Source organism: Coregonus lavaretus (assembly GCF_964263955.1).
Source record: "Coregonus lavaretus genome assembly, chromosome: 19".
In the NCBI taxonomy this organism is placed as follows: domain Eukaryota; kingdom Metazoa; phylum Chordata; class Actinopteri; order Salmoniformes; family Salmonidae; genus Coregonus; species Coregonus lavaretus.
The window spans coordinates 20,490,651-20,562,739 of NC_140006.1; positions in this window are offsets into that span (position 1 = coordinate 20,490,651).

Sequence of the window (72,089 nt, forward strand, 5' to 3'; positions counted from 1 at the left end):
GAAGATTTCTGAGACTATGATGGGTAAGAATTGTCACTGGGTAGCCCATCGTGACCGATGATGCTTTGTCATACATTGAATATACCCCCACCATTGCTCTGTAGCATAGTGGTAACCCTAGTTCTACCTCTGAATAAGCAGTAGAGTAGTAGGAAATAGGCTGAGGATTCGTCCCCATGCCTGTCGGTTGACAAAGAACCGCACATGCATATCTACCTCCAGTAGAAGTAGACACATATAGCAAAAAGTTCTTTGAGTAATCTGGTAGTGCAAGTGCAGGTGCCTCCTGCAACCTCTGTTTGATCGTTTCAAATGCCACATGGCCTTCCTGTGTCCAGGAAAGATTGCTATGTAGTTGACCACTCTCAGTACCCCTCACCATAGCCCTCAATGGGGCCATCAAACTAGTATAATCCTCTACCCAAGCTGAGGAATAACCAGCAATACCCAGAAATGTCATCATTTCTCTGACTGTTCTAGGTTTTGGAGCCTTGCGAATAGTTTCCACCTGCTTGTCCGAAATGTTTCTGTGGCCATGAGTTATGTTTTGACCTAAATATACAACTTTCTCCTGACAATATTGCAGCTTTTTCTGTGACACCTTGTGCCCCTTTTCTGCCAATACCTGTAGTAATTTAATTGAGTCCCTATGACATGTTTCCTTATTTTGTGAGCAAACCATTATATCATCCACGTACTGAATGACAGTGCTCTGCAATATCTGCTCTATCCCTACCAAATCTTCCTTCAGTACTTTATTGAAGATATGCGGCGAATGCCGGTACCCCTGTGGCATTCTATTGTACTCATAGAACTGTCCCTTATAGGTGAACCCAAATAAATCCTGACTCTCTACACTAAGTGGAACACTGAAAAATGCTCCACATAAGTCCAGTACTGTAAAATGTGTCGCATCCGGAGGAACTTGAGCTAACAAGGTATGAGGATCTGGCACTTCTGCTGGAAAATCAATCACTATCTCATTTACTGCTCTCAAATCATGAGCCACACGATAACTTCCATCTGGTTTTTTTACAGGCCACAAAGGCGTGTTACTCCGAGGGTTTTTTGTTGTCTTTAAAACCCCTGCTGTCGAAAGTCCATCAATTTGTGGTTCAATCCCTTTGATTGCTTCCTCTTTCAATGGATACTGATTTTTCCATGGAGGTCTGGCTCCTGGTCGAAGTTCAACCTTCACAGGTTGGGCTGATTTCACAAGTCCAATATCAGTACTATGTTGAGACCACAACCCTGCTGGAACTTGTTGCAACATCTCCTCTTTCATAGGGTCTGTCTCAATCTTCATATTGCAAATAGATTCATGTGCCATTCCTACAGCCTGTGGCTCTCCTTGTCCTTGAGCCGAAATCATTATTTTAAGAAATTGTTGATCTTCACTTCTCCAGATCGCCAAATTGTCTTTCATTGGTCTGAAACAAAGTTTCTCTGCTTCTGTCATCATTTCTCCTATTTGCTTTTGCTCATAGCCTTCCGAAACTAACAAGGTAACATGTGGCACACTCTTCTCAATATCAAATTCTCTATTCAGATAATCGTCTGTGTTTATCTTCATAGCTGCTCCTTGTGGTCCTAAAATAATGCAACTTGAGCTAAGTTGAACATTCTTCGGTTGATGACTCAACCATTCCTCTGAGTGTGGTTGAGCAGCATTCTTGAAATATTTGAGCGTACAATGGAATGGATATTCCGGAAGCTTCGCATCCGGCATATTTGCAACAATAAATCTGTCCCATATCTTAGCCTGCTTCATAAAATCTTCACTGAGATTTCCAATCCAGAATACCGAAGACGAATCCATCTCCGTCATCATCGACAATTGGTAAACCTTTTCCTTTGGCATTTCTATCAGACAGCCGTCTGGTGTACATCTTATTGTACAGTTCAACTTACACAATGCATCTCTTCCCAATAATGCAACAGGTGTATGTTCTGATACCAGTATGGGTATTGTAATTTTCTGATCTTTATAGCATAACTCAATTGGTTCCGTAAGAGGAATCAGCTGTTTTACTCCCTCAAATCCGATTGTCCTAACAAGTTGATTGGTCATAGGGAGATGTGTAGCATCTTCAGGTCGAACACAGGTGAACGCTGCTCCGCTATCCGCCATTACTTCCAATGGTCGGTTGTTTATTTTCACCTCAATTGTTGGATCTCTTTCCGGTCCTGACGCTACCAGCTGACACCCCCCTTTCGGATCATCTAGGCACCTCTAGAATCCTGGCTCCGGACCCCTGTAGGGGTTCACCGGTCCTCCAGATGATTTTGACTGGCCCCTGTATCTTCCTCTGAAATTCCCTCTGATGTTTCCTCCTGACCAGTTGCAGTGCCTGGCATAGTGACCATCCTGTCCACAATTATAACACACATCTTGAGATTGCTGGAAGGGTTGCTGAAACCTTCCTCTTTCTTCGAAGCCTTCTCGTCCTCTTCCTCTCCAATTTTGTGTCTGTCCAGAAATTGGCTGTGAATATGAATCAACTGGTGCCGTCCTTGGTGGCTGATACACTTGCGGTTGGAACTGTTCTGGTTGAAGCTGTGGCAGTGATTGTTGGTTTGGTGCATACTGACTCTGCATCACCACAGCTTGTTTCTTATCCTTTTTATTCTCCCCCAGTTGTAGTTGATTGAGTTTTCTGAGAGTTTCTTCGTCCTGCTCTTTCTGGTTGAGTTCCTTCTTCCTGTACAGATCCACTTGATGAGCTATGTGATCTGTATAAACACCTTTTGTCATGCTTCCGAGTCCAACCACTTCTGCCAGTTTGCTTCTTACTGGTGAGGGCAGTCCCATTTGCAGTTTAGCTCTCAAAATTGACTGCTCAATTTGACTCACATCTGGATCATTTCCAGTAATATTTCTCCACACTTGATGAACTCTTGACACATAGGCTCTCGGATTTTCTTGTTGTCCTAGTGGGTCAATCAGAATATTATCAGGATGCACATTTGTTGGAAATGTATCTTTCAATGCTCTCCACAGACGATTCCTACTTGCAGCCAACAATTCAGGATCGTTCACTGCCGTCCCAACATATCTCATGAGTCCAGCCCTCTGGAAGACTTCTTCCATATCTGGAATCCCAATGAGATTAGCCAACAGTCTCTTAACGTCTCCTATGGCAGACTGTGTTCCCACCGTAATTTCTTCCAATTTCGAAATCCAAGGATAGGCCCCATTCTGAAGAATAGGCAGCTTCTCAAGTATGTTTGACATATCGGTATTTTGCAACGGCTTATATTCAAAGTTTTGACCTCGAATGATAACTGGTACCATTTTGCTCGTGGTATCTTTCCTTGACCTTAATGCATATTTTGTCTCATCTTTTTCAGATTCTCTTCTCAGCTGTCTCTTCCGTATGGTCAGCGTCTGAAGTTCTTCCTGTAACTCTCTTACTTCTCCTGCAGTCCTTGCACTCTTCAGTTCTGATAAGCATTGGTCTATATCTCCGTCTATTTCTTCTGCGACAGTCTTTGCAGGACAAACTCCTTTCGAATACGCAGCACCTTCAGTCTTCTCTTTATCGCTGTCTTCATCTTTACTTCCCTCAGCACTCGAATATATTGTATCCTTCTTCTTCGAATCTTCCTCAGCACTGTAATATCTTGTATCCTTCTTCTTCAAACCTTCCTTACCCCTTCTCTCCGTTCTGGCCAACCTCCGTTTGATGACAGGATCATATCCACCCATGATCCCTTCTAAATCACTCTGATCATCATCGTCCTCCTCCAGTTCCATCCTACTTAACCTCATACCACCCTTAGTTTTCAGACTTCTCGTTTTCTTTCCACCTTTGGTGCTTGGATGCATTTTTATGGTCGTTTCTGCTTGTCCTCTCTCTATTATTTGTTCATCTTCATCTCTGATGTAATAATCACCTTGCTGGAGGATCACTGGAAGCTGAGGATAAGCATCCCTAAGCTCGACTTCCTTCTCATAAGGTGGGGGTCTTCTCGCCGAATCCGTATGTGAGAAAGGTATACCAACCTCTACCCTCAATTTCTCTGTCGACGTCTCTTCCTTTAGCCTTTTCTCCATACCTTTGCTTCCCTTGTCGTTGGTATCTTTCATCAGTTTTTGTCCTTCATCTTCAAACAATTTAAGAACACCCAGCTCCCTTTGTCTCTTCTCTTTACGTCGTTCCTTTTGTTGTCCCTTCTTCTGATCTGCCTTGTAAATCGACAGAAGCACTTTCATGATGTTGATAACATCCGGATTAAGAGTCCCTTCCACTGGCCATGGTTGTTCAATGTCAGGCCAACGTTTGTTCCATTTGCCGGATAATGTCGCAATACCCTTAACTAAAGGATTACTATGTTCCACTATATTAACCGGTGTAATAACTTTCATAGCCTTGCTATCCTTTCTCCCCATTGTAACTACTCTTTTATATTCCTTTATTGTGAACTATTTTATTTTAGCCTATATAGCCTATGTCGCCTATGGCTTCCCCCCTTTAAATTTTAATATAACCTAAACAACCCGAGAGAAAACAGAGAGAAAAAAAAAAAGAAAACTTTTTTTTTTTTTTTATATATGAATATAAAAAATTAAATCAAAAAAAATTTAATCAAAAAAATTTAATCATTTTTTTTTTCTTATTAAAAATAAAACCCCTTAAAAAAAAAAATCAATTAAATTATTCAAAAAATAAAAATATAAATCAGAAATATCAATTAAAAATTCAATAAATTTTTTAATTAAAACTATGAATAATTATGAATAATTAAGACCAATTTTCTATTTCTACCCCTATTTTACCAATCTATCAATTAGTGGCCCACTTACCTTAACCCCTCCGGAAAGTGAATACCAGTAGTCAACTTCACAGCAATCAAAAATAACATGGACTTCCAATCTACAACACCATCACACCAATAAATTCCATTGTTTAATATGCACCCAAGTATTTTAATATCACAGAATAAAGGACTTCCAATCTACACCAATACCACACCAATAAATTCCATTGTTTAATATGAACCCAAATATTTTAATATCACAGAATAATGTCAGTACCTGCTTTCCAACCGAACCCCCCAATCAGACCCAGTAATGCACAGAGACCCCAAACTGCAAATTGTATTCACTGATCAGTCCGTTGCCAAGCGTCTAAGAGAGTGTCACTGCATCCAACATCCTATGAAAAGATTTGTAGACAAAAAAGTACTAGCCTGATTTTGAATGATCCTCTGCCTGCGTCACACCTTGTCACGTCACGCCACGCACACGTTAGCCCCCCTCTCTCTCCTTTGCTCCGTTCTATAGCCTCATATAACAAGGGAAGAAAACGGTACAGACAAGCATTTAAAGTTTATGCACTTAACCAAGTTATCCACATTCAATATTCCCACTCACATTTGCTACAAACTGAACCCCGGAACAAATAAATCGCTCAAAACATTTTAAAACCTGAACCCAAGAATAAATAAATCGCTCAACACATTTTAATTTTATTTTAATCCGTCATTCAATTCAATGCATTATACTTCGTCAACATATATTTAATTTATAAATTTACTACATCTCAACAAATAGTTTAACGTTCAAATAACCGTTACTTTAACAATTTTAAAATATTCGTGTCCACCTTTCCTTCTCGGTAGCTATTAAACCCCTGCAAGGAAACCCCAAAGCCACCATTTTGTTTTGTAGGCTCAGCGCGACCACATGTCGTAGTTTTAACCCTGTAAAATCAAGCGCAGGCGCACATCCACTTAAGCCCATGCTTACCACACAATAGAACGCCCAATAGAACGCCAGCATCCTACCTCAGTTTCTCTATTTTACACTTACAATCAGACAATTACACAACAGACTTTACATTTGCGTAGAACTCTGAATTCCACCCAAATGCAAACAAATTTAAGAGGCTTGAATCCATCGCAATGGCCCTCTAAGGATACGTTAGCATGTAGCACACAACACAATTAGCATTTAGCATTAGCATTTAGCATTAACCTTAGGTACACTGTTACACAAAGCCACGATGTACCACGTGGCCTGAAACCATCAAGAATTAGCCTTAACCTCTAGCTAACTGCAGCCTACTACACAAAGACATATCCTACGCTTCCCTTAAAACATAACTTCTCATTGCCTATCGTTACCAATGAAACATAAACTTCTCATTGCCTATCGTTACCAATGAAATATAAACTTCTCATTGCCTATCGTTACCAATGAAATATAAACTTCTCATTGCCTATTGTTACCAATGGAATATAACCTTCTCATTGCCTATTGTTACCAATGGAATATAACCTTCTCATTGCCTATTGTTACCAATGAAATATAAACTTCTACCGTTCCTTTTGCTCTAAATTTCTCATTGCCACCCGTTACCAATGAAATATAAATTTTAGAATATTTTTAAAGACCCGTAATCGACCGCAACACCCCACATCAACAACGATCCAAGTATTTTTAATCTGTACACCTTCAATGCCCTCTCCCCAATCAACGAAATCACTAATGCCCAAATTTTGTGAGTAATCTCACCTTTACAGCCGGCTTGGACAGTAGTCACCTCGCGTCTCAGGCAGGAAGCAGAACAATGCAATCAGAATCTCGGTAGGACCTCCATTTGTGGTATCGCGTCGAATGCTGGTGGGTATTGCTGTCGATCAAAGAATCCCCTTAGGCTGTATCGTGTTTTAGAGACTTTTATTAAGACCACGAGGTTACAGCATAAGTTCACAGACCCGCGGAGATCCGGAGAAATAGTCCCCAAATAAATCTTACTGTGTTCTACCTCTCCGCCGTTCTTCCCCCCTTTATATAGCCTTCCAAGAGTTGAATGGCTCCCTCTACTGTCCAATCCCCGTATCTTACAACCCACTTCCTGTCTGTCATATGTGGCGTCACGCTAAAACCTTCCCTGTTGATACCAAAAATCAACATTCTTTCAGTTCCATTTAAAAACATTTAACACCATCATATTGTCAATACACTACAAAACTTTCAAATTCTTGAAATGTTCCGTATTGACTGACCTTCATGGCTTAAAGTAATGATGGACTGTCGTTTCTCTTTGCTTATTTGATCTGTTCTTGCCATAATATGGACTTTGTCTTTTACCAAATAGGGCTATCTTCTGTATACCCCCACTACCTTGTCACAAGACAACTGATTGGCTCAAACGCATTAAGAAGGAAAGAAATTCCACAAATTAACTTTTAAAAAGGCACACCTGTTAATTGAAATGCATTCCAGGTGACTACCTGCTTTTTTTGTTTATTACATGATTCCATATGTGTTATTTCATAGTTTTGACGTCTTCACTATTATTCTACAATGTAAAAAATAGTAAAAATAAAGAAAAACCCTTGAATGAGTGGGTGTGTCCAAACCTTTGACTAGTAGTGTATATTTTTAGGTCAAGTAAAGATATTTGTAGGTGTTCGATGCCATTCAGAGTTGATAACCCTGATAGTAAGTGGCCTGATATCTGCAAAATTATCATTTCAAAATCACGTCGTTGTCACACCTCCCTTTGAGGTCTGGAGAATTATGTATTGCAAAAATGGTTTGAATGGTGCTGTGTATTATGTGTCACTGTTTTCCGTCTGGGTAGTTGTTGCCTATGTTAGTTTCAAGTGCTAGTTTGAAGTTATCAAGTGTGGCCGACAGTCTGCGATTTATATTTATTGAAATTGAAAGTGCATTACTAAGTCAAAGGGTATGAATACTTTCTGAAGGTGCTTTATATGTTGGCCTACCTATGTTTGCAAATGTTGTATACAAAAATGCAGCTAAACATCACACACAATGTATACATCTATTACAATTGGAACAGACCAACTCCGCTGGAGGTCTGCTGGGTGTGTACGGTTCTGTTTCAGCCCAGCAATAATACACCTGATTCAACTCATCAAATCTAATGAGTTGGTAATCAAGTGTGCTATTGCTGTGCTGGAATAGAAGTCTGCTCACCCAGTAGATCAGTATATATTTTTTTTGTTCACCTGATGCTTTAGTAATAATAGCTTACTTCTTACTACTCAATTATCAATTGTTTTTTAGACTAAGATGTCTAATCTTTACCTACGAGTTAGCTTATTTGTACATTTTTGAAGTGATGAAGTGTTGATTCTTTGAAGTGAAGTGTTTAAACTTGTTTTAATTGTTAAACTATGATTCAAAATGAACCAGTGTCAATTTTGATTAATCACAATCCTGCAATAAAGAGGAGAAGGGCTTCTGTCTGTAATGTGTCTGTGTTTCTGTGTTGTATTCTCAAATGAACATTTCCTTTTTGTCTAGTTGTAAGCTCTCTCATCTCTTTTATTTTATTGTCAATCTCTCTCAGTATGTTGGCTATTTGAATCAATTTTGCAGTTTATCATATGGCATGGATCGCCAATGCAGCCATAGGCCTACAGTATGATTGCAGTACTGGCCTTATGGCCATCTGTCATCTGAAGCAGAGAATAGCTAAACTCACACATTGTTTACATGTTGAGCTATATGTTTTCAATGTAAAATGATACCAGTAGACAAGGTACAGTGAGGGAAAAAAGTATTTGATCCCCTGCTGATTTTGTACATTTGCCCACTGACAAAGACATGATCAGTCTATCATTTTAATGGTAGGTTTGTTTAAAGAGTGAGAGACAGAATAACATCCAAAAAATCCAGAAAAAACGCATGTCAAAAATGTTATAAATTGATTTGCATTTTAATGAGGGAAATAAGTATTTGACCCCCTCTCAATCAGAAAGATTTCTGGCTGCCAGGTGTCTTTTATACAGGTAACGACCTGAGATTAGGAGCACACTCTTAAAGGGAGTGCTCCTAATCTCAGCTTGTTACCTGTATAAAAGACACCTGTCCACAGAAGCAATCAATCAATCAGATTCCAAACTCTCCACCATGGCCAAGACCAAAGAGCTCTCCAAGGATGTCAGGGACAAGATTGTAGACCTACACAAGGCTGGAATGGGCTACAAGACCATCCCCAAGCAGCTTGGTGAGAAGGTGACAACAGTTGGTGCGATTATTCGCAAATGGAAGAAACACAACAGAACTGTCAACCTCCCTCGGCTGGGGCTCCATGCAAGATCTCACCTCGTGGAGTTGCAATGATCATGAGAACGGTGAGGAATCAGCCCAGAACTACACGGGAGGATCTTGTCAATGATCTCAAGGCAGCTGGGACCATAGTCACCAAGAAAACAATTGGTAATACACTACGCCGTGAAGGACTGAAATCCTGCAGTGCCCGCAAGGTCCCCCTGCTCAAGAAAGTACATATACATGCCCGACTGAAGTTTGCCAAAGAACATCTCAATGATTCAGAGGAGAACTGGGTGAAAGTGTTGTGGTCAGATGAGACCAAAATGGAGCTCTTTGGCATCAACTCAACTCGCCGTGTTTGGAGGAGGAGGAATGCTGCCTATGACCCCAAGAACACCATCCCCACCGTCAAACATGGAGGTGGAAACATTATGCTTTTGGGGTGTTTTTCTGCTAAGGGGACAGGACAACTTCACCGCATCAAACGGATGATGGACTGGGCCATGTAACGTCAAATCTTGGGTGAGAACCTCCTTCCCTCAGCCAGGGTATTGAAAATGGGTCGTGGATGGGTATTCCAGCATGACAATGACCCAAAACACACAGCCAAGGCAACAAAGGAGTGGCTCAAGAAGAAGCACATTAAGGTCCTGGAGTGGCCTAGCCAGTCTCCAGACCTTAATCCCATAGAAAATCTGTGGAGGGAGCTGAAGGTTCGAGTTGCCAAACATCAGCCTCGAAACCTTAATGACTTGGAGAAGATCTGCAAAGAGGAGTGGGACAAAATCCCTCCTGAGATGTGTGCAAACCTGGTGGCCAACTACAAGAAACATCTGACCTCTGTGATTGCCAACAAGGGTTTTGCCACCAAGTACTAAGTCATGTTTTGCAGAGGGGTCAAATACTTTTTTCCTTAATTAAAATGCAAAGAAATTCATAACATTTTTGATATGCGTTTTTCTGAATTTTTTTGTTGTTATTCTGTCTCTCACTGTTCAAATAAATCTACCATTAAAATTATAGACTGATCATTTCTTTGTCAGTGGGAAAACGTACAAAATCAGCAGGGGATCAAATACTTTTTTCCATAGTATTTTTTTCCATATACCAGATTTTGCACATGCCATTTAAGTGCTGACATATAAAGTTGTTTAGTGCAAATCCAACCCTTGTAATTTAGGTACAGTATGAAAGTAAGGAAATTAGGCTACAGGACATGAGCATTACAGGTAACATTTTATGAGGTTCATTGTATTTTACTTCATTAATTTAAGTAATGTTGCTTGCTAAATGATTTCAGTTGTTCCAATAGATCATGTGTCAAACTCATTCCACTGAGGTTTTCGCTCCTCCCTGATACTTGATGAATTAATTAAGGTGACTAATTCACTAATTAGTAAGGAACTCCCCTCACCTGGTTGTCTAGGGCTTAATTGAAAGGAAAAAACTAAAACCCGCAGACACTCGGCCCTCAATGGAATGAGTTTGACATCCCTGCCATAGATAGACTGTACATGGTTGCTCTATGTATCACTGACCCTGGATAAGCTAGCAACTGGGCTAACACAGCTAACCTTTTAGGTCAACAATATGCTGTTTTTATAAAAATTTTGTTGGCTTTATAATCGTGAGAGAATTATAACTAGCTAGTAGCTAGCTAGTTAGTTATACCTAGGTAGTTTACAAGGTTAGCTGACCTTTCTCAAAACAAACCTAATTGTGGCTAGCTACTTCTTGTCCCTCACGCTAGACTTTACAGCCAAATAACTGCTCTTGCTGCAGCTTTAACTCATCTCAAAATAACAGAAAAACGCTGTGAAAACCAGAATGCTGCAAACGTTCTAAAATGTTTTGTCACCAGAGCTTGTTTTGTTGAAATTTCTAGTCCTATGGAATTAATCTGGTCAGCACCTTTGAAACTCCGCCCAAGCAAGGCATTTGATTGGTTTCAAGTGTTGCAATGCATCACTGATTTACACTGGGTTCCAACCCCTCTTTAGCTGATTCTGCCATGGAAATTCCCCAGGCTTCCCGTTTTAGGGAAGCCTGGTTCACGACGAGAATACCCATCAGCTAACAGCATCATGCTGATTGTCAGCTAGCCAGACACAAATCAAATTGTATTTGTCACATGCTTCGTAAACAACAGGCGAGACTAACAGTGAAATACTTACTTACGGATCCTTTTCCAACAATGCAGAGTTAAAGATACAAATTTTTTTTTAAATGAAATTGTGATACGGAGAATAAATACACAGTGAAAAACTAATAACAATAACCAGTAAAGTATTCATATCCATTGACTTATTCCACTTTTTGATGTGTGACAGCCTGAATTCAAAATGGATTACATTTTCTCACCCATCTGAACATAATACCCCATAATGAAAAAGTGCAAACATGTTTTTCGAAATGTTTGAATTAAAACAAAAATGTAATACAGAAATATCTCATTTACATAAGTATTAACACCCCTAAGTCAGTACATGTTAGAATCACCTATGGCAGCGATTACAGCTGTGAATCTTTCTGGGTAAGTCTCTAAGAGCTTTGCACACCTGTATTGTACAATATTTGCACATTATTCTTTGTAGAATTCTTCAAGCTCTGTCAAGTTGGTTGTTGGTCACTGCTAGACAGACATTTTTAAGTCTTGCCATAGATTTTCAAGCTGATATGGGCCTCCCAAGTGGCACAGTGGTCTAAGGCACTGCATCACAGTGTTAGCTGTGCCACTAGAGATCCTGGTTTGAGTCCAGGCTCTGTCGCAGCCGGCCGCGACCGGGAAACCCATGGGCGGCGCACAATTGGCCCAGCGTCGTCCAGTTTAGGGGAGGGTATGGCCGGCAGGGATGTTCTTCTGTGGCGGGCTGGGCGCAGTGCACGCTGACACGGTCACCAGGTGTACGGTGTTTCCTCCGACACATTGGTGTGGCTGGCTTCTGGGTTAAGCAGGCATTGTGTCAAGAAGCAGTGCGGCTCGTTTGGGTTGGGTTTCGGAGGATGCACGGCTCTCGACCTTCGCCTCTCCCGAGTCCGTACGGGAGTTGCAGCGATGGGACAAGACTGTAACTACAAATTGGGGAGAAAAATGGGGTAAAAATCACCCCCAAAAAACGATTTTCAAGCTGATTTAAGTCAAAAATCTAACTAGGCCACTCAGGAACATTCAATGTCGTCTTGGTATGTAACTTCAGTGCAATATTTGGCCTTGTGTTTTAGGTTATTGTCCTTCTAAAAGGTGAATTTGTCTCCCAGTGTCTGTTGGAAGCAGACTGAACCAGGTTTTTCTTTAGAATTTTGCCTGTGCTTATCTCTATTCCGTTTCTTTTTATCCTCCCCCAAAAAAACTCCCTAGTCCTTGCCGATGTCAAGCATACCCATAACCTGATGCAGCCACTGTCATACTTGAAAATATTAAGAGTGGTACTCAGTTATGTGTTGTGTTGGATTTGTCCCAAACATACCACTTTCTATTCAGGACATGAAGTTAATGTCATTTTTTGCAGTTTTACTTTAGTTACTTATTGCAAACATGATGAATGTTTTGGAATAATTGTATTCTTTACAGGATTCCTTTTTTTCACTCTGTCATTTAGGTTAGTATTGTGGAGTAACTACAATGTTGTTAACCCAACCTCAGTTTTCTCCAATCACATCCATTAAACTCTGTAACTGTTTTAAAGTCACCATTGGCCTCATGGTGAAATCATTGAGCGGTTTCCTTCCTCTCCGGCAACTGAGTTGGGAAGGACACCTGTATCTTTGTAGTGACTGGGTGTATTTATACACCACCTAAAGTGTAATTAATAACTTCACCATGCTTAAATCACGTCTGCTTTTATTTTTACCCATTTACCAATAGTTGCCCTTCTTTGCGAGGCATTGGAAAACCTCCCTGGTCTTTGTGTGTGTGGGGTAGAGAGATGAGATAGTCATTCAAAAATCATGTTAATCTCTATTATTGCACACAGAGTGAGTCCATGCAACTAATTATATGACTTGTTAAGCACATTTTTACTCCTGAACTTATTTAGGCTTGCCATAACAAAGGGGTGAATACTTGTTTAAAAAAATCTAAAACATAATTACACTTTGACATTTTGGGGTATTCTGTGTAGGCCAGTGACACAAAATCGCAATTTAATCCATTTTAAATGCAGGCTATAACATAACAAAATGTGGAAAAAATCAAGGGATGTGAATACTTTCTAAAAGCACTGTAAATATATTAGGGGTAAAGTGACTAGACAACAGGATAGATAATAGACAGTAGCAGCAGAGTATGTGGTGTGTGTGTGTGTGTGTGTGGCATCAGTATGCATGTGTGTTATGTGTGTGTGGGCGTATGGGCCTACCCACCACCCTCTGTAGTGCCTTGCGGTCGGGTGCCTTGCAGTTGCCTTACTAAGCGGTGATGCAGCCAGTCAAGATGCTCTCAATGGTGCAGCTGTATAACTTTTTGAGGATCTGAGGACTGTTGTGCCCACTTCACAACTGCGTGGGTGTGGCCCATGTTAATTCCTTAGTGATGTGGACACCAAGGGACTTGAAGCTCTCGACCCGCTCCTCTATAAGGTTGCTCTGAGTACGCATCCTGGTATTCTGTCGGGCCCCGCAACCTTGTGAATGTGAGCCTGTTTAAAGTTCTTAGTCACATAGGCTGCGGAGAGCGAGATCACACGGTCGTCAAGAAGAGCTGGTGCTCTTATGAGATAATTGCAGTGGAGACGCGTTTCTGCGCAAATATTACTATCATAACCATCATGTCGAAGTACATTTGGAGTCATGGGTTGCTTTGATGTGTGGTCCTCCCACTACAAGTGTGAATAGCATGCACAGTTTTTTAGGCTACAGATTAAATAAATTATAATGAACTCCACAGGGTGGTGAAAGTGCACAATGATAAGCTTGATGCTCCTCATCAATAAATATCGAGAGTCTTAATTTGTATGCTGGTGACATGATAACTGGTGCTTAGCTGCCAATTGACAAATACAAATGATCTTGCTCTTATTTATAATGTCATCATACCCTCTGCACTCTATCTGCAAGCTGTTGGATAGAGCACACTTGCCAAGACCAGAGTGGGCATATTTGCTGTTTATCGCAGAATTTTTGTGCCAAAACCATCGACAGAGATAAAAATAGGATGGAACTTGTTTTATTCTGTAAAGGAAAAGTTATACGACAAAGTACTTTTCATGTACACTACATCATTAAACACAGCTTGATGTTCGCAAGAAGCAAGTTTGATGGAAACTTACTGCTGCCGGTAGAAAATATTTTTATTGTGTTAATATTAGAATATTCGCTTGAATGTCTTTCGAAAACATGTTGGAGACCTAGCAACTAACGTTGTTCTGCACTCTTATCTATGTCAGTATCTTCATTTAGTATAGCTGCGGGAGAGGAAGGAGTTTTGTATTTTATGACAGTCAGTTCAAACTTAGGGTAAACAAACAAGGCAAATTCAAACAGCTCGTAGGAGTTTATGTTGGGGAATATTATTTTGACTCCAATTATGAAGAACATGTCATTATGAATTTCCTGGCAGATGTTGAAAACAGTTAACGATCAATCATCATGTAGTATACAGACAGACATAAAGTTATATTTTGTCTATACATTTACCTTTTCCTAGTTGGGTTTTGCGTGCCAGTGTGTGTATGTGGGTGCGTAGGGGTAAATGCAACACACGGACATGCACAAGAGCCTGTGTTTCAGTATCCCATGCAAATTCTACCAGGCACAACACAGATTCAGAACAGTCTAAAGGTAGGCAATGAAGCGCACATACACAAACACCTCAGAAATTGCTCTCTATTGTTCATAGGGAAATGTACTGCCTACCTAATGGGGCAACTGATGAGTAACTGGAGAAAGGTGCATGCATGTGAATACAGTATTGTTGCCATGCTGAGGGGTTGCTGTTGACCTGAATAACTCCTGTCTGGCACGCGATGTGGGCTAAAGGAAATAAACAGACCTGAGCTGTCTAACTGAATCCTGAGCCACACCCACCTGACTAGAGTTATTACAGTTACTCTGGGTAGATGCACACAGAGAGATACCACCATCAGCTCCCCAGAGATAAATAGTAACACCAGGTCTGTCGGACTCAAGAGAGAAAAAATGACCAAAGTATAATAATCCTTCCTTGGCTTCTTTTTACTGTCCTGGTTTATATACAATCCAGGACAGGAAAGGAAGGCAATAGTCCCATATCACTTTTTAAGTAAATGTATGCAATATGGTCAAAATAGATGCCTTGTATTGTAGTGGGAGTTATTATAGTATGATCAAGATGCTCATCCTTTGTTGATTGTGTGACCCGTTGGCTTAGCTGTCAAAGTAATTTGTAACCTAAGAATTTAAACCCTTACATAATGAGGACTGGGATAATGCTAATAAGGTCGAGACCCATGATTTGTGCCTACAGAGACCTGGTAGAATGGGATTCTAACGGAGCTGGTGTCTGGCCCCATGGCATTACGACGTGGCCACCAGTGTTCACGGGGATGTGTGTTCTTACACGACACCTGAGATGACTAGCATGTTTCTCTCTGTAGGTGGTCATGAGGGAGTTAACACAGCAATAATGGAGGATTCTGTCTTTCTGTTACTGTTTTATGTAATATTGGGAGGGTCGGCGGAACGGGTACCTTGTTTGTCTATTTTCCCTGGAAGCTGATTCAGGACAGGTGGCATTTACAGTTTACAGAGCAGGACCTGTGTTCTAGCTTTTAGGGGACAATTAGGATGTAACTTCATCCAGGCTTGTAAAAGTGGGACAAGGACAGGAGTTCGTTCTTTCATTCTTGTTTTGTTAAGATCCTTTTAACCGTTTTATTTACGGCAAGTCTAACTGATGTAAAAACGGTTTGATATTGAAGTCACAAAACTTGAATAGGTGAGGTGTATATTGTGTTTGACATGTTTTACAACCAATGAATATGACAATGGAATATGTAATTCTAGACAATTCTGTGCTTCCAACTTTGTGGCAACTGTTTGGGGAAGGCCCTTTCCTGTTTCAGCATGACAATGGCCCTGTGCACAAAGCGAGATCCATTCAGAAATGGTTTGTCGAGATTGGTGTGGAAGAACTTGACTGGCCAGCGCAGAGCCCTGACATCAACCCCATTGAACACTTTTTTCGGATGAATTGGAAAGCCAACTGCGAGCCAGGACTAATCGCCCAACATCAGTGCCTGACCTCACTAATGCTCTTGTGGTTGAATGGAAGCAAGTCCCCGCAACAATTTTCCAACATCTAGTGGAAAGCCTTCCAAGAAGAGTGGAGGCTGTTGGAGACCAATGCCCATGATTTTGGAATGAGATGTTCATATGTACTATCATATTGAGAAACAAATGTATTTTGAAATACTGTCCTTCTTATCTCCAATGACTCGCTACCAGTCATCTGCCATAAAAACAGCTTAATCGTTCCAGGAAAGCAAATAGCATTTTCAAGGAGATACATGGGCTTGTACCTGCTATTATTAACCAACAACAATAAATGTTCTGGATTGATCAATAACTATTTAATCTTCAGAGGATGTGACTAAACTGTAGCTTTGAGTTTGAGATTAGCTACAGTGGAAGTAATGACGTTTACATTTTCAGTGTTTACTGCATACTCATAAAGATAATTACTTCACTATGTGTTGTTAAAACGTTCTTCACCTGATCTTATGCAGTAAACAACTGAGACCGCTCTCCTCTTTGTCACAGAGGCTCTCAGCTCTGCCAAAGCTGACTCTCTCTCCTCTGTTTTCATCCTCTTAGATCTATCCGCTGCCTTCAATACCGCAAACTATCAGACCCTCCTCTCCACCCTCTCAGGGCTGTGCGTCTCAGGCTCTGCTCACTCCTGGATCGCATCCTACCTGGCAGGTCGCTCCTACCTGGTGGCGTGGAGAGGATCTGTGTCTGCACCACATGCTCTCACTACTGGTGTTCCCCAGAGCTCGGTTCTAGGCCCTCTTGTCTCTATACACCAAGTCACTTGGCTCCATCATATCCTCATGGTCTCTCCTATCACTGCTTTGCGGCTGACACTCAAGTACTTTTCTCCTTCTCCCCTTCTGACATCCAGGTGGCGTCACGTATCTCTGCATGCCTGGCAGACATCTCAGCTTGGATGTCGGCATCCCACCTTAAGCTCAAACTCGACAAAACGGAGCTGCTCTTCCTCCCGAGTAATGCATGCCCGCTCTAAGACTTCTCCATCACGGTTGACTACTCCATGGTGTCCCCCGCCAAGAGTGGAAAGAACCTTGGTGTGACCCTGGACAACACCCTGTTGTTCTCTGCTTACATCAAAGCAGTGACTCGCTCCTGCAGGTTCATGCTCTACAACGTCCGTAGAGTCCCACCTTTCCTCACAAAGGAAGCGGCACAGGTCCTAATCCAGGCACTTGTCATCTCCCGTCTGGACTACTGCAACTCTCTGTTGGCTGGGCTCCCCACATGTGCCATCCATCAAACCCCTGCAACTTCTCTAGAACGCTGCAGCCTGCTTGTGTTCAACCTCCCCAAGTTCTCCCATGTCACTCCGCTCCTCCACATACTCCACTGGCTTCCAGTCGAAGCTCAGAACCGCTTCAAGACTCTGGTGCTTGCCTATGGAGCTGCAATGGAAACTGCCCTTCCCTAACTTCAGGCTATGCTCAAACCCTACACCCCAACCTAAGCACTCTGTTCTGCCACATCTGGTCTCTTGGCCCTCCCACCTCTACAGGGGGTCAGCTCCCGCTCAGCCCAGTCAAAGCTCTTCTTTGTCCTGGCACCCTAATGGTGGAACAAGCTTCCCCATACTTCGCTGATAAATACTTTATTGAGGGAAAATGTACTTACTATGACTGTGATATGTAGTTGTCTCACCTAGCTATCTTAAGATGAATGCACTAATTGTAAGTCGCTCTCAATAAGAGCATCTGCTAAATGACTACAATGTGAAATGTAATCTTATAAAGATAACGATGTCTGGACAATGACTTAACATTCTGATTCTAATGGGATCGTATTGTTCAATGTTATATGATGTTTTCTGTATGTCAAGGTCACTTAAAGCTAGAGATAATCAGGACATTTGACTTGAGATAAAACAGGGTCATTGTACATTGATAAAAAACTATATATGGCGACACTTAATTTCTCAACTGCAGTTACGTAACGCTACATTGTTTACAATATTTGCCAATGAGAATTTCGGAAGAAGTTTAGTTATCTATCATCCGGTGTTCTATGAAGTGCAATAAAACCAACAATAAAACTATTATGGTGTGCGTGCGTGCGTGCGTGCATGTGTTTTGAGAGAGTGAGAGCTGTATGTTTGTGTGTGTTGCTGTTTGTGAGTTAGCTAGTATGTGATGAGTGTGTGTGGGAGGGGCTTCTTGTTAACTGTTTTCACAGCTGAGAACACCAGAGAGCCCTTTCCACACATCCTGACAGCTGTGTGCTGCTCTGTCACGCTATGGAGGTCGGCCCTAACACTGTTCCCCTGCAGCACTGTTCTCCAGCTCCTACATCTCTTCCTATCCTTCCATTTTTACTAATTGGACCTTGTCTTCTTCTTCATCATCATCATCATCATCATCATCATCACCTTCTGTTTTTCCTCATCCTCCTCGTCTTTCTCCTTTGTCTTCCTGTGTATTCTGCTCCCTGTCTTTATGTATTTAGTAATTTATTTATTTGGCACTTGTTCCCAAAGCCTCATTTTAGAGGAGGTCACAGTGTACTCACAAAAATGAAAAAGGAAGAAATGTCCCTGTGTGTCCTTTTGGACATAGATCTTAATCATTTCTTAGAGCGAAGACAGGCCTATCAGGGCAATTAGTTTGGGTGTTCCCACACTTTAAGCACTGTATACAGTTGATAGTGACGCACAGTACACTTGATAGAGATTAAGTGCTCTTTTATACATTATGGCCGTTTCAGATTTAAATAACAGTCTGATATTACATGGGTGGAACAATAGCCCTTTGCAAAGTGATGGCTTTCAGTGGAATGACTAATTGGTTGAAAATACTGAGTAATTACTGCCTATAGCTCAACTGTCAATGTACGTCAGTGAAAAGAGAAAAAGGTGTTACCTCATGTATATCAATTATCAACTTGTCAAGACAAATTTCAAGGTAGAATCTGGCAAATAATTAGTTTGTAACTGATTATGTCAGTGCAGTATATGGAATCAATTATTATTTATTTTTCTGTCATAGAGCCAGGAGTTAAATCGGAATTTTGTAGATAGTGGTAATTTTTTCTGGTCACCACATACATTTTCATTGTACCCCATTCAACTTTGTTCCACAGCAAACTTAACTGCCACTTACAGCTTATTATCAGCTAAAACAACACCATTCTTAGAATTACAGTATGTTCTGTCACGAAAGTCTCCAATGGGTGTCTTCTACCAGCCACATAAGTTTGTTGTGACAGTGTTGCTCCAGCTTATCAAAAGGAGGCTGGGCTAGATAAGATGCAAGGTGTGCCATTGAACTCAATCACATGGATATTAGAGCTGAAGTGTCTTCCTGGAACACTATTTGGATGACTCCGAGCCGAGGAGGTGTTGACTGAGATCTGTATAGCCTTGCCAAGAGAGCAGTACAGGAAGCTACTGAGCCAGACAGCCATGAAACTAACGTAGATCAAATAGAGGTGATACTGTAGGAGAGGGTTGGGATTAGAGAAAGCAGTTTGAGATGTGTGACTGCATTTAAGAGTATAGGAAGGTCAAGTTTGGACTTCTTCATTAGTGGCCACCTTCGGATAATAGATGTTCTTCCTCTTTGTTTTTATGAATTATTATCTCGCTGCCACACTGTGTTCAACCGTGTTCCATCTTGCCTTGCCATCTTGTCTCAAGGACCACAATGGAAATAAGTCCCAGACTTTATTGTGTGTTATCCTCGATGATTTTACTCATGTGCATGCATGGCCTTTTCAAGTTTTATGTGTGCTAGTTTTTTTTATATGGTTGAATTAATAAACTAAACTAAAACTAATCCTGGAGGGCAGGTCTTCACACATATTCATGTATACGGACACACACACACACACACACAGGATGTCCCTATCCTTGCCCATTCCTCTCCTGTTCCACCAGCTACTCGATCACCTCTGATGTACCTGACATACTTGACACATGGCTGTCCTTCACCCACATTCCACTGTGCCTGGTTACCAGAGTGCCCTGGCTGTCTCATAACAACAATACCCACAGTGGCAATTACATACCACTCTGCCTGCCAATGCTCTGCGGTTGGGATGGAGAGGGCAAAAGGTGAACATGAGGACTGGATCTGGAGCAAAAATTGCAGTCATTCTAGAATAATCTGTAAAACATGACAATGGATATGACATTGTATAAAACAGTTATCAGTGATTATGAGATAGGTGTGTGAACGAGACACTGACCTTTAAGGGCTTTCCAGACAGACAGCGGTGGGTGGCGTGGCCCATTCATTTCTGAAGCGCCACGTCATTGTTGATCAATCGTAATGCGTGGTGATGCGTCAGCACGTGCAACTGCAGATCAAATTACAGGACCAGCTAACTTGGCTAACATTATTGATTTACAGAGTCATGTCTAACAATACAATAATTGTTCTCTAATCTATTTTTGGGTTAATAATTGCTGTTGCATGGAAATACTTTTTTATGCATGCTTATGGTGTTATAGCGATGACTTGTTACACATCAATAATGTTTGTTTACTTCATTGCTATGGTCACTGGTGGCTATCGCCCTTGTGTGTGAAGGTACTAGCCGCTTTGACTAGAGAGACAAGCTCGGCGAACCCCCGCTCCGCCCATCACTGTCTATCTTTATTCACCTATGATATCTATATCTCTCTCCTTCTCCCTTTCACTCGCTCTCTCTCTCTCTCTCTCTCTCTCGCTCTATGTCTGTTTCTTTTTTTCCCTCTCTCTCCTCCACTGTTTTTCTCTCTCGCTCTCTCGCTTTCTCTTTCTCTCCTCTTCTCCAGATGTAGAGGAGAGAGACAGATGGAATGTGGGCCCCAGGCCCTGCATAGGGTTCAGTGTTAACATTTGTAAACAAACTAATAGCATGGGACCACACAGTGTCTAACTACTGCTCTGAGTGCTGGGCAAATAAACGATGGCTTTAGGCTCCATATCATTGGACAAGAGCAGAGCTGAGCCTTTACTGAGCTGTGCTCTGGAGGCAGAGAGGCATGGCTTAACTAGAGAGAGCGAGAGAGAGAGAGAGGGGGGGGGGGGGGGCTGTAAATGGATTCATGACTCTCATGGTCTTGGAGATGTAAAGGACTTGTAAAAAAATGTTGGGGCTTTCAAATTGTTCCCGTTCTTAATCTTCACGTGATAGCTACAGGCCTAGTTTAACCTCTACTGGAGCAAGTCCCTAAATCGGGACAGTTGTTGCTCAATTTGCGATAATGTGACTTGAATGACGTTGTAAACAATAGCCAACTTTCCAAGACATACACGTCTTACATGGGTAGAAAGCTTAAATAATTGTTAATCTAACTGCAGTGTCCAATTTACAGTAGCTATTAGAGCGAAAAAATACCATGCTATTATTTGAGGATAGTGCACTACAAGAAAACACTTTTATCACGGGAACTGGTTTGATACATTCACCTCTGAAGGTAAATAATGTACTTACATTCAGTAATCTTTCTCTGATTTGTCATCCTGAGGTCCCAGAGATAAAATATAGCATAGTTTTGTTTGGTAAAATCATTTTTTACAGTGGGGAAAAAAAGTATTTAGTCAGCCACCAATTGTGCAAGTTCTCCCACTTAAAAAGATGAGAGAGGCCTGTAATTTTCATCATAGGTACACTTCAACTCTGACAGACAAAATGAGAAAAATAAATCCTGAAAATCACATTGTAGGATTTTTAATGAATTTATTTGCAAATTATGGTGGAAAATAAGTATTTGGTCAATAACAAAAGTTTCTCAATACTTTGTTGTATACCCTTTGTTGGCAATGACACAGGTCAAACGTTTTCTGTAAGTCTTCACAAGGTTTTCACACACTGTTGCTGGTATTTTGGCCCATTCTTCCTTGCAGATCTCCTCTAGAGCAGTGATGTTTTGGGGCTGTCGCTGGGCAACACAGACTTTCAACTCCCTCCAAAGATTTTCTATGGGGTTGAGATCTGGAGACTGGCTAGGCCACTGCAGGACCTTGAAATGCTTCTTACGAAGCCACTCCTTCGTTGCCCGGGCGGTGTGTTTGGGATCATTGTCATGCTGAAAGACCCAGCCACGTTTCATCTTCAATGCCCTTGCTGATGGAAGGAGGTTTTCACTCAAAATCTCACGATACATGGCCCCATCCATTCTTTCCTTTACACGGATCAGTCGTCCTGGTCCCTTTGCAGAAAAACAGCCCCAAAGCATGATGTTTCCACCCCAATGCTTCACAGTAGGTATGGTGTTCTTTGGATGCAACTCAGCATTCTTTGTCCTCCAAACACAACGAGTTGAATTTTTACCAAAAAGTTATATTTTGGTTTCATCTGACCATATGACATTCTCCCAATCCTCTTCTGGATCATCCAAATGCACTCTAGCAAACTTCAGACGGGCCTGGACATGTACTGGCTTAAGCAGGGGGACACGTCTGGCACTGCAGGATTTGAGTCCCTGGCGGCGTAGTGTGTTACTGATGGTAGGCTTCGTTACTTTGGTCCCAGCTCTCTGCAGGTCATTCACTAGGTCCCCCCATGTGGTTCTGGGATTTTTGCTCACCGTTCTTGTGATCATTTTGACCCCACAGGGTGAGATCTTACGTGGAGCCCCAGATCGAGGGAGATTATCAGTGGTCTTGTATGTCTTCCATTTCCTAATAATTGCTCCCACAGTTGATTTCTTCAAACCAAGCTGCTTACCTATTGCAGATTCAGTCTTCCCAGCCTGGTGCAGGTCTACAATTGTGTTTCTGGTGTCCTTTGACAGCTCTTTGGTCTTGGCCATAGTGGAGTTTGGAGTGTGACTGTTTGAGGTTGTGGACAGGTGTCTTTTATACTGATAACAAGTTCAAACAGGTGCCATTAATACAGGTAACGAGTGGAGGACAGAGGAGCCTCTTAAAGAAGAAGTTACAGGTCTGTGAGAGCCAGAAATCTTGCTTGTTTGTAGGTGACCAAATACTTATTTTCCACCATAATTTGCAAATAAATTCATGAAAAATCCTACAATGTGATTTTCTGGAGAAAAAAAATCTCAATTTGTCTGTCATAGTTGACGTGTACCTATGATGAAAATTACAGGCCTCTCTCATCTTTTTAAGTGGGAGAACTTGCACAATTGGTGGCTGACTAAATACTTTTTTTCCCCACTGTATATCCTAACAAGATCCATGTTGCATGCACGATCTATGTTGTATTCCGACTCTTTCAACTTGCAAAGAAACAATATATGAAAATCGAAACGCTAAACCTTGTTTCACCAAGTCAAGTTCGGTTTCTTTGCAATCCTCAGACACTCTAGAAGGTAACAAGACTTTGCTTCATCATTCTAAATAACGTTATTTCCTATACAAAACCTGTTTTAGCCCACGAAGGACAGACACCATTACTCACCAATGAGACGGGCGGTGTTCGCTTGATTGACTGTATCTTGGTCCAATGACCACCTATCGTTTTGAAACATAGCTAGCTAGATAGCCAATGAGCTGGGCTTTACACAAGTATGTGATGGTCCTTTTTCTGAGGAAAAGCCTTTGTGCTCAGCCCGCACGCAATGAGATTAAGTGTCCATTGAAATCGAAAGAACGAAGAGGCATTTTGGATTACGCACAGCTCGATTTAGTTATACAAAGTTTTCTGGAAATTAGAAAGTACAATATGGCTACCAACAATGGAAAACCTAAATCGAAATCCAGGTATACAGATATGGACGAGATTATAGCAGAAATACAGCAGGAAAGTGACACAGAACAAGTAGATGAGTACTCACTTAGTTAATGTAGTTTTGACTCAACCGCTGAAGATATGTTTTTGGAAGGAAAAGATGCGCCTTTAGACTGGTAAGTGAAATGCGATTTTTCTTCTCATGCTAATGCAGTTGTTTAAATGGTAGCATATTATTCATTTGAGAGATTTTTGAGATTTCTTCTTTGATTGCTATATATATATACAGTAACAGTCAAGGCTTTTCTTAATTGTTTTACTATTTTCTACATTGTAGAATAATAGTGAAGACATCAAAACTATGAAATAACACATATGGAATTATGTAGTAATCAAAAAAGTGTTAAACATTGAGATTCTTCAAATAGCCTGTCACGCCCTGACTCAGAGGACGCTTGTATGTTGAGTCAGGGTGTGTATTTTCCTTGCTGTGTTTGTCTATGTTGTATTTTCTATGTGGGTTCTAGTATGTGTATTTCTATGTTGGCCGGTGTGGTTCCCAATCAGAGGCAGCTGTCGCTCGTTGTCTCTGATTGGAGACCATACTTAGGCAGCCTATTGGCACTGTGTAGTTGTGGGATCTTGTTCCGGTTAAGGTATGTTGTGTTGTGCTGCCTTGGACTTCACGTTTCGTTTGTTTATTGTTTTGTCGGTTGTTTATTCATTTAAATAAACATGTACGTATATCACGCTGCACCTTGGTCTGACCCGTTCATGAACGAGCGTGACAGAAGATCCCACCAAACGAGGACCAAGCAGCGTGCCCAGGAAGAGCGAATTGCCATGTCACAGGTGGGCAAATTGTAGTAATGGGAAGAGATATTCGCGGGGAAAGGGCCATGGGCGAAGGTAGATGCCCAGGCAGGAGAGGAGCAACGGCAACACGGAAGCCGGCCGAGGAGGAGGTCCGAGAAGCAGTCCCAAGAAAATTTTTGGGGGGGCTAAAGGGGTGGTCGGGGAGCGTGAGAGAAGAGCCCCGACCACTGCACCCGGTTGGTTTTCAGTTTGGGTCCCTACGACCTTGGGAAGAGGAATGGGAACAGTATTATACTGAGGAGTCGGAGGATGACGACGACAAGTTTCTGTTCCCTAACTTTTGGGGGCTCCCGGAGGAGTCCTCATGGGAAGAGGAGTGCCGACGACGGAGACCCGAGAGGCAACCCCAAGAAACATTTTGGGGGGGGGCACACGGTTTTACGACGAGGCAGCAGGAGGCCGCGACAGGGCGGATCTGCAGGTTAGGAGAGGAGGGCTATTGGTTCAGAGGGAGCAGGAGGGAGCAGGAGTTATTCGGTCAAAGGGAGGCGCTACAGGAGGCTATAAGGGAGAAGGAAAGTGTAGAGGCACGGCGAGAGGAGCTGGTTAGGTAGCACGCAAGTGGTGCGTGTCGCCAGTCCGGTCCGGCCCGTTCCTGCTTCCCGCACTAAGCCAGTGGTGCGTGTTCCCAGTACGGCACGACCCGTTCCTGCCCCTCGCACCAAGCCAGTGGTGCGCGTCGCCAGCCCGGCCCGGCCTGTTCCTGCCCCTCGCACCAAGCCAGTGGTGCGCGTCGCCAGTCCGGCCCGGCCTGTTCCTGCCCCTCGCACCAAGCCAGTGGTGCGCGTCGCCAGTCCGGCCCGGCCTGTTCCTGCCCCTCGCACCAAGCCAGTGGTGCGCGTCGCCAGTCCGGCCCGGCCTGTTCCTGCTCCTCGCACCAAGCCAGTGGTGCGCGTCGCCAGCCCGGCCCGGCCCGTTCCTGCTCCTCGCATCAAGCCAGTGGTGCGTGTTCCTAGTCCGGTCCGGCCCATGCCTGCTCCTCGCACCAGACCAGTGGTGCGTGTGTCCAGTCCGGCACGGCCCGTGCCTGTTCCACCGGTGCCTACTCCGGCACCGGTCAGCTGCTCCACTCCGGAGCCAGAGCAGTCCGCTCCACCGGTGCCTGATCCAGCTCCGGTTAGCTGCTCCACTCCGGAGCCAGAGCAGTCCGCTCCACCGGTGCCCAGTTCAGCTCCGGTCAGCTGCTCCACTCCGGAGCCAGAGCAATCCGCTCCACCGGGGTCTAGTCCAGCTCCGGTCAGTGGCTCCACTCCGGAGCCAGAGCAGTCCGCTCCACCGGTGCCTGATCCAGCTCCGGTCAGCGGCTCTACTCCGGAGCCAGAGCAGTTCGCTCCACCGTCGTCGGGTTCAGCTCCAGTCAGCGGTTCCAGTCCAGACCCAGACGTCAGCCCCTCTCCAGGTTCGGGGTCTCCCACACCAGGGTCCAGACAGGGCTTGGTACTTCGTGGGAGGAAGGAGAGGGCAAGCAGCGCACCGAGGTTGTGTTGTGCTGTGCTGCGCTGCCTTGGACTTCACGTTTCGTTTGTTTATTGTTTTGTCGGTTGTTTATTCATTTAAATAAACATGTACGTATATCACGCTGCACCTTGGTCTGACCCGTTCATGAACGAGCGTGACAGAAGATCCCACCAAACGAGGACCAAGCAGCGTGCCCAGGAAGAGCATTGGTCTGACCCGTTCATGAACGAGCGTGACATAGCCACCCTTTGCCTTGTTGACAGCTTTGCACACTTGTTACAGGAGGGGGTCGCAGTTCCGGAGCGACCCACTAGGTCTCATCCTCCAACAACCTTAGGCATCTCCTCACTCACAGTCTGGACTAATCATTGTCCTATTGGTGTCTCCTGTGTCTACCTGTACAACTTGCTCTGTTTTCTCTGCTAGTTTCTCAATGCCAAACAGTACTAATCAGTGTCTGATCGTGAGACGTATGTACAGGTACTTGAGAAGTGTTCTCCCCGTTTCATTGTTGTTTTCAGTCGTTGTTAGTATTCCGTATGTTTGCTGTCAGCCTGTTTTTGGAGACTAATTTACTCCTCCTTTCTTTTTTCGTGACAAGTTATTTTGTATCCTGGTTTTGTGACCACCAGTAAAGATCCTTGTTAAACCATCTCTGCCTACTGCCTACTGTCTATCCTGCACCGCACCTAGGTCACACCTCACACCAACCCTTACACACACTCTTGGCATCCTCTCAACCAGCTTCACCTGGAATGCTTTTCCAACAGTCTTGAAGGAGTTCCCACATATGCTGAGCACTTGTTGGCTGCTTTTTCCACCAGTCTAATGTCCATTGCTCGTGTTTCTTGGCCCAAGCAGGTCTCTTCTTATTATTAGTGTTCTTTAGTAGTGGTTTCTTTGCAGCAATTCGACCATGAAGGCCTGATTCACACAGTCTCCTCTGAACAGTTGATGTTGAGATGTCTCTGACTTGAACTCTGTGAAGCATTTATTTGGGCTGCAATTTATGAGGCTGGTTACTCTAATGAACTTATCCTCTGCAGCAGAGGTAACTCGGGCCTTCCATTCCTGTGGCGGTCCTCATGAGAGCCAGTTTCATCATAGCGCTTGATGGTTTTTGCGACTGCACTTGAAGAAACGTACAAAGTTCTTGAAATGTTCCATATTGACTGACCTTCATGTCTTAAAGTAACGATGGACTGTCGTTTCTCTTTGCTTATTTGAGCTGTTCTTGCCATAATATGGACTTGGTCTTTTACCAAATAGGGCTATCTTCTGTATACCACCCCTACCTTGTCACAATACAACTGATTAGCTCAAACGCATTAAGATGGAAAGAAATTCCACAAATTAACTTTTAACAAGGCACACCTGTTAATTGAAATGTGTTCCAGGTGACTACCTCATGAAGCTGGTTGAGAGAATGTCAAGAGTGTGCAAAGCGGTCAAGGCAAAGGGTGGCTACTTTGAAGAATCTCAAATATAGAATATATTCTGATTAGTTTTTAAAAAATTGGTTACTACATGATTCCATATGTGTTATTTCATTGTTTTTAGGTCTTCACTATTATTCTACAATGTAAAAAATAGTAAAAATAAAGAAAAACCCTTGAATGAGTAGGTGTGTCCAAACTTTTTACTGGTAGTGTATAGAATCACTATAATGAAAAATGTGTACCAATTGAAGGTAAGGCACTCGAAAACCACAGCCACAGCATTTCATAATCAACATAAAATACACATAGGATATACATTGTACATTGTAGGTCTATATATATATATATATATATATATATATATACAATTCAGTGGAGGCTGGTGAGGGGAGGACGGCTCATAATAATGTCTGGAATGGAGTCGAATGGCTGGAATGGAATGAATGGAATGGTATCAAACAGATGAAAACCATGTGTTTGATACCATTCAAAGAAATCTCCCATCACCTGCACTACTTGTTCTGTTACCCTCTGCTTCACAGAAGAACGAGACTGGGTATGGGACTTGGCATCAGCAGCACAATCTTGTGTAGAGGACTGAGGGTGTTCTACTGTAATTGTAAATAGTGTGTAAATCGTTTTTTTTTTCTCACTTTGTGTGTGGTTAGTTGTGTGTTCACTTATGACATTAGATCAGTGTTGGCTGCTAACTTGGCCCTTATCTTAAATAGTTCACTTCTGTGTTGGGAGGCATTGGATCAGCATTCTCATCGCGTCTCCTGTTAGTACCTTTTATGTAGGGAAGCTAATGATCCATCATGTATGACATTCCTGGGAGTGTGTAAACTTTAATTGTGTATTACCATAGCATTTTTGTATGTTCTCTATAGTTATGTACTTGGAAATGTATCAACTGACCAATTCGGCCACTTGGAGGCCACTTGGGTACATTTGGGCAAACTCGTGAGGGACCCCTGGGAGACTTCATACTAAATAGTATGTAGCTCTCTCATTCTTGAAGGTATCAGTCGGAAACTTTGCACATACACTGTTGCCCTCTTGTGAAAAACAGCTAAAATACCCCCAGCTTACTATCTGAAGGTATGGCTTTTCATTTTCATTTAAAAGATGATGCAACATTGTGTTATGTTCTCCTACATTAATTTCTCATTTCCACAAAATTCAAAGTGTTTCCTTTCAAATAGTACCAAGAATATGCATATCCTTGCTCCAGGTCCTGAGCTACAGGCAGTTAGTTTTGAGCATGTCATTTTAGGCGGAAATTGAAAGGGTCTGATCCTTAAGAGGTTTTAATGGATGTACGGAAGAAAGTTGCAAAGCCAATTATTGTTATTAAATGTCTTATTCTTATTATATTACCATGTTTAATTCCAGATAAATGTTAATGACAATATCCCTGAGATGAATGATGTACATAATATTATGGCTATGATGGTGATAACTTGTACTTTTTTGCAGGTTTGAATGAGACAATATATTCCTCTAACCTTATTCTTTCAATACAGTTTCTTGTTTTATTAATATTATATTACTTGTTTATGTCTTTCCTTATCATGTGTAAGACTAAATGCTATTTGTAGTTTGTTTTGAAGCAGATTTGTGTTTAATATACTATCCAGATAAGAAGTGTCTGATCAAGGAACATTCTATAACATTTTAGAAAAATACCATCGGTCATTAAAACAGCTCTAACTTGTTCACAGTAAAATGTATTTCTATTCTGATTTCAAATGTTCAACCCTTACTGTCATGGATCCCGCCGGTATTGCTGCTCATTGCGTTCACCAGTTACGGAGGTCTATGTCATCGGCTTTCTAGGCGTCACTGACATGGATCATTACCACCAACCCCGGACTGTCTTGTCTCATTACGCACACCTGGTTCCCATTCCCCCTGATTAGTATGTGTATATATGTGCACTCTGTTCCCCATTGTCCTTGTCGATTATTGTCCCATGTGCATTGGTCTCGTGAGTACCGTGTATTGTGCTCTTATTGTTTACGGGTCTCGTCCCGTGTATTGTGTAGAGGTTACACCTTGCTCTTTGTTAGGTTTACATCCCTTTTGTATATATATACGTGTTTGTGTGTTGGGTGGCGTAATAAAACCCCTAATACGTATTCCTGTGCCTGTCTTCTAATCATTATACAATGTGACAGAATAATCAACCCAAAAAAATGGAGACGGCGGGAAAGGCCGAGCTGGCGACCATCGTAGAGCATCACGAGGACTGTCTCTCCAGACTCGGCAGTGCCATGGATAGTGTGCTGGCCACCATCCTGCGGTTGGAGGGAAAGTGCAATCCCTCCAGTCTCCAGCACTGGATCCGGCACCAGCCTCCACACCACAACTACCTGCCTCTGTTCCATCTGAGCCGGTCCGCGGAATACCCCTGTCCCTCCCGGAGCACTTTGAAGGCGCGCCAGCAAGATGCAAGGGATTCCTTCTGCAATGCGACCTGTATCTCGCTCGCTATGCTGAGGCTGTCTCTGGGAGAGACAGGGTTGCCACAGTCATCCCGGCACTGACCGGACGCTCCCTGGACTGGGGTACCGCGGTTTGTGAAACGGGCGGACCCGAGGTCGAGTCCTACAAGCACTTCACCCTCCTCTTCCGCTCGGTGTTTGATCATCCTGTGGAGGGCCGAGAAGGAGGTGAGCGTCTACTCTAACTACGCCAGGGATCTAGGACTGCCTCTGAGTTCGCCCTGGAGTTCTGGACCATCGCGGCCTCCACCGGATGGAACGAGTCGGCTCTGGTCAACGTGTTCCACAGCGGACTGCAGGAGGAGGTACAGATGGAGTTAGCCTGCCGTCATGACAACCTGTCACTCGACCAGCTCATCAGCATGGCGATCCGGTTGGAGAACCTCCTGCGGTACGGACGAAGATCTGTGCGGAGTCCGGAACTCATGGCTACACCTGCTCCATGGCCAGAGCCGATGGAGGTGTGCTCTGCACGTTTGCCTGAGGCAGAGCGTAGGAGAAGGAGGAATCTGGGCCTCTGCTCCAATGGTGGAGAAAGGGGTCATTTCTCCCCGACCTGCCCTCTATCCACTAATAGCCGAGGAGGTGACAAGCCAGGGAATTCCCATGCTCCAACCCAGGCAGAGGAGAGGCAGGAAGAGGAGACCCCCATCATCCCTCCATTCCGTATCATCGTGCCAGTGGTGTGGGACGTGGACGCTGACATACGGCAGGCCATGCCTAGAGAACCCGCACCTGCACAGTGCCCGGAGAACCACAACTATGTGCCCACTGGTGTGTGGGACCGCCTCCTTTCCTGGACACACACGGCGCCTGTGTTGGGTCATCCCGGGAGAGGCTGTACCATCGCTTGCCTGACTGAGAAGTACTGGTGGCCCACCTTGGCTAGGGACGTACGGATTTACATCTCTTCCTGTTCCATCTGTGCCCAGTCTAAGACACACAGACACCTCCCTTATGGAAAGCGCCTTCCCCTGCCGGTTCCACATATGCTAAATGGCATATTATATTATATTATATTATACCTCTCGTGGACTTTGTCACTGACCTTCCCCCCTCCCAGAGGAAGACAACGGTTCTCGTCATTGTGGACCGGTTTTCCAAAGCTTGTCACCTCCTTCCTCTGCCTGGGCTCCCGTCGGCCAGGCAAACCGCGGAGGCTCTTTTTACGCACGTCTTCCGGCACTACGGGATCCCGGAGGACATTGTGTCAGACCGTGGTCCTCAGTTCACCTCACACGTATGGAAAGCATTCATGGAACGCCTGGGGGTCACGGTCAGTCTCAAATCCTCAAACTAATGGGCAGGTGGAGAGGGTCAATCAGGAAGTGGGCAGGTTCCTGAGGTGTTATTGTCAGGACCAGCCGGGGGAGTGGGCAGATTTTCTACCTTGGGCTGAGTACGTGCAGAATTCCCTCTGCCACTCCTCCACTAACCTCACTCCTTTCCAGTGCGTGTTGGGGTATCAGCCGGCCCTGGCACCTTGGCATCCGAGCCAGACCGAGGCCCCTGCAGTGGACGAGTGGTTTCGGCGCACTGAGGAGATCTGGAATGCTGCGCATACTCGTCTCCAGCGGGCCGTTTGTCGGCACAAGGAACAGGCCGACCGCGACCGCGGTGAGGCACCTGTTTTCTCTCCAGGTGACCGGGTCTGGCTCTCCACGCGGATCCTGCCCCTCTGCTTGCCCTGCCAGAAGCGGTTTGTGGGGACGTTTAAAGTCCTGAGGAGGGTTAATGAGGCAGCGTACCGTTTGCAACTCCCTGCTGATTACCGCATTAACCCGACTTTTCATGTGTCTCTCCACAGGCCAGTGGTGCCTGGTCCCCTCGCTGAGGCTGGACACAGTAACGCCCCGCCTCCTCCTCTGGACATCGAGGGAGGTCCGGCATACTCGGTCCGTGAAGTCCTGGATTTGCGGGGCCTGTCTCCAGTACCTCATCGACTGGGAGGGGTACGGCCCTCTGGATTTATTATATTAATCCTTATTTGGATTTTATGTAATGGACATACACAAAATAGTGCAAATTGGTGAAGTGAAATGAAAAAAATTACTTGTTTCAACAAATTCTAAAAAATAAATAACGGAAAAGTGGTGCGTGCATATGTATTCACCCCCTTTGATATGAAGCCCCTAAATAAGATCTGGTGCAACCAATTACCATCAGATGTCAAATAATTAGTTAAATAAAGTCCAACTGTGTGCAATCTAAGTGTCACATGATCTGTCACAAGATCTCAGTATATATACACCTGTTCTGAAAGGCCCCATAGTCTGCAACACCTCTAAGCAAAGGGGCACCACCAAGCAAGCGGCACTATGAAGACCAAGGAGCTTGTGGAGTTGTACAGATCAGGGTTGGGTTATAGAAAAATATCTGAATCTTTGAACATCCCCCGGAGCACCATTAAATCCATTATTAAAAATGGAAAGAATATGGCACCACAACAAACCTGCCAAGAGAGGGCCGCCCACAAAAACTCATGGAACAGGCAAGGAGGGCATTAATCAGAGAGGCAACAAAGAGACCAAAGATAACCATGAAGGAGTTGCAAAGCTCCACAGCGGAGAATGGAGTATCTTTCCATAGGACCACTTTAAGCCGTACACTCCACAGAGCTGGGCTTTACGGAAGAGTGGCCAGAAAAAAACCATTGCTTAAAGAACAAAATAAGCAAACACATTTGGTGTTCGCCAAAAGGCATGTGGGAAACTCCCCAAACATATGGAAGAAGGTACTCTGGTCAGATGAGACTAAAATTGAGCTTTCTGGCCATCAAGGAAAATGCTATGTCTGGCACAAACCCAACACCTCTCATCACCCCAAGAACACCGTCCCCACAGTGAAGCATGGTGGTGGCAGCATCATGCTTCTGGGGATGTTTTTCATCAGCAGGGACTGGGAAACTGGTCAGAATTGAAGGAATGATGGATGGCGCTAAATACAGGGAAATTCTTGAGGGAAACCTGTTTCAGTCTTCCAGAGATTTCAGACTGGGACGGAGGTTCACATTCCAGCAGGACAATGACCTTAACCATACTGCTAAAGCAACACTGTAGTCGTTTAAAGGGAAACATTAAAATGTCTTGGAATTGCCTAGTCAAAGCCCAGACCTCAATCCAATTGAGAATATGTGGTATGACTTAAAGATTGCTGTACACCAGCGGAACACATCCAACTTGAAGGACCTGGAGCAGTTTTGCCTTGAAGAATGGGCAAAAAATGTTGTGTAAATCAAATTATACAAACCCCCCAAAAATCTATTTAAATTCCAGGTTGGAAGCCAACAAAATAGGAACAATGCCAAGGGGGGTGAATACTTTCGCAAGCCACAGTATATATGTTCCCTCTGTTCCCTATAGTCCTTGTCGATTATTTATTTATTTATTTTATTTCACCTTTATTTAACCAGGTAAGCCAGTTGAGAACAAGTTCTCATTTACAACTGCGACCTGGCCAAGAAAAAGCAAAGCAGTGCGATAAAAACAACAACACAGAGTTACATATGGGAAAAAACAAAACATAAAGTCAAAAATACAACAGAAAATATAATATATATATACAGTGTGTGCAAATGTAGCAAGTCATGGAGGGAAGGCAATAAATAGGCCATAGTACAAAATAATTACAATTAGTATTAACACTGGAATGATAGTGTGCAAGAGATGATGTGCAAATAGAGATATTGGGGTACAAATGAGCAAAATAAATAACAATATGGGGATGAGGTAGTTGGGTGGGCTAATTTCAGATGGGCTGTGTACAGGTGCAGTGATCGGTAAGGTGCTCTGACAACTAATTATTATTATTATTATTATTATTATTATTATTATTATTATTATTATTATTATTATTATTATTATCATTATTATTATTATTATTTTTAATTGGGGGTAGACCAGCTTAATATTGCAGATAGATTGTAACTTCCATCAAATCAAATCAAATCAAATTTTATTGGTCACATGCGCCGAATACAACAGGTGCAGACATTACAGTGAAATGCTTACTTACAGCCCTTAACCAACAGTGCATTTATTTTTAAAAATAAAACAACAACAAAAAAAGTGTTGAGAAAAAAAGAGCAGAAGTTAAATAAAATAACAGTAGGGAGGCTATATATACAGGGGGGTACCGGTGCAGAGTCAATGTGCGTGGGCACCGGCTAGTTGAGATAGTTGAAGTAATATGTACATGTGGGTAGAGTTAAAGTGACTATGCATAAATAATTAACAGAGTAGCAGCAGCGTAAAAAGGATGGGGTGGGGGGGGCAGTGCAAATAGTCTGGGTAGCCATGATTAGCTGTTCAGGAGTCTTATGGCTTGGGGGTAGAAGCTGTTGAGAAGTCTTTTGGACCTAGACTTGGCACTCCGGTACCGCTTGCCGTGCGGTAGCAGGGAGAACAGTCTATGACTAGGGTGGCTGGAGTCTTTGACAATTTTGAGGGCCTTCCTCTGACACCGCCTGGTATAGAGGTCCTGGATGGCAGGAAGCTTGGCCCCAGTGATGTACTGGGCCGTACGCACTACCCTCTGTAGTGCCTTGCGGTCGGAGGCCAAGCAGTTGCCATACCAGGCGGTGATGCAACCAGTCAGGATGCTCTCGATGGTACAGCTGTAGAATGTTTTGAGGATCTGAGGACCCATGCCAAATCTTTTCAGTCTCCAGAGGGGGAATAGGCTTTGTCGTGCCCTCTTCACGACTGTCTTGGTGTGTTTGGACCATGATAGTTCGTTGGTGATGTGGACACCAAGGAACTTGAAGCTCTCAACCTGTTCCACTACAGCCCCGTCGATGAGAATGGGGGCGTGCTCAGTCCTCTTTTTTTTCCTGTAGTCCACAATCATCTCCTTTGTCTTGGTCACGTTGAGGGAGAGGTTGTTGTCCTGGCACCACACGGCCAGGTCTCTGACCTCCTCCCTATAGGCTGTCTCATCGTTGTCGGTGATCAGGCCTACCACTGTTGTGTCGTCGGCAAACTTAATGATGGTGTTGGAGTCGTGCCTGGCCATGCAGTCATGGGTGAACAGAGAGTACAGGAGGGGACTGAGCACGCACCCCTGAGGGGCCCCTGTGTTGAGGATCAGTGTGGCAGATGTGTTGTTACCTACCCTTACCACCTGGGGGCGGCCCGTCAGGAAGTCCAGGAAACAGTTGCAGAAGGAGGTGTTTAGTCCCAGGATCCTTAGCTTAGTGATGAGCTTAGAGGGCAGTATGGTGTTGAATGCTGAGCTGTAGTCAATGAATAGCATTCTCACGTAGGTGTTCCTCTTGTCCAGGTGGGAAAGGGCAGTGTGGAGTGCAATAGAGATTGCATCATCTGTGGATCTGTTGGGGCGGTATGCAAATTGGAGTGGGTCTAGGGTTTCTGGGATAATGCTGTTGATGTGAGCCATGACCAGCCTTTCAAAGCACTTCATGGCTACAGACGTCAGTGCTACGGGTCGGTAGTCCTTTAGGCAGGTTATCTTAGTGTCCTTGGGCACGGGGACTATGGTGGTCTGCTTGAAACATGTTGGTATTACAGACTCAGTCAGGGACATGTTGAAAATGTCAGTGAAGACACTTGCCAGTTGGTCAGCACATGCTCGGAGTACACGTCCAGGTAATCCGTCTGGCCCTGCGGCCTTGTGAATGTTGACCTGCTTAAAAGTCTTACTCACATCGGCTACGGAGAGCGTGATCACATAGTCATCCGGAACAGCTGGTGCTCTCATGCATGCTTCAGTGTTGCTTGCCTCGAAGCGAGCATAGAAGTGGTTTAGCTCGTCTGGTAGGCTTGTGTCACTGGGCAGCTCGCGGCTGTGCTTCCCTTTGTAGTCTGTAATAGTTTTCAAGCCCTGCCACATCCGACGACCGTCAGAGCCAGTGTAGTACGATTCAATCTTAGCCCTGTATTGACTCTTTGCCTGTTTGATGGTTCGTCGGAGGGCATAGCGGGATTTCTTATAAGCGTCCGGGTTAGAGTCCCGTTCCTTGAAAGCGGCAGCTCTACCCTTTAGCTCAGTGAGGATGTTTCCTGTAATACATGGCTTCTGGTTGGGGTATGTACGTACGGTCACTGTGGGGACGACATCATCGATACACTTATTGATGAAGCCAGTGACTGATGTGGTGTACTCCTCAATGCTGTCTGAAGAATCCCGGAACATGTTCCAGTCTGTGCTAGCAAAACAGTCCTGTAGCTTAGCATCTGCGTCATCTGACCACTTTTTTAATAACCGAGTCACTGGTGCTTCCTGCTTTAGTTTTTGCTTATAAGCAGGAATCAGGAGGATAGAGTTATGGTCAGATTTGCCAAATGGAGGGCAAGGGAGAGCTTTGTATGCGTCTCTGTGTGTGGAGTAAAGGTGGTCTAGAGTTTTTTTTCCTCTGGTTGCACATTTAACATGCTGGTAGATTTAAGTTTCCCTGCATTAAAGTCCCCGGCCACTAGGAGCGCTGCATCTGGATGAGCGTTTTCCTGTTGATTTATGGCCTTGTACAACTCATTCAGTGCAATCTTAATGCCAGCATTGGTTTGTGGTGGTAAATAGACAGCTATGAAAAATATAGATGAAAACTCTCTTGGTAAATAGTGTGGTCTACAGCTTATCATAAGATACTCTACCTCAGGCGAGCAAAACCTCGAGACTTCCTTAGTATTTGATTTTGTGCACCAGCTGTTGTTTACAAATATACACAGACCGCCACCCCTTGTCTTACCGGAGTCAGCCGTTCTATCCTGCCGATGTAGCGTATAGCCCGCTAGCTGTATGTTATCATTGTCGTCGTTCAGCCACGACTCGGTGAAACATAGGATATTACAGTTTTTAATGTCCCGTTGGTAAGATAACCGTAATCTTAGGTCATCCAATTTGTTATCCAATGATTGAAGATTGGCTAATAGGATTGATGGAAGAGGCAGTTTACTCGCTCGCCGTCGGATCCTTACAAGGCACCCCGATCTACATCCACGATATCTCCGTCTCTTTGGGCCTTGTCGGGTGTCTGTATGATATCCTTCGCGGCCGCCTCGTTGAAGAAAAAATCTTCGTCCAATACGAGGTGAGTAATCGCTGTCCTGATATCCAGAAGCGCTTTTTGGTTATAAGAGACGATGGCAGAAACATTATGTACAAAATAAATTACAAATAACGCGGAAAAACACACATAATAGTACAAATGGTTAGAGGGCTGTAAAAACGCGGTCGTGTAATTGTCTCCATCACTTCCAATCCCCCATGTTTAAAAAAATAAAAATAAAAAAAATATATATATATATATAACTAGAGAACAACAATGCTTAGGCCTCTACTTCCAGCTTATACTTACTATCTACATTTTATGGACACAGTCAATTTTACAATCATTATATTTGGTTTGTTTTTTTCTCCTGAACTTCTTCTACTCTCAACCTCTCTGATCATTTTCATGATGTCCATCCGGTTTGCTTCTATATGCCATATCTTTCTAACTGTGCTCTTTCACAAAAGCTCCTAACCTACAACCTATATACTTATTATGGACACAGTATGCTTACATTATTAGTTATCTTGTTATTGTTTGTTGTTAGTTGTTATTAGTCCCATCCTTTAATTCCATTCAACACCTCCCATCTATCTTTTAACACCATCCATATAGGATTTCTATTTGCCATATACATATGTGAAATGTCAGAATAATAGTAGAGAGATGTCACGCCCTGACTCTGGGGACTCCTATTTGTGGAGTCAGGGTGTGTATATTCTATGTTGTGTAGTTATATGTTTTTAGTCTAGTATGTCCAGATCTACAGTGGGGAAAAAAAGTGTTTAGTCAGCCACCAATTGTGCAAGTTCTCCCACTTAAAAAGATGAGAGAGGCCTGTAATTTTCATCATAGGTACACGTCAACTATGACAGAGAAATGGATTTTAAAAAATCCAGAAAATCACATTGTAGGATTTTTAATGAATTTATTTGCAAATTATGGTGGAAAATAAGTATTTGGTCACCTACAAACAAGCAAGATTTCTGGCTCTCACAGACCTGTAACTTCTTCTTTAAGAGGCTCCTCTGTCCTCCACTCGTTACCTGTATCAATGGCACCTGTTTGAACTTGTTATCAGTATAAAAGACACCTGTCCACAACCTCAAACAGTCACACTCCAAACTCCACTATGGCCAAGACCAAAGAGCTGTCAAAGGACACCAGAAACAAAATTGTAGACCTGCACCAGGCTGGGAAGACTGAATCTGCAATAGGTAAGCAGCTTGGTTTGAAGAAAACAACTGTGGGAGCAACTATTAGGAAATGGAAGACAATCAAGACCACTGATAATCTCCCTAGATCTGGGGCTCCACGCAAGATCTCACCCCGTGGGGTCAAAATTATCACAAGAACGGTGAGCAAAAATCCCAGAACCACACGGGGGGACCTAGTGAATGACCTGCAAAGAGCTGGGACCAAAGTAACAAAGCCTACCATCAGTAACACACTACGCCGCCAGGGACTCAAATCCTGCAGAGCGAGACGTGTCCCCCTGCTTAAGCCAGTACATGTCCAGGCCCGTCTGAAGTTTGCTAGAGTGCATTTGGATGATCCAGAAGAGGATTGGGAGAATGTCATATGGTCAGATGAAACCAAAATAGAACTTTTTGGAAAAAACTAAACTCGTCGTGTTTGGAGGACAAAGAATGCTGAGTTGCATCCAAAGAACACCATACATACTGTGAAGCATGGGGGTGGAAACATCATGCTTTGGGGCTGTTTTTCTGCAAAGGGACCAGGACGACTGATCCGTGTAAAGGAAAGAATGAATGGGGCCATGTATCGTGAGATTTTGAGTGAAAACCTCCTTCCAAACGTGGCTGGGTCTTTCAGCATGACAATGATCCCAAACACACCGCCCGGGCAACGAAGGAGTGGCTTCGTAAGAAGCATTTCAAGGTCCTGGAGTGGCCTAGCCAGTCTCCAGATCTCAACCCCATAGAAAATCTTTGGAGGGAGTTGAAAGTCCGTGTTGCACAGCGAAAGCCCCAAAACATCACTGCTCTAGAGGAGATCTGCATGGAGGAATGGGCCAAAATACCAGCAACAGTGTGTGAAAACCTTGTGAATACTTACAGAAAACATTTTACCTGTGTCATTTCCAACAAAGGGTATATAACAAAGTATTGAGAAACTTTTGTTATTGACCAAATACTTATTTTCCACCATAATTTGCAAATAAATTCATTAAAAATCCTACAATGTGATTTTCTGGATTTTTTTTCTCTCATTTTGTCTGTCATAGTTGACGTGTACCTATGATGAAAAATACAGGCCTCTCTCATCCTTTTAAGTGGGAGAACTTGCACAATTGGTGGCTGACTAAATACTTTTTTACCCCACTGTATATTTCAACTGTACTGTGATGTCTTACAAAAGTTCTGAACCTTTCTACTCTCATTGTTTCTACAGATTGTGAATTGAAAATAAAGTTAGTGAGGGAGATAAGAGTCTCCAGCTTCAGAGATTTTTGCAGTTCGTTCCATTCATTGGCAGCAGAGAACTGGAAGTAATGGCGGCCAAAGGAGGTGTTGGCTTTGGGGATGACCAGTGAGATATACCAGCTGGAGCGCATACTACAGTTGGGTGTTGCTATGGTGACCAATGAGCTAAGATAAGGCGTAGATTTGCCTAGCAGTGATTTATAGATGGCCTGGAGCCAGTGGGTTTTGCGACTATTAAGTAGTGAGGACCAGCCAACATGAGCGTACAGGTCACAGTGGTGGGTAGTATATGGGGCTTTGGTGACAAAATGGATGGCACTGTGATAGACTACATCCAATTTGCTGAGTAGAGTGTTGGAGGCTATTTTGTAAATGACATCGCCGAAGTCAAGGATCGGTAGGATAGTCAGTTTTACGAGGGCATATTTGGCAGCATGAGTGAAGGAGGCTTTGTTGCGAAATAGGAAGCCGATTCTGGATTTAACTTTGGATTGGAGATGCTTAATGTGAGTCTGGAAGGAGAGTTTACAGTCTAACCAGACACCTAGGTATTTGTAGTTGTTCACATACTTTAGGTCAGACCCGTCGAGAGTAGTGATTCTAGTCGGGTGGGCGGGTGCCAGCAGCGTTCGATTGAAGAGCATGCATTTAGTTTTGCTTGTGTTTAAGAGCAGTTGGAGGCTACGGAAGGAGTGTTGTATGGCATTGAAGCTCGTTTGGAGGTTTGTTAACACAGTGTCCAATGAAGGGCCAGATGTATACAAAATGGTGTCGTCTGCGTAGAGGTGGATCTGAGAATCACCAGCAGCAAGAGCGACATCATTGATATACACAGAGAAAAGAGTCGGCCCAAGAATTGAACCCTGTGGCACCCCCATAGAGACTGCCATAGGTCCATTCAACAGGCCCTCCGATTTGACACATTGAACTCTATCTGAGAAGTAGTTGGTGAACCAGGCGAGGCAGTCATTTGAGAAACCAAGGGTATTTAGTCTGCCAATAAGAATGCGGTGGTTGACAGAGTCGAAAGCCTTGGTCAGGTCGATGAAGACGGCTGCACAGTACTGTCTATTATCGATCGTGGTTATAATATCGTTTAGGACCTTGAGCGTGGCTGAGGTGCACCCATGACCAGCTCGGAAACCGGATTGCATAGCGGAGAAGGTACGGTGGGATTCGAAATGGTCGGTGATCTGTTTGTTAACTTGGCTTTCAAAAACTTTTGAAAGGCAGGGCAGGATGGATATAGGTCTGTAACAGTTTGGATCTAGAGTGTCACCCCCTTTGAAGAGGGGGATGACCGTGGCAGCTTTCCAATCTCTGGGGATCTCAGACGTTACGAAAGAGAGGTTGAACAGGCTAGTAATAGGGGTTACGACAATTTCGGCGGCTAATTTTAGAAAGAAAGGGTCCAGATTGTCTAGCCCAGGTGATTTGTAGGGGTCCAGATTTTGCAGCTCTTTCAGAACATCAGCTGTCTGAATTTGTGTGAAGGAGAAGCGGGGGGGGCATGGGCAAGTTGCAGCGGAGGGTGCAGAGCTGGTGGCCGGGGTAGTGGTAGCCAGGTGGAAAGCATGGCCAGCCGTAGCAAAATGCTTGTTGGAATTCTCGATTATTGTAGATTTATCGGTGGTGATAGTGTTTCCTAGCCTCAGTGCAGTGGGCAGCTGGGAGGAGGTGCTCTTATTCTCCATGGACTTTACAGTGTCCCAAAACTTTTTGGAGTTAGTGCTACAGGATGCAAATTTCTGTTTGAAAAAGCTAGCCTTTGCTTTCCTAACTGCTTGTGTATATTGGTTCCTAACTTCCCTGAAAAGTTGCATATCGCGGGGGCTATTCGATGCCAATGCAGTACGCCACAGGATGTTTTTGTGCTGGTCAAGGGCAGTCAAGTCTGAGGAGAACCAGGGGCTATATCTGTTCTTAGTTCAGATTTTTTTTGAATGGGGCATGCTTATTTAAGATTGAGAGGAAAGCACTTTTAAAGAACATCCAGGCATCCTCTACTGACGGAATGAGATCGATATCCATCCAGGATACCTGGGCCAGGTCAATTAGGAAGGCCTGCTTGCTAAAGTGTTTTAGGGAGCGTTTGACAGTGATGAGGGGTGGTCGTTTGACCGCGGACCCGTTACGGACGCAGGCAATAAGGCAGTGATCGCTGAGAACCTGGTTGAAGACAGCGGAGGTGTATTTAGAGGGTAAGTTAGTCAGGATGATATCTATAAGGGTGCCCATTTTTACGGATTTAGGGTTGTACGTGGTAGGTTCCTTGAGAATTTGTGTGAGATTGAGGGCATCTAGTTTGGATTGTAGGATGGCTGGGGTGTTAAACATATCCCAGTTTAGGTCACCAAGCAGTACAAACTCTGAGGATAGATGGGGGGCAATCAATTCACATATGGTGTCCAGGGCACAGCTGGGGGCTGAGGGGGGTCTGTAGCAAGCGGCAACAGTGAGAGACTTATTTCTGGAAAGGTGGATTTTTATAAGTAGGAGCTCAAACTGTTTGGGCACAGACCTGGATAGTATGATAGAGCTCTGCAGGCTATCTCTACAGTAGATTGCAACTCTGCCCCCTTTGGCAGTTCTATCTAGACGGAAAATGTTGTAGTTGGGGATGGACATTTCTGAATTTTTGGGGGCCTTCCTAAGCCAGGATTCAGACACTGCTAGAACATCAGGGTTGGTGGAGTGTGCGAACGCAGTGAATAACTCAAACTTAGGGAGGAGGCTTCTGATATTAACATGCAAAAAACCAATGCTTTTATGGTTACAGAAGTAAACAAATGATTGATCCTGGGGAGTAGGAGTGATACTGGGGGCTGCAGGGCCTGGGTTAACCTCTACATCACCAGAGGAACAGAGGAGGACTAGAATAAGGATACGGCTAAAGGCTTAAAGAACTGGTCTTCTAGTGCGTTGGGTACAGAGAGTAAAGGGGGCAGATTTCCGGGCCTTGTAGAATAGATTCAGGGCATTATGTACAGACAAGGATATGGAAGGATATGAGTACAGTGGAGGTAAACCTAAGCGTTGGGTAACAATGAAAGAGGCACCGATTGAGCCGGTCTCCGCGTGTATGGGGGGTGGAACAAAGGAGCTATTTGAGGCAGTTTGAGAGGGACTTGGGGCTTTACAGTGAAATTGTATAATAAGAACTAACTGGAACAGCAATAGGCAAGGCATATTGACATGGGAGAGAGGCATAAAGCAATCACAGGTGTTATTCGAGAGCGCTAAGACAACAACTGGTAATGGCGATGAAAGTTGTCCCATGTCCATTGGTCTCGTGAGTACCGTGTATTGTGCTCTTGTTGTTTGCGGGTCTCGTCCCGTGTATTGTGTAGAGGTTATACCTCGCTCTTTGTTTGGGTTAAATCCCTTTTGTATATATGTATACGTCTTTGTGTGTTGGGTAGAGTAATAAAACCCCTAATATGTATTACTGCGCCTGTCTTCTAATCATTATACAACGTGCCACTTAAAAAACAAGGAAGACTCAATATGCTGTAAGTATTTCTCTATCTTCTTTAGAAAGTTGTATAAATGGCAGTTGTTTGGAAAGAAAGCATAGATGTTTGTATAAGATACATATTTTCACAAATTACACAAATGAATGCACACGGAGGTCATGATCCAGCAAGAAATTGAACATTCCACTCAGCTTTTTAAGGGAGATGGGCAGGAACTATGAGATAATGGCAAAGACGGTATGAGTACTTCTCGCTAAAACTTTACCAATAAATGTTGAAAGATTGATATGTTAAAAGGTGTGTTACAATAGAAGCTCTCAAGATCACATTTCTGTTTCATATCTTTATTGTGTTTAGTATTACAAAATTAGCCCACCATTGTCACGCCCTGGCTCTGGGGACTCTAGTATGTTGAGCCAGGGTGTGAGTTTTCATTTGTTTATGTTCTAGTTGTTGTAATTCTATGTTGGCCAGGGTGGCTCCCAATCGGAGACGGCTGTAGCGCGTTGTCTCTGATTGGGAGTCATACTTAGGTAGCCTTTTGGCATTCATTATTTGTGGTTTCTTGTTCCGTGTTGTTCTTGTTTATGTAACCAAGGACGTCACGTTTCGTTGTTTTGATCGTGTGATCATTCATATAATAAATATGTTTGCTTTCAACGCTGCGCCTTGGTCCTCTCCCTCCTTAGACGAGCGTGACAACCATTTGCATCCACCCACAGGGGTGTTCTGATACGATATAATTATCCACCTGTAATAATAATGACAGATCCATTAGAGTTCCATCGCTTCATTACTTCAATAGATCAACCCACTCTAGTGTGATTTCACTCTGCTATGATGGAAACTGCCAGGTCATGTTCCGATTGTCTAGACTAATCCATGTAAATGAATGAATATGGCTTTGCTGTTCCCAGGGAGATAGGTACAGTAGTTGTGCTGAAGAAGAGAGTGGGATGCTGGCAGCAGGGCAAGACAGGCCGTGGGTGGATCAAAGTGTCACTGTGGTGCCGTTTAACTGATAATGATAACACACACACACACACACACATAGAGATGGAGTCAGGAGTTATAGGGCATAAGTGGGTGATTTGCAGGGTGTGTGGGATAGAGAGATGATCTAAATCAACCACAGAGATTGTCTTCTGGTGACGTGTGATTGTAGTGTGTATACTAGTGTGGGTGGGGATGAGCAATCTCTCCCAGCCTAAGGCCATTGAGCTAGCCATCTCAAATGTCAGTGAGTGGCACTGTCATACAACTTTTCACAGTATACACTATTGTACTGTGAAACGTCTGTGTGAGCCTCTATACTGTGATCTGTATGTTTGCATCTACACAGTGGTTTTATGACAGTGTTCATACATGCCCCCTACTGGACATTACAAGCATGACATGTAGATGAATACTGTGCATAAGTGCTTCGCTGGCCAATTGTCATTATGCACTATTTTAGGTGTGGAAGAAATGTTTTCACAAATATATTTACTATACAACGGTATCAAGTACGGAATTGTGAACTTTTATTTATTCAACATTTGTTTAATTTATCATTGTAATGTAACAGTTTAACGCATATCACATTATTGTTATTCACCAAGTTTCCACTTCCAAAATATTCCCAGCAAAGATGATGATTGAGAACAAATTGATATAAATAATACAAATTCCTTCCTACACAATTGCTCCATTCACATCAAATAAGAGCCGGGCTCTTCTCCAATCCAGCTGATTATAACACTGCAAATGAATCTACTGTAAGTAAGCAAACACACAGTGTTCACCTAACCATTGCCATATGTCAGTGGGGAGTGTAAGGTTAGTTCCCACCGATGTTTCAGCAGGGATATATAAACCTGTGGGACAGGACCAGGGTCTTTCCAGTACCACACCAGGGGCCCAGGCCCCAGCTTATATGTTGTTCTAACCAGGGTTGTTAAAACCTCCATGTTTCTGTGAAAAATAAGTTTCCCAGAGGGCTAGAGGTGGTCTTAATGCTAAGCCGGACAGAGGCTGTAAGTCTCGCTTAATGGAAGGTCAATATTAGTGGAAAGAGCCAGCAATGTCTCCTTTTTATTATTGCACGTCGAAGAGAGCGAATCTCCCCGGTGCTGTTAAGTATTAATACTGCCTTATTATGTTTTTGCTGTGTTCTAAGTTCGAATAGGACTCGGAGTCTGTGTGCGGAGTTGTCTGACACACACACACACAGCTGTCTGAGGTGGTATGAGGTGTAAGACCAGATGGACTATAGCTCTTTCTGATTGGTCTGTCTATCTGTTATAGCATCTCTAGGTGATGTAACAGGCTCAGTGGTGAAGGGCCCCCTGTCAGAACTGTCCACACAGGTTTTCCACTGTATTCTTCGACGACTTCTGAGAACGTTGGCATGGTTACTCTCATCTATCTCTGTAACTAGTCATCGGGTACAGACTTGATCCAGGCATCATAAAGACTGAAATCCACATTTTGATGCGGAGTTCTGAAAATCATCTTCCTTTAACATAATTGTTCAGTGTAATCTGTCCAAAAAACACAGAAAGATAGATTTTGATTGCAGTTCCTGCTGTCAGTAAAGGGAGAGCGTAGGCTTATGTACTGGATAGGGCAGGTCATTTTGTGGGAGGACATTATGAAAATGTTCTCCAGTTCTAGTCCCTGGATGGGGAACAGTTTGAGGACAGAGAGATAATAGCAACATAATATTCAGTGCTGTCTAATTTGAGCATAGTGAAGCCTGTTTCTTTGTGATGTTTTCTGTCCTCAGATATGGAAAGCTGTGAACGCCTGTTTTCAGATGAAGAGAGAGGTCCCAATGAATGTCCCAAGAGACTAAGGGTATACCTTACATTCCATGGGTTATACAGTGCTTTCAGAAAGATTTCACAACCCTTGACTTTTTCCACATTTTGTTGTGTTACAGCCTGAGTTTTAAATTGATTAAATTGAGTTTTTCTTGTCAGTGGTTTACACACAATACCCATAATGTGTAATTATCTTTTGAAAATTAATGAGAAGCTGAAATGTCTTTAGTCAATAAGTTTTCAACACCTTTGTTATGGAAAGCCTAAATAATTTCAGAAAATGTATTAAGTCACATAATAAGTTGCATGAACTCACTCTGTGTGCAATAATAATGTTTAAGATTATTTTTAATGACTACCAAATCTCTGTACCCCACACATAGAATTATCGGTAAGGTCCCTCAGTCGAGCAGTGAATTTCAAACACATGTTTAACTACAAAGGCCAGGGAGGTTTTCCTCTCAAAGAAGGGCACCTATTGGTGGATGGGTACAAATAAAAAAAAAAGCAGACATTGAATATCCCTTTGAGCACGGTGAAGTTATTAATTACACTTTGAATGGTGAATCAATACATCCAGTCACTACAAATATACAGGCGTCCTTCCTAACTCAGTTGCCGGAGAGGAAAGAAACCGCTCAGGGATTTCACCATGAGGCCAATGGAGACTTTAAAACTGTTACAGCAGTGGTGTGTCTTCATGAATGCCAAGGGGAAAAAACATATAAAAGAATGTATCTTTAGTCTCTCTGTGTTTAATAATTTTCCTTAAATTCGCATGAGGCTGAATGTATGTCAACAAGCGAGCGAAACAGCGCCCCCCTGTCTCGGTATGTGTAGCCCATCTATCTGATGCTGTCTGGTTTAAAAGAGTATGACATTGTTGCCACCCATAGCATTGAATGCAGGGGAAGCCAGTGAGTAATAATAGCTAATCAGCATTGAGCTAAACTGAGCGAGCTCAACTGTGAATGGTCCTGGCGCATCAAAACAAAAAGTGTAAAGGGAAGCCAGTTTGTATTTGGCTTCACACCAATCACATAACATCAAAAGCCAAACGTCATTGATTTAATAAAGTTGAATTGTTGCATCTAGTTGTGTCGTTGTCCTCCGGTGGCTAGCTAGCTACAGTTGAAGTCGGAAGTTTACATACACCTTAGCCAAATACATTTAAACTCAGTTTTTCACAATTCATGACATTTAATCCTAGTAAAAATTCCCTGTCTTAGGTCAGTTAGGATCACCACTTTATTTTAAGAATGTGAAATGTCAGAATAATAGTAGAGAGAATGATTTATCTCAGCTTCTATTTCTTTCATCACATTCCCAGTGGGTCAGAAGTTTACATACACTCAATTAGTATTTGGTAGCATTGCCTTTAAATTGTTTAACTTGGGTCAAACGTTTCGGGTAGCCTTCCACAAGCTTCCCACAATAAGTTGGGTGAATTTTGGCCCATTCCTCCTGACAGAGCTGGTGTAACTGAGTCAGGTTTGTAGGCCTCCTTGCTCGCACACACATTTTCAGTTCTGGCCACAAATATTCTATAGAATTGAAGTCAGGGCTTTGTGATTGCCACTCCAATACCTTGATTTTGTTGTCATTAAGCCATTTTGCCACAACTTTGGAAGTATGCTTGGGGTCATTGTCCATTTGGAAGACCCATTTGCGACCAAGCTTTAACTTCCTGACTGATGTCTTGAGATGTCGCTTCAATATATCCACATAATTTTCGTTCCTCATGATGCCATCTATTTTGTGAAGTGCACCAGTCCCTCCTGCAGCAAAGCACCACCACAGCATGATGCTGCAACCCCTGTGCTTCACGGTTGGGATGGTGTTCTTCGGCTTGCAAGGAACCCCCTTTTTCCTCCAAACATAACGATGGTCATTATGGCCAAACAGTTCTATTTTTGTTTCATCAGACCAGAGGACATTTCTCCAAAACGTACGATCTTTGTCCCCATGTGCAGTTGCAAACCGTAGTCTGGCTTTTTTATGGCGGTTTTGGAGCAGTGGCTTCTTCCTTGCTGAGCGGCCTTTCAGGTTATGTCGATATAGGACTCGTTTTACTGTGGATATAGATACTTTTGTACCTGTTTCCTCCAGCATCTTCACAAGGACCTATGCTGTTGTTCTGGGATTGATTTGCATTTTTCGCACCAAAGTACGTTCATCTCTAGGAGACAGAACGCGTCTCCTTCCTGAGCGGTATGACGGCTGCGTTGTCCCATGGTGTTTATACTTGCATACTATTGTTTGTACAGATGAACGTGGTACCTTCAGGCGTTTGGAAATTGCTCCCAAGGATGAACCAGACTTGTGGAGGTCTACAATTTTTTTTCTAAGGTCTTGGCTGATTTCTTTTGATTTTCCCATGATGTCAAGCAAAGAGGCACTGAGTTTGAAGGTAGGCCTTGAAATACATCCACAGGTACACCTCCAATTGACTCAAATGATGCCAATTAGCCTATCAGAAGCTTCTAAAGCCATGACATCATTTTCTGGAATTTTCCAAGCTATTTAAATGCACAGTCAACTTAGTGTATGTAAACTTCTGACCTACTGGAATTGTGATACAGTGAATTATAAGTGAAATAATCTGTCTGTAAACAATTGTTGGAAAAATTACTTGTGTCATGCACAAAGTAGATGTCCTAACCGACTTGCCAAAAATATAGTTTGTTAACAAGACATTTGTGGAGTGGTTGAAAAACAAGTTTTAATGACTCCAACCTAAGTGTATGTAAACTTCCGACTTCAACTGTAGCTAAAATTGGCCCTTTCCTAAATTAGCCATAGATAGAGATAAGGATTTGGACTTGTGGTTTTACTTAATTATCCGTACTGGCCAATGATTATAATGGCGATTCTGATCAAACCATAAATTCATACATTGTGCCCCTGGCCTGAGAGGATGGAAGTTCAATATGTAGCTAGTAGGCTAATGTTAACCCGCTAGCTCATCATTGCCCATGAAAGGAAGTGAGGCTAGCGAACAAGTATTTTAGCCAGGTAGCCTAGGACAACAAAAACAAAAAGAGTCATAGCATTTCGACAACATGAAAGAGAGGAGGATGGCTTTGGCGTTTCTCTACAAGTAGGGTGAGTCAACATGTATTTTCTACATGCACGCATGCATACATCCACACACATAAATCAGTAGCATGGAAAGCCACATCATATTTAGCTTACGATGATTGGACTAAATCGTTTTTGGTATCTTTTAGTAATCACTGTATTAGATGATGTTGAAGTTGAAATGGTGCTGGAAGAGTGGCGGCAGCTCCTGTTTTCTTTGCGACTTGTGGTAACTCTCTGTGGTTCTAAATCAATAGTTGTTTAGTAGTCCAAAAATGGCGGAAACCTTAACTTGCTTGGTCATGCTGTAGGTCATCAGGTAACTGTTTGTTACATGCAATATGCTTTGTGAACTTCACAGGACAGATGATGCACTCCGGTTTTGTGATGAAACAAAAGTGTGTTTGAATTTATTCTGGCACTATGTCTTCTTATTTACTCAACCTTATGGCTATATATCACGGTGTTAAGGCATATGAACTAACAGGTTATAAAGCAAACAACACAATTATCACAACAAATAGGTTGTAATATGGATTTTATTTTCCCAGGCTTGGCTTCCCCAGTGATTTTACCCATGCACCGCTACTGAGTTACAGTTTCATGGCTGTGATAGGAGAAAACTGAGGATGGATCAACAACATTGTAATTGCTCCACAATACCAAGCTAATTGACAGAGTGAAAAGAAGGAAGCCTGTACAGAATAGAAATATTCCAAAACATGCATCTGGTTTGCAACAAGGCACTAAAGTAATACTGGAAAAAATGTGGCAAAGCAATTCACCTTTTGTCCTCAATACAAAGTGTTATGTTTGGGCCAAATCTAATACAACATATTACTGTGGTCCTCTGTAGCTCAGCTGGTAGAGCAAGGCGCTTGTAACGCCAAGGTAGTGGGTTCGATCCCCGGGACCACCCATACACAAAAATGTATGCACGCATGACTGTAAGTCGCTTTGGATAAAAGCGTCTGCTAAATGGCATATTATTATTATTTATTATACTGACTACCACTCTCCATATTTTTAAGCATAGTGGTGGCTGCCTCATGCTATGGGTATGCTTGTAATCGTTAAGGACTTGGGAGTTTTTCAGGATAAAAAAAAAATTATGGAATGGAGCTGAGCACAGGCAAAATCCTGGTTCAGTCTGCTTTCCACCAGACACTGGGAGATGAATTCACCTTTAAGCAGGACAATAACCTAAAACACAAGGCCAAATATACACTGGAGTTGCTTACCAAGAAGACCGTGAATGTTCCAGAGTGGCCGAGTTATAGTTTTGACTTAAATCTACTTGAAAATCCATGGCAAAACCTGAAAATTGTTGTCTACCAATGATCAACAACCAATTTCACAGAGTTTGAAGAATTTTGAAAAGAATAATGGGCAAATATTGCACAATCCAGGTGTGGAAAGCTCTTAGAGACTTACCCAGAAAGACTCACAGCTGTAATCGCTGCCAAAGGTGCTTCTACAAAGAATTGACTCAGGGGTGTGAATACTTATGTAAATTAGATATTTCTGTATTTCATTTTCAATACATTTGCAGAAATGTCAAAAAACATGTTTTCACTTTGTCTTTATTGGGTATTGTGTGTAGATGGGTGAGAAAAATATGTAATTTTAGTCCATTTATTTAATCCATTTTGAATTCAGGCTGTAACACAACAAAATCTGGAATAAGTCAAGCGGTATGAATACTTTCTGAAGGCACTGTAGTAGTACTGAAAGTCCTATTAATAGTACTGAAAAGTAAGCTTTACCCATGGTAAAAGCACTTTAAAATTGATTTTACCCATGACAACCTATCCAAGCAATGAAAATGGCACCTCTTACTTTGACTGACAAACCGTACTTCTACAAGGCAAGCTCAAAATGAACCGCAGCAAACGTCTCTCACTCTCTGTTTACATTCTGTTCCTGTAGCTCTGAGTAAAGGGTAAGGAGGGCTCCCTACTAGTCCACTGTTTATACTGCCTGTTTCCTGTGTGGCTGCCTAGTTAGGAACAGGAGCCTATGGGGGGAAGACACAGCAGACACAAACCAATCAAACATAAACACTGAACAATGGGCTCAGGAATGAAGAGATTAGGCTACACTGCCCCCTCCTCACCCATGATCCGACCCTTCCACTGGGGTGTATCTGTGACAGTGCCATGCAAGGACGGCTGGATGGACGCCATGCCTCCATGATGCCTCTATCAGCTAATTCTGGTAGGATCCAGCAACTGGACTGTAGGCCTTACTGTAGCATTTTTGGGGCCACCAGGCTGATTTCTGTGTCAGAACTCTAGAGAGCTCCTAGAATCACTCTTGTGTTTCCTTATAGAATCTAGATACATGTGAAAATCTAATTTCCCAGTTATCCCTACCTAGCATCGGTGAAAGGGGACCAAAACTAACACATTATTCCTAACTGCCTCCTGTGTGAGTCGGGGTCACTAAGCAATATGGTGGTAATATCCCTGTCAGTTTTTTGTGGCCGTGTTTGGTGTGAACGTGCCTTTAATGACAGAACTCCATGACTCTCTAGGGTCATTATGCTAAGTTGTGTGTTTATGTTCACTAACTGGCCCCATGATGCCTTTCCACTAACCAACAGCAGACCTGGGTTCAAATACTATTTGTTTACTTTTGAATACTATAGCTGTGCTTGATTGAGTTTGCCTGGTGTAATGGAGCCAATAGAATAGTCAGCCAAAGTGAAAACCCCGCCCATATGGCACTCCAGGCATGCTAAAGCAAACGCTAAAAGTATTTGAAAGATTTCAAATACTATTCGAACCCAGCCATGGTCAGGACCCGGGGCCAGGGACACATTACATTAACACAGGGTGAATGCCATGCCATGCAAGTCTATCTGATTCGGACTTTGATCCGTCAGCCTATCAGACAAACGCAGTCAACAGCATTGGAGAATTCTCTCTATGCTCCCAGGAGAGTGGTTGTCTTTCTTATCAAAGCAATAAGCACTCTGTCGACTGACTCTATCTCTGCATCGCTCAGCTGGACCTAAGTCTCGGTGCTTGGGTGGTCCCAGGCTTAGCCTCTGTAATGGTGGTGGAGGGGAGTTGTTCCCAGAACAAGTGGAAATGCAATGAATATGGCTCATTTAAAACCGAGAGGGATAACCTGATAAATCTGATGGGGTTGATAAGGCAAGGTTCTTTGAAATGAACTGAGGGAGAAAGGGATGCAAGAGAGGGAAGTGAACGGCCTAACACTGCATATCTCAGAGAGGTGGTGGAGTGACAACGTGGACCATGTCACAGGAAGCTAGTGTTGACTTACTGGAGCGCCCCGCTAAGTCTGGAGAGCCCAGCTATCCTCACCCAGGAGCAGCAAGCTACAAGGAGCACCAGGGTCAGGTACGGGGTCAGGTAATAGGGAGGTGGAAGGATTGCAAGGGGGAGACAGGGGGTGGGGAGTTTAGGGACAGGGATTACTCGATCCTGCTCAGCGTATTTCCTGTTACTGTCCCATGTCCCTGACCTTAACCCAGGACACTGTTTGGGGGGCGGGATCGAGAAGAAAAGGGGGTGTGGGTTGTTCGTTGTTCCCTACCCCATTTCCTGCCGTCCACTGGCTCTAATTGAAAATACGGGTGGCCCTGTTTATTTACTCGGTATAAATGCGAAAGGCGAGGTTGTATTTATATTTTCATGCCGCTTTCTCAGCAGTGCAGCATTACAGAGCCTTCCCCAGGGATGCCACAGCGGAGGGAGGGGAAGGACTAGGTTCGATTAGGTCGATGTGTGTCTGTCAGGGAGTAGGAGGATGGGTATGTGTATGTGTGTGTGTGTGTGTGTGTGGGGGGGGGGGGGGTTAATAATGATTGTAATGATGTTGTAATGATGTCTGGGGGTCATAATTGATCATTGTCACCTGTATAGCCAGACTGATTCCTGGAATGGTTGGGGTGAATACTAAGATTTAGCTTTGTGAGAAGTGAGACTGCAACCAGAACAGGGTGCATCATGGGACACCTGCATTAATAATCCAGATGACTCTACATGACTAAGCATTTTCAGTGAGCATAGGAACTAGGGCTGTTATGGTGACTGTAATTACTGCCACACCGGCGGTCAGGAGTCATGACTGCAGTAAAATTCCACATGACCATTTGGTCACGGTAACTAGGCTTCTCCAAGCTCTGATGCTGCTGATGGTCATTAGTAGCCTACCAAACTTGCTAACTGCCTGGTACTCAGCACTATATTGTCTTTCACTCTGACATCAATGCAAATCGAAAATCAAATCAAACACTTCATGAGCTCATGTTGCACAATATTTCTATAGGCTATGCAATTGCGTGAGAAAACAGAGTTTTGATGGCCTCTATTAAAAAGAGGAGGATCCCATCAGCTTTCTCTAGGCTAGGCCTACTATATTTATTTCTCAACTTTCCTAATATTAACACATTGCTTCGCTTTACAGCAGGAGTATAGCCTACCAGGCTGGCATGAAAATGAACCATGGGAAAAGCGTCCTCCATTCGCTATTTAAGTGCATAGATGACAGTGCATTTTTTCCCTTGCTCTGAGACAGGTGAATGATATTGGTCCATTCTAAATCAAAATTTCACACATATATTATTTAGTATATGCAAAGACAAGATTAAATCCAGAATAGTCTGATCGGTGACAATATTAGCCTATCACTTGTTAATGATATATTATCACGTGTGAATGATGCCCAGCTTGTGTGCAGTTAAGGCAAGAAACAGTGCATGCCTTTAAAAAATAATAATTGTTCTAATCACAGTCACACACCTCATGTAGCCTAGCCCATAGGCCTATATGTTTTGATAAGGTTTGTATCACAACTAAAGTGGCCAAATAACTTTTTTAAATGAAGCACATTAATCTGCTTTACAACCAGTACAGAGCCTAACTGGCATACATAGGCGCCGCGTGACTTTCAAGTTTGGGAAATAGTTTTTACCATACAAATGCAGCTTTATAATAAAGCATTACATGCATATTCGCATTTGCGGTCACTTTTGAGAATGGTGTTTTCCTGCTAATTGATTGCATTGCTGCGCTTATAATGTGAAGAAATAATAGCCTAATAGTTTATTAACGTTTAAAGCTAAACGTTCTGATTTGTTGCATCAGCCTCATTGCTTTTTAAATGTTTTTTGATGCTAGTAGTTGTATTTATTTGGGATCTATCACATCCCACAACTGTCCCCGACTATGTTTGGAATATTTATTTCTCACACAGAAGGACAACTTGACCAATAGAATAGGTCAACTTTTGTACTATGGGGGAAGGTAGATTGACATAGGCTAGTGCTTTTGCTGTTCGTTAGGCCTACTCATCTTGTTGGCCGAAGAAAAGTACATGTGGACAGTTCTTCTAACATCTTCAATATGGGCCTCGGAGTTCGATTAGAAGGACACGCGCAGTTGCATCCCCGATGTGTCTGTCTTCATTTGTAGCCTATTTCAGAGCTGAGATGGCTGTGAGAAGGACCCGATCACGTGACGGGCATTGGCTAATAAGAATTGAGATATCTGAGAGATCCATGTGAGTGTGAGGTGCTTCGGAGCACGCAGCCGGGAGAAGGGAATTATAATTATTATATTCAGCCCAAGGGCACAACAGCCACGGACCGCAAAAGGCATGGATTTTTTAAGGGGGCATTACGGCCACACAAGGGGGGTGCCGCCGGGAAATTCGAGGCATTATCAAGTGCTTGCCAAATTGTAAATGAGAGACTGATGAAGTGTGTGCAGCCTGCGCAAGAAACAAAGCAGAGCTCATGCCTTTCATGCAACTTTTTCAAATCATCATTAGTCGCATCATGCAGCCTTAGAATGTATAAGAAATCTAAACATATAGCCCCACGTTTGTATCACAACTAAAGTTGCATAAATACCTCTAAATTAAGCAAATAGAAGGACCTGTTTCTTTGTTAAATGCTCAACACAGAATAGCCGCATCTGCGCACTCCCTCAGAAATCGGTTGGGGAAAAATATCCTTTCTATTTTATTCAGCTATGTTCAATTGTATTCTTCATACTATAAAATAATATAACATAATGCCATGGAATTCTAAGCAAATCTTATCTGCTAAAGGAACTAGTGTAGCCCACAGCCATATGGCAAAGCCAGATCAGGGCCTAACATAAGGAGAACTCAGAGTATGCTATTCTGTTCTTCTGAAATATAATATATTTTCTTCATATCATGTTTCTTTAGACCTATCTAAAATAAATAATGCATTTATTGTGATGGTGTAGGCTATATTAAATGGATTTATTAGACTTTTAAAAATGTAAATATTCCAAAGGTCTGCATCAGTGGCTTGTAGGCTATGCGTGGAAACCAGGAGATGCTAATGTGTTTATGTTAATTAACGGTCAATTACTGTGAGAACAACAATTATTTGCTTGACAATCACCGGCTGACAATTTCATGACCTCCACAGCCCTAATAGGATCGAGTCGTTTTCACTAACAACATTTAGAAGGACATCTTTTTTTTTAAATAGAGAGGAAGGAAAGGAGGGGTTCCTTATTGGGTCCTTGACTGGCCTTGTTTAGTATACATTGCATTACTGTAACACAGCAAACTAGCTTCTTCAGATTCTACCCCAGAATCTCTCTCTAATACCATAAGTCCAGGGTATTATACTGTAGTGTACATGCTGCCTCCAAAGCCTCGGCCCATAGGCCCCATAGGTCCAGGACTAAAAGCCATGTTGAGAAGAGCCATGTGAGAGTGGTGGCAGTATGTGTGTAGGACTCCTCTGTACTAGTGCAGTGCCAGGACCAGGTGCTGCTGCTGCTGCTGAGTGGCTGAAAGCAGGGCTCTCCACTGGGGTTGAGGCTGCCGAGTGCCTGGTCCGGGCTCTGGATAAAGTAAACACACACACACACACACACACACACTGGGGTTCTCCCCCTCTCCCATCCTCCTCCCTGCCCGGTTGTCAGCTGGAGACCACACAGCCAGACCACACAGAGTCTGAGCTTGGCCCAGGACCCTCTCACGCAACACAGTCCGTGAGCTGTCACTCTGACCCCCCCTACCACACACACACACACTCTAAAACACACTCTTAAACACAGAGGAACGGAAAGGTCGTAGGTATATGTATTTCTGTGGTTATTAGACATTTAAAAAAGTGATGATCAGTCCAGTGAAGTTGTTGGGTTGGGATTTTCTCCTCACAAAATGTCAAGTATGTCAAATATGGCATTGAACAGAGCTTTAGTGTTGACAGGAGAACTTCTTCTCTTGATTGATTTCTTGGTCCTTTCTTTCTCTCTCTGCTTCATGGTCACATGTGAGTGGTTTTACTTGACTCATGGACCAAGAACAAATAAACAACCATTGGGCTAAAATTCATTTCAAGTGTCAGATGCCGATGTCTGTGATGTGTTTATATGTAAGTGGACAGCTTACTTCAAAGAGATGTTTAATTGAAGAAAAAAAACTAAGATGATTAATTTAAGAAATTAGATTAGAAATTAGACATTTCATATAAATGTTACAGTATTATTCTATTGGCAGTGTTAGTTATATTACTACCGTAACTACAGTATTGTGTGTACGTACTTGTGCACTTGTGTGTGTGTTGGAGGTCAGGGTGTTAGTTGAGGCAGAGCTATGGGTCATTAGCAGAGACGTTTATCGTGGGGCTCTGGCGGTCGCAATGTAGGCTCTCATGATGGTCATTCTGCTCCAGGGGTCCTTGTTTCTTTTCTCTCCAGCAATCTCTTTTGCTACAACTGACTAATCACATACTGTATCACCCCCTGCTGGCAATGCCATATACTGCACCATTCTTCTTCTGTAACACTCCCGAGTTAAACAGTAAAAGCAGCATGAAATACTGTAGGATTCAGGTATTGATTTCATTATTCATTGTCCAGACAACCATTTTCTCTGTGTCTGTCTAAATTCTACAGTACTGCATCTGGAGTTTCAAGTAATATTCTGCCAATTTTCCTACTATCCAAAGAGAAAGCTTCTATGTAGATGACTTCATTTCTGATATCGCCCAGTAACTCTCTCCAAGCTCTCCAATGGCCTCAATGGACCCACATATTTCTCCCATAGTGTTTAGAGAAACATCCTTCTCCTCCTCCAAATCTCCTCCCATCCCTTCCAAGCCCTAAACAGGCTGGAGCCAGCCCCAGTCTGCACCTCTCACTGCCAGGTAGACTGGTCTACAGTATTGTTCTGATTGACTATCATTCCATCTGTATACACGCAGGCCTGTGGTCATGTTTCCCATTACTTTACTGTTTCTTATTATCATCCGACAACTGTTATTGCTTTCCTGTCGTTGCAGTGTAGTGGTTTGCTTTCATTGTTATCTGAGGAGGGTCAGATAAACAATCAGCGTCTACATAACAATGCAACTGATTAATTGTGGCGATAATGTTTTTTACCCGTTTTTAGTGACTTCATAATAAAGTGGCCAAGACTATTCTCATGCCACTCAGAGCTTGTGTAAGATTTTCAGTGCTACCTGCTCACCCCATGAGTGAATTTGAAATTCAAATCCCAGCCATAATAATGATCCTGGATCAACACAGCTAAATGACAATCCAGGATTAAAACATCTTAAATGGAGATCCAGGATCAACACAACTAAATTAAGATCCAGTTGGCTAGGCTGAGCCCCAAAATTATGGTGAACATTTGTGTGGACAGTGCCTTGCAAAAGTATTCATCCCCCTTGGCGTTTTTCCTATTTTATTGTATTACAACCTGTAATTTAAATTGATTTTTATTTGGATTTCATGTAATGGACATGGTGAAGTGAAATGAAAAATGTTACTTTTTTTTTAAAAATCAAAAAAATAAATAACGGAAAACTGGTGCGTGCATATGTATTCACCCCCTTTGCTATGAAGCCCCTAAATAAGATCTGGTGCAACCAATTACCTTCAGAAGTCACATAATTAGTTAAATAAAGTCCACCTGTGTGCAATCTAAGTGTCACATGATCTCAGTATATATACACCTGTTCTGAAAGGCCCCAGAGTCTGCAACAGCACTAAGCAAGGGGCACCACCAAGCAAGCGGCACCACGAAGACCAAGGAGCTCTCCAAACAGGTCAGGGACAAAGTTGTGGAGAAGTACAGATCAGGGTTGGGTTATAAAAAAATATCTGAAACTTTGAACATCCCACGGAGCACCATTAAATCCATTATTAAAAAATTGAAAGAATATGGCACCACAATAAACCTGCCAAGAGAGGGCCGCCCACCAAAACTCACGGACCAGGCAAGGAGGGCATTAATCAGAGAGGCAACAAAGAGACCAAAGATAACCCTGAAGGAGCTGCAAAGCTCCACAGCAGAGATTGGAGTATCTGTCCATAGGACCACTTTAAGACGTATACCCCACAGAGCTGGGCTTTATGGAAGAGTGGCCAGAAAAAAGCCATTGCTTTAAGAAAAAAATAAGCAAACATTATCTTCAAAGTGGTAGGCATGTTGTGTAAATCAAATGATATAACCCCCCAAAAATCAATTCTAATTCCTGGTTGTAAGGCAACAAAATAGGAAAAATGCCAAGGGGGCTGAATACTTTCACAAGCCACTCTATGTGTACTTTGTGTGTATGTGTACTTTTATATGTGTGTACATGAGTGTGTTAGGGACTGTGCTTGGAAGAAGGTACATCCTACATGTGACAGAGACATATTCATGGTCCCAGGGGTTGTTTTGGTTTGGTTGTCCTGACTTTCCTGAAACACTGATAATCTATTATAGACACTGAGAGGACTTCCAGCTGTACCTTGGGTTGGAGTGTCTAGTAATCCAACATGACGAGGTCCAGACCTCCCTTTTCTTTTGCTGTAGGTCCATTGTGCGTGTACGTATGTGCGTGTGCGGCTGGTGTAGCCTACGCCTACAGTTCAGGCACTTGGCTACTTGGTTGTCAGCTATAACTGATCTGGGAGTTTAGTTTATTGTTTTACCTACAGTTCCTGTAACTGAAAAAACAATTTCACTTAATGACAGCACCCCCCCCCCCCCCCCCCCCCCCCCCCCCCTCCCTCTCTCATCAGGACTTGCAGGCCCAAGTACTGGAGCACACATCAGCACAGAAGGGGAAACTTTCAGCTGATTCTCTCTCTCTCTCTCTCTCTCTCTCGCTCTCTCTCTCTCTCTCTCTCTCTCGTTTACTCACCTATCATTCATGTGGTTAAGCTGAGAGTCCAGTCTAGTCCAGATGGCGGATACATTACATTTACATTTACGTCATTTAGCAGACGCTCTTATCCAGAGCGACTTACAAATAGGATACAACAGGGTAAAAAGCATGTCCTCATGCAGCTCTGTAATTTTCCAAGTGTTTTACTGCTGTTTTGACCACCCATGGAGGTATAAAAATTACACGCAACCCACCCAGTAAAATGCCTTTCTTCCTACACATACACAGACATGCTGTACACACACACACACACACACACACACCTGTTCCCCTAGAATACATTTTTGGATGTTCAAGTAATTTTTACAAACACTTATGGAAGTATTTATTTCAAAAAAACATGAGAGTTTCTCAGCTTTGACTGCTTTCATCTCCAGCAGAGATTGTTTGTCATGTCCAGCAGAGGTCAGTAATGTACAAACTAAATCAATATTTGAACACAATCTGATTATCTGTGCCACTAAAAAAGTGCAATCCTTGTTTTTATCAGTAAAACCATAAGGTCACTATTTTCAGTCAATTATATTTTTTGCTGTAGTTTCACTCAGATACCTATTTCTGGTTACGTTATTTAGGTCAGCAATTTATCTGATAGTTTCTAATAAATTACATTGTAAAATGGTAATTACATATTAACTAAATTTAGTAGCCTACATAATTCACCTTTTTATTACATTGGGATTTTCTGAATCAAGAAATCATGTTGTACCAAAAAATGGCCTTACATTTTATGACATAATTTAATAGTATCAGGTAATTTGTCATTGCCTTAACAATCTTTTTCTAAAGCAATCGAAAGTCTGTACGTTATTTTCATATGTTTCTCTTTGAGTCATTGGCATTATTAACAGTTATTGGTTAGAGCCCACGCCATCATGACAGTTTCATTTCTGTGTAAGGACTAATAGCTGATGGTGGGACAGCTCTCTGGTCTCTCATGCTAATACTTTGTACCCTGTCTCTCCACTGCTCAGCCTTTGGTGAGGTGAGAGCTGAATAACAGCTCATAGATGGAAAGACTGAAACCTTAGACTGCTTCCTACGAAGGGGGGAAGTACCATGGCAAACCTTGTGAATTGCTGTTGTTGTATTTCAAGCCCCTCTCTCTTTGTTTAATAGTCTGCTATATGTTATTTTGACTTCACTCATGCTCTGTGATTCAAATCGTTTTGCTCTGTAGACTAGCTCTGGATATCATTAGATAATGCGGTAGATAAAAATAAGACACTAGATATGGTGTATTTACAGTGGTGTATTTAGTATTTAGTCAGCCACCAATTGTGCAAGTTCTCCCACTTAAAAAGATGAGAGAGGCCTGTAATTTTCATCGTAGGTACACGTCAACTATGACAGACAAATTGAGGAAAAAAAATCCAGAAAATCACATTGTAGGATTTTTAATGAATTGGAGCACACAAGTTCTCCCACTTTTTAAGTGGGAGAACTTGCACAATTGGTGGCTGACTAAATACTTTTTTCCCCCACTGTATGTCAAGTATGTTTGAATTTCAATTAAATCCTCTCATGCTCCATCATCATAGATTGATTGTTTCTTTTTCTTCTTGAAGACTTTCAGTTTTTTTTGGGAGAGTCCGTATCTTTTTCTTTTTGAGTCAATACATCAACTTTTGACATGTATTGCCTTTGGGGATGTTCCAAATGTGATCGGTTTACTGTAAATTAATTAGTGTGTGTATGTGTGAGGAGTCAGACCTTTTGTCCATGTGTGTATGAGTCACTGACGTAACCGGGTTATTATAGAGCGTGTAGGTGGGGGAGTCGCGTGTTCTCCTGTCTCCTCAAATGTCAAGCCCTTAGAGTCATGCTAGTGGTCCCTCGCACACACGCAAACACCCACACACACTGACTGGGGATCAGACCTAAACAGTTTGACTTTTACAAGACCAATATGAGTCTACATGAGTCAAATGGCTGTGGTTCATGTAAGTTCATGTAACTGGGTAATTCTACAATAAAGTCTAGTTCAAATATGAAATAAATAACCTTTTATTTTAGCCCAGAGATTGAGGGAGAGTGATTGGAAGATATGGGAGGAATTGGGCTTTTTAATTCACACCAAATCATCCGTGGGTTTGGTTTTGAGAGTCCACAGTGAAAGTAGTGCGGTTAAAGCTAGGGAAGTCACTAACAGGGACCGAAACTCTAGACAGTGAGAGAGAGAGAAAAAACAGGACCCTCATCCTTACTCACACTTCAGTGTACATAACTGTCTAATTTCAGCTATCTAATTTCATGTTATTGCATGTTTCTGTAATGTTATGTCTGCTCCTGTAGTGAGCCTTGTCCATCTCCCTCAACGTCATCGAAACTAAGGAGCTGATTGTGGACTTCAGGAGACAACAGTTGGAGCACGCCCCATCCACATCAACGGGGTGCAGTGGAGAAGGTGAAAAGCTTCAAGTTCCTCTGCGTACACATCACTGACAATCTGAAATGGTCCATCCACACAGTCAGTGTGGTGAAGAAGGTGCAACAGCGCCTCTTCAACCTCAGGAGGCTGAAGAAATTTGGCTTGGCTCCTAAGACACTCACAAACTTTGACAGATGCACCATTGAGAGCATCCAGGGTCCTTAGCTTAGTGATGAGCTTTGAGGGCACTATGGTGTTGAACGCTGAGCTGTAGTCAATGAACAGTGGTGGAAAAAGTACTCAATTGTCATATTAAGATACCTTAATAGAAAATGACTCAAGTAAAAGTGAAAGTCACCCAGTAAAATATTACTTAAGTAAAAGTCTAAAAGTATTTGGTTTGAAATATACTTAAGAATTAAAAGTAAATGGAATTGCTAAAATGTACTTAAGTATCAAAAGTAAAAGCAAAATTATAAACCTTTTCAAATTCCTTATTTTAAGCAAACCAGACGGCACCATTCATTTTTTTATTTTTTATTGACAGATCGCCAGGGGCACACTCCAATACTCAGACATAATTTACAAACAAAGCATTTGTGTTTAGTGAGATCGCCAGATCAGAGGCAGTAGGGATGACCAGGGATGTTCTCTTGATAAGTGTGTGAATTGGACCATTTTCCTGTCAAAATGTAACGAGTACTTTTGGGTGTCAGGGAAAATGTATGGAGTAAAAAGTATATTATTTTCTTTAGGAATGTAGTGAAGTAAAAGTAAAAGTAAGCAAAAATATAAATAGTAAAGTAAAGTACAGACACCCCAAAAAACTACTTAAGTAGTGCTTTAAAGTATTTTTACTTAAGTACTTTACACCACTGTCAATTAATAGCATTACATGTACATTTACATTTTAGTCATTTAGCAGACGCTCTTATCCAGAGCGACTTACAGTTAGTGAATACATTTTTTGTAAAAAATGTTTTATACTGTGTCACTGGGCAGCTTGCGGCTGTGCTTCCCTTTCTAGTTTGTCATAGTTTGCAAGCCCTGCCACATCCAACGAGCATCGGAGACGGTGTAGTATGATTCAATCTTAGTCCTGTATTGACGCTTTGCCTGTTTGATGGTTCGTCGGAGGGCCTAGCGGGATTTCTTATAAGCGTCCGGGTTAGAGGCCCTTTCCTTGAAAGCGTCAGCTCTACCTTTTAGCTCAGTGCGGATGTTGCCAGTAATCCATGGCTTCTGGTTGGGGTATGTAAGTACGGTCACTGTGGGGATGACGTCATCGATGCACTTATTGATGAAGCCAGTGACTGATGTGGTGTACTCTTCAATGCCATCGGAAGAATCCCGGAACATATTCCAGTCTGTGTTGGCAAAACAGTCCTGTAGCTTAGCATCTGTGTCATCTGACCACTTCTTTATTGACCAAGTCACTGGTGCTTCCTGTTTTTGCTTGTAAGCAGGAATCAGGAGGATATAGTTATGATCAGACTTTGTACATGTCTCTGTGTGTGGAATAAAGGTGGTCTAGAGTTTTTCTTCCTCTGGTTGCACATTTAACATGCTGGTAGAAATTAGGTAAAACAGATTTAAGTTTCCCTGCATTAAAGTCCCTGGCCACTAGGAGCACCGCCTCTGGATGAGCATTTTACTGTTTGCTTATGGCCTTATACAGCTCATTGAGTGCTGTCTTAGTGCCAGCGTCGGTTTGTGGTGGTAAATAGACAGCTACGAAAAATATTGATGAAAACTCTCTTGGTAAATAGTGTCGTCTACATCTTATCATGAGATACTCTACCTCAGACTAGCAAAACCTTACTATTAGATTTCGTGCACCAGCTGTTGTTTACAAATATACACAAACCGGCACCCCTTGTCTTACCGGAGGCAGCTGTTCTATCTTGCCGATGCAGCGTATAACCCGCCAGCTGTATGTTATCCATGTCGTCGTTTAGCCACGAAACATAAGATACTACAGTTTCTAATGTCCCTTTGGTAGGATATCCGTGATCTTAGTTAGTCTGTTTTTTTATCCAATGATTGGCTAATAGGGCTGATGGTAGAGGCAGATTACACACTCGCCGTCGGATCCTTACAAGGCACCCTGACCTACGTCCCTGATATCTCTGTCTCTTTCTCATGTGAATGACGGGGATTTGGGCCTTGTCGGGTGTCTGAAGAAAATCCTTCACATCCGACTCGTTAAAGAAAAAATCTTCGTCCAGTACGAGGTGTGTAATTGCTCTCCTGATATCCAGAAGCTCTTTTTGGTCATAAGAGACGGCGGCAGAAACATTATGTACAAAATAAGTTACAAATAACGCGAAGAAACGCACACAATAGCACAATTGGTTAGGAGCCAGTAAAAAGGCAGCCATCTCCTCCGGCAGCCATCCTATTCAACTATTGCTGTACAAATACCATTCTATCCTACGTATTCTACAGATATACTACATGTTCTATCCACATACTGTCCATAATGTCTATATATCCCATCACATACACTACCAATCAAAAGTTTTAGAACACCTACTCCTTCAAGGGCTTTTCTTTATTTTTACTATTTTCTACATTGTAGAATAATAGTGAACACATCAACACTATGAAATAACAAATATTGAATCATGTAGTAACCAAATAAGTGTTAAACAAATCAAAATATATTTGAGATTCTTCAAATAGCCACCCTTTGCCTTGATGACAGCTTTGCATACTCTTGGAATTCTCTCAACCAGCTTCACCTGGAATGTTTTTCCAACAGTCTTGAAGGAGTTGCCACATATGCTGAGCACTTGTTGGCTGCTTTTCCTTCACTCTACGGTCCGACTCATCCCAAACCATCACAATTTGGTTGAGGTTGGGGGATTGTGGAGGCCAGGTCATCTGATGCAGCATCCGTCACTCTCCTTCTTGGTAAAATATCCCTTACACAGCCTGGAGGTGTGTTGGGTCATTGTCCTGTTGAAAAACAAATGATAGTCCCACTAAGCCCAAACCAGATGGGATGGCGTATCGCTGCAGAATGCTGTGGTAGCCATGCTGGTTAAGTGTGCCTTGAATTCTAAATAAATCACAGACAGTGTCACCAGCAATTACCGTGGGAAATACACATGCGGAGATCATCCGTTCACCCACACCGCGTCTCACAAAGACATGGCGGTTGGAGCCAAAAATCTCAAATTTGGACTCCAGACCAAAGGACAAATTTCCATCGGTCTAATGTCCATTGCTCGTGTTTCTTGGCCCAAGCAAGTCTCTTCTTATTATTGGTGTCCTTTAGTAGTGGTTTCTTCCATTCCTGTGGCGGTCCTCATGAGAGCAGGTTTCGTCATAGCTCTTGATGGTTTTTGCGATTGCACTTGAAGAAACTTTCAAAGTTCTTGAAATGTTCCGTATTGACTGACCTTCATGTCTTTAAGTAATGATGGACTGTCATTTCTCTTTGCTTATGTGAGCTGTTCTTGCCATAATATAATGCTTTCACTTGTCTTTTACCAAATAGGACTATCTTCTGTATACTTTTGACCGGTAGTGTGTATATACAGTGGGGGAAAAAAGTATTTAGTCAGCCACCAATTGTGCAAGTTCTCCCACTTAAAAAGATGAGAGAGGCCTGTAATTTTCATCATAGGTACACGTCAACTATGACAGAGAAAATGAGGAAAAAAAATCCAGAAAATCACATTGTAGGATTTTTTATGAATTTATTTGCAAATTATGGTGGAAAATAAGTATTTGGTCAATAACAAAAGTTTCTCAATACTTTGCCAACAAAGGGTATATAACAATGACACAGGTCAAACGTTTTCTGTAAGTCTTCACAAGGTTTTCACACACTGTTGCTGGTATTTTGGCCCATTCCTCCATGCAGATCTCCTCTAGAGCAGTGATGTTTTGGGGCTGTCGCTGGGCAACACGGACTTTTAACTCCCTCCAAAGATTTTCTATGGGGTTGAGATCTGGAGACTGGCTAGGCCACTCCAGGACCTTGAAATGCTTCTTACGAAGCCACTCCTTCGTTGCTTCATTTTCATGCTGAAAGACCCAGCCACGTTTCATCTTCAATGCCCTTGCTGATGGAAGGAGGTTTTCACTCAAAATCTCACGATACATGGCCCCATTCATTCTTTCCTTTACACGGATCAGTCGTCCTGGTCCCTTTGCAGTAAAACAGCCCCAAAGCATGATGTTTCCACCCCATGCTTCACAGTAGGTATGGTGTTCTTTGGATGCAACTCAGCATTCTTTGTCCTCCAAACACGACGAGTTGAGTTTTTACCAAAAAGTTCTATTTTGGTTTCATCTGACCATATGACATTCTCCCAATCCTCTTCTGGATCATCCAAATGCACTCTAGCAAACTTCAGACGGGCCTGGACATGTACTGGCTTAAGCAGGGGGACACGTCTTGCACTGCAGGATTTGAGTCCCTGGCGGCGTAGTGTGTTACTGATGGTAGGCTTTGTTACTTTGGTCCCAGCTCTCTGCAGGTCATTCACTAGGTCCCCCAGTGTGGTTCTGGGATTTTTGCTCACCGTTCTTGTGATCATTTTGACCCCACGGTGTGAGATCTTGCGTGGAGCCCCAGATCGAGGGAGATTATCAGTGGTCTTGTATGTCTTCCATTTCCTAATAATTGCTCCCACAGTTGATTTCTTCAAACCAAGCTGCTTACCTATTGCAGAGTCAGTCTTCCCAGCCTGGTGCAGGTCTACAATTTTGTTTCTGGTGTCCTTTGACAGCTCTTTGGTCTTGGCCATAGTGTAGTTTGGAGTGTGACTGTTTGAGGTTGTGGACAGGTGTCTTTTATACTGATAACAAGTTCAAACAGGTGCCATTAATTCAAGTAACGAGTGGAGGACAGAGGAGCCTCTTAAAGAAGAAGTTACAGGTCTGTGAGAGCCAGAATTCTTGCTTGTTTGTAGGTGACCAAATACTTATTTTCCACTGTATATACAGTGAGGGAAAAAATTATTTGATCCCCTGCTGATTTTGTATGTTTGCCCACTGACAAAGACATGATCAGTCTATAATTTTAATGGTAGGTTTATTTGAACAGTGAGAGACAGAATAACAACAACAAAATTCTGACAAACGCATGTCAAAAATGTTATGAATTGATTTGCATTTCAATGAGGGAAATAAGTATTTGACCCCTCTGCAAAACATGACTTAATACTTGGTGGCAAAACCCTTGTTGGCAATCACAAAGGTCAGACGTTTCTTGTAGTTGGCCACCAGGTTTGCACACATCTCAGGAGGGAGTTTGTCCCACTCCTCTTTGCAGATCTTCTCCAAGTCATTAAGGTTTCGAGCCTGACGTTTGGTAACTCGAACCTTCAGCTCCCTCCACAGATTTTCTATGGGATTAAGATCTGGAGACTGGCTAGGCCACTCCAGGACCTTAATGTGCTTCTTCTTGAGCCACTCCTTTGTTTTCTTGGACGTGTGTTTTGGGTCATTGTCATGCTGGAATACCCATCCACGACCCATTTTCAATGCCCTAGCTGAGGAAAGGAGATTCTCACCCAAGATTTGACGGTACATGGCCCCGTCCATCGTCCCTTTGATGCGGTGAAGTTGTCCTGTCCCCTTAGCAGAAAAACACCCCCAAAGCATAATGTTTCCACCTCCATGTTTGACGGTGGGGATGGTGTTCTTGGGGTCATAGGCAGCATTCCTCCTCCTCAAGTTGAGTTGATGCCAAAGTGCTCGATTTTGGTCTCATCTGACCACAACACTTTCACCCAGTTCTCCTCTGAATCATTCAGATGTTCATTGGCAAACTTCAGACGGGCCTGTATATGGGCTTTCTTGAGCAGGGGGACCTAGCGGGCACTGCAGGATTTCAGTCCTTCACGGCGTAGTGTGTTACCAATTGTTTTCTTGGTGACTATGGTCCCAGCTGCCTTGAGATCATTGACAAGATCCTCCCGTGTAGTTCTGGGCTGATTCCTCACCGTTCTCATGATCATTGCAACACCACGAGGTGAGATCTTGCATGGAGCCCCAGGCCGAGGGAGATTGACAGTTATTTTGTGTTTCTTTCATTTGCAAATAATCGCACCAACTGTTGTCACCTTCTCACCAAGCTGCTTGGCGATGGTCTTGTAGCCCATTCCAGCCTTGTGTAGGTCTACAATCTTGTCCCTGACATCCTTGGAGAGCTCTTTGGTCTTGGCCATGGTGGAGAGTTTGGAATCTGATTGATTGATTGCTTCTGTGGACAGGTGTCTTTTATACAGGTAACAAGCTGAGATTAGGAGCACTCCCTTTAAGAGTGTGCTCCTAATCTCAGCTCGTTACCTGAATAAAAGACACCTGGGATCCAGAAATATTTCTGATTGAGAGGGGGTCAAATACTTATTTCCCTCATTAAAATACAAATCAATTTATAACATTTTTGACATGCGTTTTTCTGGATATTTTTGTTGTTATTCTGTCTCTCACTGTTCAAATAAACCTACCATTAAAATTATAGACTGATAATTTCTTTGTCAGTGGGCAAACGTACAAAATCAGCAGGGGATCAAATACTTTTTTCCCTCACTGTATATATATATATATATATATATATATATATATATATATATTTATATATGTATTTGGTAAAATACATTTTACATTTACGTCATTTAGCAGACGCTCTTATCCAGAGCGACTTACAAATCAAGTCCATATTATGGCAGGAACAGCTCAAATAAGCAACGACAAACGACAGTCCATCATTACTTTGACTGTGTGCGTTGAGAGAATGCCAAGAGTGTGGAAAGATGTCATCAAGGCACAGGGTGGCTATGTGAAGAATCTCAAATATAAAATGTATTTTAGTTTGTTTAACATCTTTTTAGTTACTACATGATTCCATATGTGTTATTTCATAGTTTTGATGTCTTCACTTATATTCTACAATGTAGAAAATAGTAAAAATAAAGAAACCCCCTTGAATGAGTAGGTGTGTCCAAACTTTTGACTGGTACTGTATATATGTATTTGTACTCCGGACTCCGCCATTGCTCCTCCTAATATTTCTATATTTCTTAATTCCATTTTTTCACTTTTAGATTTGTTTGTATTGTTGTGTATTGGTAGATATTACTGCACTGTTGGAGCTAGCAACACAAGCATTTCGCTACACCTGCAATGACGTGCTAAATATGTGTATGTGACCAATAAAATGTGATTTGATTTGATCTGTGCTACACTTTAGTTGAATAGCCCATCTATAGGTGCTCAACAAACTATCAATAGACTATCAGTAGCATGTCAACTGCATGTCTGTGGACTTGCAACATGGACGCATCTCCTTGTGTGATGCTAGCTCAGAGTGGTTCAACCTGAAAGCTCCTGTGTTGGCTGGCCTGGCCCTACAGTAAATGGAGACCACAGTTAGTTTTCCTTCCCGTTAGCCTGCCCACCGGTTTCGAGTCATGGGGAACAGGTGTGGTTTCTTCTAACCAGTGAAACATGACAATGGTGACACTTTCCTGACAATCCTGTCATGACAGTTAGTTTGTACATGTGAAATTATAATAACCACTTTGTAATACACTGAACATACAAAACTTTAGGAAGACCTGCTCTTTCCATGAAATAGACTGCCAGCTGAATCCAGGTCAAAGCTATGCTCTCTTATTGATTTCACTTGTTAAATCCACTTCAATCAGTGAAGAGGAAGTGGAGGAGACAGGATTAATTTTTTCATCCTTGAGACAATTGAGACATGGATTGTGTATGTGTGCCATTCAGAGGATCAATGGGCAAGACAAAATATTGAAGTTCCTTTGAACGGTGTATGGTAGTAGGTGCCAGGCGCACCGGTTTGAGTGTGTGAACAACTGCAATGCTGCTGGGTTTTATCACACTAAACAGTTTCCCGTGTGCATCAAGAATGGTCCACCACCCAAAGGACATCCAGCCAACTTGACACAACTGTGGTAAGCATTGGAGTCAACATGGGCCAGCATCCCTGTGGAACGCTTTCGACACCTTGTAGAGTCCATGCCCCGACGAATTGAGGCTGTTCTGAGTGCATCTCAATATTAGAAACATGTTCCTAATGTTTTGTGCACTCAGTGTATATGCTTCATACGGTAACAACCTAACTGTCAGTGTCGCACTTTGTGTTTCAAAATCATTACTCTGCACAAAATCGTATCAGTATTGACAGTATACTGGTTAGACGTGGTTAGTTTAGGTGAATCCACAGACTTGCGCTAAATCCTTTTAAAATTCTGTTTTATACTTTGGTTGTCACGGATTCCCCCGGTACTGCTGCTCATTCCGTTCACCAGCTCCGGAGGTCTACGTCACCGGCCTTCTAGGCGTCACTGACCTGGTTCATTACCACCAACCCCGGACTGTCTTGTCTCATTACGCACACCTGGTTCCCGTTCCCCCTGATTAGTATGTGTATATATGTACCCTCTGTTCCACATTGTTCTTGTCGATTATTGTCCCATGTCCGTTGGTCTCGTGAGTACATTGTATTACAGTTTACATGCAGAGTAATTGTGCACTTGTTATTACGGGTCTCGTCCCGTGTATTATTTAGAGATTTACACCTCGCACATTTGTTTGGGTTACAGCCCTGTGTTATACACTGCTCAAAAAAATAAAGGGAACACTAAAATAACACATCCTAGATCTGAATGAATGAAATAATCTTATTAAATACTTTTTTCTTTACATAGTTGAATGTGCTGACAACAAAATCACACAAAAATTATCAATGGAAATCAAATTTATCAACCCATGGAGGTCTGGATTTGGAGTCACCCTCAAAATTAAAGTGGAAAACCACACTACAGGCTGATCCAACTTTGATGTAATGTCCTTAAAACAAGTCAAAATGAGGCTCAGTAGTGTGTGTGGCCTCCACGTGCCTGTATGACCTCCCTACAATGCCTGGGCATGCTCCTGATGAGGTGGCAGATGGTCTCCTGAGGGATCTCCTCCCAGACATGGACTAAAGCATCCACCAACTCCTGGACAGTCTGTGGTGCAACGTGGCGTTGGTGGATGGAGCGAGACATGATGTCCCAGATGTGCTCAATTGGATTCAGGTCTGGGGAACGGGCGGGCCAGTCCATAGCATCAATGCCTTCCTCTTGCAGGAACTACTGACACACTCCAGCCACATGAGGTCTTGCATTAGGAGGAACCCAGGGCCAACCGCACCAGCATATGGTCTCACAAGGGGTCTGAGGATCTCATCTCGGTACCTAATGGCAGTCAGGCTACCTCTGGCGAGCACATGGAGGGCTGTGCGGCTCCCCAAAGAAATGCCACCCCACACCATGACTGACCCACCGCCAAACCGGTCATGCTGGAGGATGTTGCAGGCAGCAGAACGTTCTCCACGGCATCTCCAGACTCTGGCACGTCTGTCACATGTGCTCAGTGTGAACCTGCTTTCATCTGTGAAGAGCACAGGGCGCCAGTGGCGAATTTGCCAATCTTGGTGTTCTCTGGCAAATGCCAAACGTCCTGCACGGTGTTGGGCTGTAAGCACAACCCCCACCTGTGGACGTCGGGCCCTCATACCACCCTCATGGAGTCTGTTTCTGACCATTTGAGCAGACACATGCACATTTGTGGCCTGCTGGAGGTCATTTTGCAGGGCTCTGGCAGTGCTCCTCCTGCTCCTCTTTGCACAAAGGCGGAGGTAGCAGTCCTGCTGCTGGGTTGTTGCCCTCCTACGGCCTCCTCCACGTCTCCTGATGTACTGGCCTGTCTCCTGGTAGCGCCTCCATGCTCTGGACACTACGCTGACAGACACAGCAAACCTTCTTGCCACAGCTCGCATTGATATGCCATCCCGGATGAGCTGCACTACCTGAGCCACTTGTGTGGGTTGTAGACTCCGTCTCATGCTACCACTAGAGTGAAAGCACCGCCAGCATTCAAAAGTGACCAAAACATCAGCCAGTAAGCATAGGAACTGAGAAGTGGTCTGTGGTCACCACCTGCAAAACCAGTCCTTTATTGGGGGTGTCTTGCTAATTGCCTATACTTTCCACCTGTTCTCTATTCCATTTGCACAACAACATGTAAAATGTATTGTCAATCAGTGTTGCTTCCTAAGTGGACAGTTTGATTTCACAGAAGTGTGATTGACTTGGAGTTACATTGTGTTGTTTAAGTGTTCCCTTTATTTTTTTGAGCAGTGTATATATATACGTGTTTGTTTTGGGCTTCGTCCACGTCGTTTTCAATGACGTACCTTATGTTGGGTTGAGTAATAATAAAAACTATTACGTATTCCTGCTCCTGTCTTCTATCATTATACAACGTGACATTAGTAAGATCCTATCAATTTCAGAAAACACTGTGTCACTCTAGAAAAGGCTTTATTCCTGTGATCAGGAGCAATACATTTCCAGTTATTGACTAGGTGCATGATATAGCCTAGGTAGTGGTTGTTGATGTGAAGTTACGCTGCTCTTGCAGCCCATGCTAGTGGAGTTAGTGGAAATGGGTTTTCATAGGTAAGTCCTCCATTACATCCAGCTTCCAAAGGGCACCAAT